Below are 54,040 nucleotides of genomic sequence, written 5' to 3'. Positions count from 1 at the left end.
CAATGAAGCATTGAGAGCGTGACCATTATTGTATCAGATAAAAAGCGGCAGACGCCAAGGTTTTGGGTATAATCAAACACTTTCCTGCACCATCACGAAACACACTTTATATTCAGGCAGGAGTAAATTAATGAAGAATGGGCGACTCATAGTATCTCGGTTCAAGTTTACATTGAAACGTTTTAGTTCTTTTAGTGTTTATTTATAATTAATTTTTCATGGTATCAATGTGTATAGCTAAGACATGCCTGAAAAGGAAAGCGTGGTCATTCGGGGTTCTTCGGCTAAAGACTTAGGGTGACAATGATGAAATGATTAATGTTGATGTTGTGTTATTGTAAGTTATTTCTTATATCGTATTATTTCATTTCTGTAAAGCGCATTGAGAGCCCTTGTAGGGGAGCGTTTCATGAAAGGACTTATCAGACGTTTAATCCGACAACCCACATTATACCCGACAGTTACCATAGTAACAGTACTTTTCAGTCAATCGAAATGAAGGAAAAATGTCAGATCTGACAACTTGTTGATCAAGAATATTGATGAAACGATCCCCAGGCCTGAAATGCGCTATAAAAGAACTTCATTATTATGTGTTTTTCACAATGACTGCATCTAAATTTTTCTACTTATTAAGTGGCGCACTGTACGTTGTACCATGAAAAAGCCACTAATCTTTACAGAGAGTCTTAAGGTGTTTAATGCACACGATGTATATTAAAACACTTGATGGTCTAGTTTTCTCACAACACCATGAACACCGATGCCGTCAATGACATCGTAGTATTTAACAGTTAAGGGTTTTATACTACACGCCGTTAGACATGCTAGACCAAAAAACAGGTATTCATGAAGACAATATCGTCTTGTCGGTGACAGAACGCCCTTAGCAAAACATGTTCAGGCACCGAATCGGTGCAGAAACGCCATAACGCAAAGTACTTACTGCTGAGGGCGTTCTGGGTTCTTCCGGTTACACTTCGTAATTCGGAAGGTTCGTAATTCTGAAACACGTAAATTGCCTATACCTCGATGTTCGTTAATCCGAAAACGTAAAAGGGTTCGTTAATCTGAACATTTGTGGCGTTATTCCGAAGGTTCGATAATCCGAAAACGAAATAAGGTTCGATGTTCCGAAGGCTCGTTAGTCCGAAAACGAAATAAGGTTCGTTGTTCCGAAGGTTTGTTAATCCGAAAACGAAATAAGTTTCGTTGTTCCGAAGGTTCGTTAGTCCGAAAACGAAATAAGGTTCGTTAATCATTACGTTTTCGGACTAACGAACCTTCGGAATTATGAACCTCATTTCGTTTTCAGATTAACGAACCTTCGGAATTACGAACCTCACTTTGTTTTCGGACTAACGAACCTTCGGAATTACGAACCTCATTTCGTTTTCGGACTTACGAGCCTTCAGAATTACGAACCTTCAGAATAACGAAGCTTCGGAATTACGAATGTATGCGGCGTCTTTGCACCGACACGACAAATTATGCACTTCGAAATCTAAGTAAGATATTAAGTTTGGGTGACAATATTCATTACTTAGAATTAGCCTAATCTTTATGATTGTTTTTAAGTTTCGAAATCATGCAATCATTATGAATCAATTTGGTGTACTTGATTATCAGATTGTATTTAGTTCTGTTTTGGTTTACATGGTAATGATATTTTATCCATCAACTGTGGCATTACGGCAAATTAGCATTCAATATTGTTCTGCATGTATGAAGATCACTTAAAAACAAGATAATCCATCTCATCTAAGTCAGAATAATGGTTAGATTATGAAGTTTATCTTTGTTACCAAATACCTTTATATCTAAATGGAAAAAAAATGTACTTGGTGAGCTTAATATCTGTAGATTGCCTCTCGCCCACACAGTTGTTTATGCAGGTTCTATGGCATTGTAATGGTATACAATACGGAAGGTCTATCAGCTCACGTCCTAGTCCAGATCATCCCTCCATTAGGTTCTCCTGCCTTTGTCATCAACACGTAACCTCTTCTCCAAATATATCCAAATTGCAGTCCTCACCCGCAGAGCACGGGCGATTCCTCTTTTCCTATTTGCGATGAAAGACACTGTGTATACACGAGGACAGATGATGATTTGAACTCGCCTTGGCGGTTTATTTACAGGACTCACTTATTCTGGTGTCCTAATCATTCGTGTTGCCTTTATAAGAGACCAATTCTTAATTGTCTTCTGGAAGACAAAAAAATAGAGAATATGTTACAGAATTTTTCTACATGAATTAGCCATCGCAATACAACTTTTGCATCCATAATCTTCCCTATTTTGATTAATTTGTACATGTTTGTTATTTGACGTGCAATGTATAAAAAAACAATACCACTTTTTGCTGGTGTAGGTAATGGTATTAATTTGATTTGATCGAAACCTGCATGTTAGATTTAAAAAAAAATGTTCACCTCCGAATTACAAGAATATTTTGTTCCCACTTTAATTCAAAACTTTTCTGTGGGCCACGATTACAATTACGTTGATCACGTTGACGTAGAAACTTTGTCAACTATCTCGCTGCATGTAGCAAGTTCGACGAATGAATGGCGTGAACGTACTATCCTTAAAAGGACCGAGTCCCAACAGATTATGGATATAGGTGTGTCCGTGATACTGACAATCAAGTTTGGGCCGGGCTGCTTGTCGAGCAGACGAACAGGAAACATTAGAAGATCCGATCAACATGGCGAACTTACTTTGGTGATGATCAAATAAAGAATAAGAGTCGAAGAGGCACAATTCCGATGATTAAGTGAACATCAACTAATTTTCATTTCCTATTTGAATAAGCACGATGGTGACGTGCTCTTTACAATTTGTGATACTAAAATCCACTACAACTCAGGTTACTACTTTTCGTTATAGCCATGGACAAACAATCGTATTGATGTAGAAATTTGGTCTTTTTCCGTTGTTTCGGAAGGTTTCTCGCTAAGTTTATACGGTATCTTTCTTGATCGATTGATGTAATAATTTTTACATTGATAAGAGCTCCGCTCAAAAGAATATGTGGGTGTTGGTCGTGGTATTAACAGTCAGCAAGGCAAAGTACCAGATATGAGAACCCACCAACATGGTTAGTTTCAGGGTAAAAAGTAAGAATAACTCTGATGAAGCCACATATCGAGTGGGAAGAAGTGTTGATGATTTATATTGAGTGTATAAAATCACCAGGAAAACAGTTCTTGGCTTGATACTTTTGTGCCAGACTTAATATAAAATGGAGTATAACTCCATCATTTGCCCTATTTATTTTGACATAGTCAGTAAAGAAAATTTGTGCCTATCCTCTTTAATATAATAGCGACTAGTCTTGTGTTTGTTGCGCTTATTCAATAGCTGAATCTAAAATGAGGTTGCAATATGCTTCTTCACAGCACACCATTCTTTATATTCGGGACATCTCTTTCATTGCATTATTCACATCATCGGGGGCGCTTCTCCAGGGCCAGAAATTGATGAGTTATGATAGCGGTATAACTGTCGTGATGGTAATGTATACAAAACAAACACTGATTGGAGAAAATGATAGGAATCACCCAAGGGTTTGCATACATTTCAATTTTACAGACCCATATAGTCAAAATAAAGTACGGGTTTCATGACATTGCCAATATTTTGTGACTGTAACAACCCCACCATCATAGAACGATGTTCGTGTTTTATGTAAGTGGACTAATTATTGAACTTCCTCAAAGGAACTCCCTTTAACCCGTTCGAGCATGGGATACAATAACATCCAGGGGCGTCGATGCATTTCTCAGATTGGGGGGCAAAATCATGTCAACGTTCAAAAGGCGCTCGATCATACAAAACACTCACACACACACAGAGGAATATATATATACATATACATACATATACATATATATATATATATATATATATATATATATATATATATATATATATATATATTGTGACGGAACCGCTGGGCGGCGGCGTGGGTTCGGTCCGCCGGCAGCTCGCTCTTGTCAGGATGCCTGCCGCCGGCGGGTGTGTCGCCACGTCGATTTCCAAACTCTTAGTCGTGGATCCGTTTGGCAGAGATATACTGCCGCAGTTGACACTTGCACACGCCTCGATCCTGTCAGTACCACCACCAGGCAACCTCCAGACGGCTACACTCTTTGTTGTCAGCTCCAACAGCTCACCCGACCATATGCATCTGATTCCTGTAGTTAAGCTCCTACGACCATATGCATCTGAATCCTATAATTAAGCTCTCTCGACCATAAGTATGGGTTTCTCTGTAGTTATACTCCTACGACCATACCCATGGACTCTGTTAATTTCATCCGTCGTCTGCTCACGACCAGCTACTACGTCTGTTCAGTACAGCAACCACGTCTGCTCCGTACTGCTAGAACGTCTGAATTTCCGTACTGCAACCACGTCTGTTCAGTACACGACCACGTCTGATACCGTACTGCAACAACGTCTGTTCAGCACTGCAACCACGTCTGTTCAGTACCACGACCACGTCTGAGTCCGTACTGCAACCACCGACATCTGTTCAGTACTGCAACCACGTCTGTTCAGTACCACGACCACGTCTGAGTCCGTACTGCAACCACTGACATCTGTTCAGTACTGCAACCAAGCACGTCTGATTCCGTACTGCAACCACGTCTGTTCAGTACCGCAACCTCGTCTGTTACCGTACTGCAACCAGGGACCTCTGTTCAGTACCGGAAACGACGTCTGGCTCTTCGACCATATGTATGGGTCCTTCTGCAGTCAGGCTCCCACGACCACACCCATTGGCTCTGCTCTACTTGTAGTTTTCCCCGTTGTCTGCTCCGGACCTCCGACCGTCTGCTTCCAGACCAGCAACCATCCGCTTCAGACCAACCCGTCTGCTCCGGACCACCAGCCGTCTGCTCCAGACTCCGAACCGTCCGCCTCCAGACCAACCAGACTACCAAAAGAGCAAGCCCTGGTATAGTCTCTTGCTGGCGTGCAAAAGACCCAACATACAAGGAAATCTAACCACAGTCGTCGCCTAGGGTTCTAGGTTTCCCCGTGGAAAGACATGCGAACGATCATATAAATCATTTCGATCGCATCCACCAACTTTCTTTATTGGATAGCGAATCCCAATCGATCTGCATACTTTACGTGCAATGCACCCCGTGGGCGCCGTATTTCAACAGATCATCGGCAAAGCCTCACGAGTACACCAACTTACTGTACTTATGCATTAATTATACAATATCTGTTATAGTTAACCTCTGTTACAATCTTAAAACAGCTATAACTTTGCTCTCCGAAACCGGATATGCATGAATGACATATCAAATTAAAGCATTCATTTAGATCAAGCTAGTGATAACCATAATAATCAGTTAAGCATCTCCAGGAAATTGTTATTCCACAAAAACGGTTCAAAACATGCATAATTTTCAATGTCTTTTCTACGTCATTATTACTGTAGAAACATGCATGTAATATCGCCAGCTACGACAAAATCATTATAAATCAACCAAAGATAATTTCCTAACACGAAATAAAACCCATTTCGTGACAATATATATATATATATATAAACAAAATATGCTGAAGATGAATGGTAATGCTTTCAAAGCCAATAAAGTTTTTATTTCCTCGAATTTTCGACGGACCTCCGTCTTCTTCAGGAGTATATACCAAAGAAGACGGTGGTCCGTCGAAAATTCGAGGAAATAAAAACTACATTGGCTTTGAAAGCATTACCATTTATCTTCAGCATATTTTGTTACTATTAGAGAAGCCAATACGTGAAACTTTAAGATATATATATATATGAGATACAGACACAAATCTCACCAACAAATTAATGCGAGTGCGAAGCGCGAGCTGAAATTTTTTACTATATACTGACCTTAAAACAGGAAAAGCATACCTGTTTGGGACTGTAGTAACTCATGAGGAGGATACATATCTCACTAAACAGATAATGCGAGTGCTGAGAGCAAGCTGAAATTTCTTTGTATTCTGACCTGAAAGCTTGATATTGTGAGTATTTTTTGTGGCAATGATTAAGATTGCTATCTAAAAGAATTTAACCTGCGAGCGCGAAGTGCGAGCTGAAAATTTTGATAGTTCGATCTGACAAAAAAGATAATTTAATGGACGTTTTCGATAAAAAAAAAACAAGATATATATCCAAAAAGGATTATTGTAATTCGAAGCAGGAGTACTTTTGAGGCATAGAACTGAAAACGGGACATTACATTCACCTATTTAATCATGAAAAGTATGGGGTTTTGCTACAGAAATGATGCGAGCGCGAAGCGCGAGCTGAAAATTGTTATATTCCAATCTGAAAAGCGGACATTTTGAGCATGATTTGAAATAAAGAACGATTTGTGTATCTCAATCTCGCTTGCTGAACATTACAATCTTATTTTATTTTTGCAAATCCGGAATTATTTGGGGGGGGGGCAAAACGATATGTTTGCCCCCCCCAAAAAAAATATTTTCATTGGTGGGCGATTGTCCCCCCCCCCCCCTGCCCCACAGGAGCGACGCCTCTGATAACATCAATTTTCTCTAGACCCAAGCCAGCCTGCACATTACAGTCTCGGTCCCCAAAGGGTTAAGATACACAATGTTCCCTTTCCACATCTGTTGTAGTGAACGTGACGAATGAGTTTTTAGGGGAAAAGTCAATTAATGGCATACTTGGCATGATCAGCCAGTGGATTTTAGAATAATTTCAACAACATCCGATCCTCCTTTCCTTTGTTTGCAATGTAACGCATTGTGGTTTAAGAATTTAGTATTCAATTTTATAGGGTAGATATGAACAAAGGTTCCAATGTCAACAAAATCAATGTTTTTTCTGAATTTTTCCATTTACATGTATACCGTGTGAGAAAAAAATGACACCTCACAAATCCCCAATTTAAGAAAGAAATGTGTTATAAATGATAATCGTTATATATGGCCGGAAAAGGTATCTTCCCCCAAATAATTTGATACCATGTTTATGTGGTGTGTCTTCATTACTTTGGCGCAAATCAAAATTTTTAGTATAGACCCGTGATTTTTTTTCTACAATGGTTTTCATGTAGCTGCCTTCCTTCGGCTGCTATTCTCTCAAGCATTTTGCTTATGATAGCTGGCCACTGCATTTTATTTTATATAATTATTATTACTTACATGTACATGTATATCTATGTAAATTATTCTATTATGTAATCGTCACAATTTGTAATTATTTCATTTATTTTTGTATTTCTTTATATTCATTATGATTACTGTCTTTGATATATTGAATTTTCAATAAATGCAGAAACACCTGCAAAAAAAAAAAAAAATTTTAGTCATCGCTGCAAAGAATACCTCCTGATCAAGTAAGCGTTAACACATACCACATGAATATAGTATTAAATTATTTGGCAGAACATACTATTTCTGGCCATATATAATGATTATGTGTACATGACAATTTTCTTCTTAAATTTGGGGACTTGTGAGGTGTCAATTTGTTTTTTTTTTACTTAAAAGTTGATCGTCCTTGAGGAACCTGACAATGCACTCGTTTCTCAAAAGGTCCTTCTCAAACTCGAAGTTTTGACGCGAACTGTCATCCATTAGCGGCTCGTCGACCACTTGTCGCAAGACAGTGATTTTTTCCTTACTTCTTTCTCTTCCTCTGGAAGGAGATAAGTCAATCCAACATCTTCTAAGAATGAATTTATTATAGATTTACAGAAGGTGATATTAAATTATATTACGCATCAAACATCGTGTGCGCTTTATTATAGGAATGACTTGTATATGTATAACGTGTTTAAGTCAGAGGTAAACCTTTGTGAACACCCCTCTATTTTCTTTTCCTGGTCCAGCTTTGTCTGAACCCATTCGCTTCTCTTTTCTTTCGAGATCCATCTCAGTTCAACTCCCATCATCTGTCAAGTTCGCTTGAAATGATCTTGATGTTATTCAATCCACCTCTCTTCTCAACAAGGTACATGAATTAACCATCTCAAAATACTTAACGCTGTCTTGCTTTTGAGTGCATTCTTACTTTATGAAAACATGACTCTTTCTTTGCTCTCTGCTCCCTTGGGAGATGAAAACAAAATGATGCCTTTTCTTGTGGGTCATGATGACAAACAAACATTGATTTTGTTATCCATCTAAGGTACTGATATGTGACCTGGGTCCCGTATCACAAGGCTTAGCAAATGATCGTAGAACATTTTACTACGATTGATTCCATTGACTATAACATGTACAATCAATCGTAAAAATCAAGCGTACGATTAATCGCTAACCTTTGTTACGGGAACCAGGGGGGTGTTTCACAAAGATTTAAGTATGACTTAGAGTCGTACTTAAATACCGAGTTGCGTACGGTATGAAAGGCTTGACCGCATTGGTCAGATCGTGTCGTGAGGACGCGTACTAATGCGTATCTATCAATAAGATCGCGCGTTGCATATCATGTACGCGTCGGCATTTAAGTGCGACTTAAGTCATGCTTAAATCTTTGTGAAACACCACCTGGACTTCATTACACAAAGAATAACATATTGATAGTGAATCAGTTTTTAACGATTGAATGCATTGGCATCAATAGATAATCAATCTTTAAAAAATGATCGTAAGATCAATCGCTATTAGTTTTGAGTTACGGGAAGAGTTAATCTACCTATGCAACTTCGTAGCGACGAAATAAGCATTATTTTTTATGGACGTATATAGTCTCTTATCACAAAATAATGAGGAAATGAGAAAGAATATTCATTTAGGTAACCTACTATATTCATCTACTTATTCATTCATTTTATTACTTTCTAAAACCTTTTTTTTATATTAATCATTAATTCATGATTTATCTCCAATAACCAAAATCTACCTATCCACCCACTTATCGATCTATATCTCATGTTGTATTCTTATCTCTATGTAAAGCCATATCATCACACTTAGATTTGCTTAGTGAGTATGGCGTGTTGTGTTTTAAAATTATATTTTGTAATTATGGTCCTGGCATTTATAATCATCGAAACATTACAGTATCGAAAATAATAATAATTGTACAAATTCATGAAGATACGTAATAAAAGGTACAGCAATGCTTGGAGCACCCTAATAGATGCAACTTTGCCCATTTAAGACCAAAATTCGTAAAAGTTGCCCACTCAATTCGTCCTCTCAGTTGGTATTTTATTGTCATATTTTTTAAAGCTGAAAACTCATTTGCTCCGGTAGGCAAATGGTTAATAAAACTAAAGTTCTGCTCCATTTTTTCTGAACCCAAGTACCCTACGAGCAGCCAAGTCATGCCCCTCCATAGCCTGTGGGCTGCGGTCAACCACCCCGGTCACTTGTCTCGAGTTTTTGGACGATGTTTTCATACGTGTCAGAAATACTTCTGAGGTACAATAAAATTAAAAATGCATAACCGCCCGGAGCCCGACGGATCAAGTTCAAATTATTCATACGCTATGAATGGGAGGTCTTCTCACCTAACATCAACGCCCTCGGTTGTGATGTTTGACAATACTTTTTATCAAGTCAGATCATAAGGCCATGAAATATAGGTGACACCAAAGCCTATAGTAAAAAAAAAATAATAATAATACGCATGAAAAAATTTCATAGGAAACACAGATCAGAGCAATACAATCCCAACACCAACACACTACAGTAAAATATTCCATTCGAGGGTTACTATCGCTGGTCAAAGAGAATACAATACATTGATAGGTTGTTTTGAATTGATAATGATTCCGTATAAAATTAGATGATATTCGTTAAATAGGTCGATTACACCGAGTCTGAGCTGACAATGTAATGAGTGGCTAATGTAACTTATATTCATGGGTGACTGTTCCCTCAAGATCTAAAAATAATTAGCTGTTAGATAGGGGAAGATGTGGATATGAACATCCCCCCACGCAGTAAAAAAATATACAACGCTGTTTACTATATGAACCTTACAGTAATTGTTTAAACAATTTAAACAACAAGTGTTTGAATCTTACGCAACAAACTTTAATTTTCAATATCTAATTTTCAATAAATTAAACATGATTGTTAAAACGGTGAAAGAAATACTGTAAGGTTTATAAAGTAAACAGCGTTGGATAAAATCTTAAACAGCGTTTTACTATGCATGCGCAAATGCTAGAGTAGCCCCTGTATGATTTTAAGTATGTTTCGGATATAGGTGCTGTCCTGATAAAGAGACAGATGAATAATGAATAATGAGCCGATCATCGATCGCAAACACATTAGCCCCTCCCCCCCCCCTTCCACATTGAAAAATCCTTGCTACGCCAGTAGATGGGTCCTTGGCATGAACCGGAGTTTCTTTTAAACTCCGGCGTAAAGTTGCGGTTTAAGTATGGATAACAATTTCAAATTTTATTTTGATTTCTATCAGCTCATTTGATACTCAAATCTTTAATTGCTGTCTGTAGATTCCAAAATCTCTCAATTATGCCATTTTAAGACTTTAATTTGGCAAACTAAAAGCACATAAAATGTACATAAAAGCGCAATCAATCTACACTAGTTTAGGCTATCTTCTGTGCAAAGTTTAATGAAAGAGACATAATTAAAGGGATGGTCCGGGCTGAAAGTGTGTATAGCTTGATAAATAGAGTAGAATTCACTGAGCAAAATGCAGAAAATTTCATCAAAATCGGATAACAAATAACAAAGTTATTGACTTTTAAAGTTCAGCAATATTTTGTGAAAACAGTCGTCATGAATATTCATTAGGTGGGCTGATGATGTCACATCTCCACTTGCTCCTTTGTATTTTATTATATGAAATTAGGTTTATTCAAAATTTTTCCTCCAAGAACTACAAAAATCAGATTGACAACTGATTTAGTGCATTAAATATTTATTGCTGCAACTAATTTCATTATAAGGGAAACATATTATTCACACAAGTATGAAATTATGAAAAATTATGATTTTATGTAATAACATAAAAAAACGGAAAGTGGAGATGTGACATCATCAGCCCACCTAATGAATATTCATGACGACTGTTTTCACGAAATGTTGCTAAACTTTAAGCCTCAATAACTTTATTATTTGTTATCCGATCTTGATGAAATTTCGTCATTTTGCTAAGTGAATTCTACTCTACATGTATGTATTAAGATATGAATATTTTCAGCCCGGACCATCCTTTAACTTTCAAACAGTGGGAAAGGTCTGAAGACAGAGGTAGGATGGGAGTGAGAGAGAGGGGCAAATATGAGTATCATCTATAAACAAAATAAAAAAAGGTCATTTTGTTAAACTTCAACTGTAAAATTAAAAAAACACGTGATTTCTATGCAGGTTAATCATTATTCCGATCAAGCCCAGTGCTTGTCGTCATACATGAAACCGCGTTCAAGCCACGCTTTAAGCATCACAATGATAGGGTCAAAATGTTGATTCACCATTCATCCTTTCCTGGGATGACAAAATTCACTTTGATTTATTACCTACTTCACATTTGGCGCAGTATACATGAGATTAACGAGTAGTGATAACGTCCCCCTTCCAGCCATCCATCAGTAGATCATGATGTGGATGTGGTCAGGGAAACGGGTGAGAGAGGTGGGAGAGGGGTAGGAAAACATTTTCTATCGATCTACTCCATAATATGATTGATCCATTACGGGTGTCCATTATTACCCACGATGATGTAAATACCGTATCTGGAAGGTTTATCTAGAGAAAAGGAAAAAATCAAATTCAACGTCTTTGTAGGAAAAATGACATTTAAAATGTGTAACTCATTTCTCGTATTTCGAATGATTTAATCACTTCCTATGACTATGCATCACCGAACATCACTTTCGAAATATCGGAAAAACCTTAACTGGAAAGTTTTATTTAGAAAAAAAGACCCACACATTTGATGCGTTTGTGAGAGAAATATAAATTTTCATTAATTTAATCGGATTTCTAGGAATATGCATCCCCGGACAACACCGCAGTTAGAATGCAGATCATGAAAAAAAAATCAGCTGATACCTACAACTGATTACTCATCTTTTCTTCCATTGTGACGTCAATGCATATAGTGAAAAATGTGGTCAGGGGCCCGTTGCAGAAAGAGTTGCAATCAAACGCATCTCTAAAAATCATGCGCAACTTCATTTTCAACCAATCAACAGCGCGCATTTTGGACTTACGATTGATTTTTTGACTAGCGTTTAAACGCAACTCTTTCTGCAACGGGCCCCTGATCATGATGCGACATAACTGTGAATGTCCTTAGCCCAGCGCACGATCTAAGGTAGATGTGAAAAGAGAAGAGATTGCGACGTACCACGTGATTATTGCTCTGATGATGATTTTTTGTTCATTCGATCGAATTTTTCATTATTTTCATAGTGATGCTATTGCTCTTTGGTATTCATTAATGAATGCAGTTTGAGTGTGCGTGTGTGGGGGGGGGGGGCTGGTGGCGGTGGGTGTGGTTGTTGCTGTTTTGTTGTTAATGGTGCTTTGAAAATCCCGTGTTCTGTTCATCAGGCGTCTATGAATTCAATGGAATGATGACAATATTTGATGATGATGATGATGATGATAGCGGTGACGATGATAATCATCATCACCTTTGTTCCAGAGTTTTCGCATTTACTACGGAGACTCTTAAAGGTATTGTTTAACTTTGTGAGCAGCCGATTTAAAAAATTCTCAAACCAAGATTAAACATGTGTCCAAGTGCATGTATTAGAAGTAGTAAACCCTGAAAACAACCATTATTGAGAATGAAAAGCTAAAACTACAAGGCAAACCCTGATTTTGTAAATAGGTGTCTTATAGACGCCTAAATAGTACACATAAGTGTATGGGATGAAATTAAGATGGTGTTTCCGGTCACTTTATATTTCAATTTTTGAAGCACTAAATAATTATTTTCGAACGCAATTTTTTTCTGGGTTCTATTTTTGTAACATATCACAGACACAGGTGACAAGTGTGACCTTCTAGCTCAGATTTTTTAAAAGTCAAACCAATGTTAACCAATCACTTTAAAACAACCAATTCCTTTTAAAAATGCAAGTCAAAGTCACAATGGACATCTGAGAGGCTTTTGTCAAAAGTTAGTGGACAAGGACAGGCAGCATCAGAATCACTTGACTCTGGACAACGACATACTTGAAAATGTTAGTCTGTTGCACTTTTTCGGATGATCTGCTGTCCCAGAACACCAACTTTCGACATAAGCCTCTCAGCTCTCCATTGTGATTTCAATTGTATTTTCAAAGAAATCGCAGCGTTGCAGATAATTTATCCGTAGTAAATGCGAAAACTCCCTAATATGATGATGATGATTATCACTATGACGATGATGATGATGATGATAATCGTCAATATTTTTATGATTTTAGTGGTTGCAGTAGAGGTGATCATGGCGATGACGATTTTCACATTTCGAAACAATAGTGGTCATAATCATGAAAAGAATTATTTTTTTCAAAGTCTATGTGTTGTCAAACTAAATCAAAAGGAATTCAATTAACATTTATTCTTGTGAAGCACATTTCTTTTTTTTCGGGCTCCCGTAATATTTTGGGAAGTCTTGAGCATTACCTTTTTTAAACAAAAACCTACTTCTGTTTCAACATGACCTTCTCTTTATTTAGCATATACACCTGTTCATCCTTGCCATTTGCTCCTACCCCGAAAGAAATTTAATTAATACATACAAATAAATATCAACTGTATACCTGGGAGAAAATAATCCTTCAATTTTTTTATTTTTACTTTCATTGTCCTTACTTGGTAGGAACAATTTCACCTGATATCATCATCTAAGGGCATGGTATCATTCATGTCCTCGTTTTTGACCAGGTAATCAATCAAAGGAATTGCCGTTGGTTAAGCTGTCAGAGAGCCACTTCAACATGGTCATCATGGTGTCTTTCTCTGCCCCGAGCCTCCGTGTTGTGTCAAAAAAGGTTTCTCCTTATCTCCTTGTTTCAGACACATGGTGGTTAAGTGGTAGATTGCATTAATTGTGAAAACAAGTATTCACTTGTGGTGAAATTATCCAATCTTTATCTTTTTATTGATAAGTGTTCACCAGGATATTCTGAGGATTTTTTAACCAACTTGATGATTCAATAGTTGATCCCATTCGATGGGCTACTGTCGTTTGTTGTTGAGTGTGGATGTTCCACCATTCTTGAGTCTTAATATTGTATATTGTATATATAATGTGAATCTGATTTGTTAAAAGTGATTCTATTGTCAACTCATCAATAATTTCGATTCCTGCCTCATTCAAACGATATACATATATAAACATAATTATTATACATGACATTGTAAGCCCATGCATTCGCCTATGGGAAAAAGTCTAGTCAATATTCGTCCATAACCATGTATTCATGTGAACCTTTAGAATCATAGTTATTATTTGACACTATTTTGATATAATCACTGGAAAATAAATTAAAAAAAAACATGTAAATTTCTTTTTTTTAATCCGGTCTGCAGCGCACAAGTACACGAGAAAACAAATCGGTCTATAAGATTTACCTGATCGTATCGGTTCATTTTAGGTACAATCTCAGTAAAAGTTATTTTCTTACTTTTCTTTCTTTTTTCGTTCCCACTTTCTCAGAAAATTAGTTTAAGTGCAATGTCAGTCGAGTTAATTTTAATTTTATTTCTTAATTGAACAACTATTACCATGACTACGAGCACTCGTCTTCAAATTAACACTTAGATAATAATTCAGAGGTTAGTTGTATCCAGACTACAGCGATTTGGGATGATGACGTTAAAAATCGATTCGAGACATAAGAAATAAAATACTGATACGAAATAACATACATTTTGATATCACTATCACAATAATGGAGAGAATTGCGTGCATGGCTTTATTTAAGTTACGTTAGGTGCACTTTAATTACACGTATTCTAAAACTACAACGCATTTCGTTTAAATTTTGTGAGAAAATATTTATCTGTTAGGTAAAGTAACGCGTTGGAATGTTGAGTGTTCAATTTCTTTTGTAGAGTGTGCTGAGTTATTTTGACATTCCGTTCGTATTCCTTTGTTTCAGATGAAAAAAATGAAGTAGACTCAATCAATCAATAGTATGGTTGTTGGAGCATTTAATCAATCACTTTGTTCATCCGGAAGGCAAACTGTTAGCCACTTTCATCAATATGATCCTCCCAGACTAACCAACCCTGAAGATATACAAGACGTGTCGTGAACCTTTCCCGAAGCATGAAACTTCAGTAATATATATAAAAAAAAAAAGATATATATATATATATATATATATATATATACATGACGACCTGAGCAACGCTATGAATCAAATTCATGATACGAATTTAAAGTCAGATGGTTTTTTAAATCAGCATCGGTATGCATGCAGAATTTTCCAGAGAAAGCTACCAATTTTATGGTCTGTCTATTCATTGCCTGCTAAAACGACAGGATTAAGAATAATGGATTGCATCTTGGATATGTCAAAGACAGAGGGAGAGAAAGAAGGAGAGTGGTAGGTAGATGGGGGAGAGAGGAAGTGAGAATGGGTGTGCGTGTGTGAACGAGTGTGGGTTAGGGCGTGAGTGGGCGTATGTGTTTGTGTGCGTGTGGGTGAATTTTGTTGTAATTATTTACATTGGCCCGTATTCTGAAGTCTGGGGTGGTATTCTGTAACTCTGTCATAACTTTTGTCATAAATTTTGTCATTTCTCTCCGAGATGTGACACCGCTATGATTGTCACAAATCGGTATTCTGAACATTGTCTTTTCCCTCTCATATCTCTCAAAGTTCCCACCCATCTTTTCGGAAGCAAACCAATAAAAATCATCGTTAGTTCCCAGTTGGAGCCCTTCCAGCCAATAGGAAAGCCCCGTGGCAAGTAGGGCGTATCCCCAAAACAGTTGCTGGCATCGCGCAACTACGCGTATATTGATGCGCTTAATTACAAAGAGAGACAGGGAGCTGTGAAGAATTTTAGAGAAGTATAAAAGTAAGGAAAACAGAGAAAAAAGGAGGAATAAATATGAAGGGCCTAACTTATTGTAGCATGAAAAAATAATTCTGAAAATTGTCATGGAAGATGAGTGAAACTAATTCCACAATCTAATCTAAATAATATAATTGTTTGCTTGACATTCAGTCGGCAGGGTATCGGGATATTTGGTACTAAAAGATATGACAAAATTTATGACTGCTACCCCCCTGTCATAACTTTTGTCTTGTATAAAAGGATTACGCGCATTTAAAGCCGCGTATTTTTGCTGCGCGCTAAAGAGAAGAGACAAAATTTATGACAATTTTTGTGACAAAAGTTATGACATCCACCAGAATACCGATTTTGTCATATCTCTGAGATAAGATAAAATATGGAGAAAAGACAATGTTCAGAATACCGCCCCAGGTTTAACTTAGACCATAGTCTAACTCTGTACTAAAATTATGGGAAGCCAAAAGTGTCAAAATTTTTATTAAGTTGTGTTTTTCTTATGTTCACCGTGCTCTTTCCTGATTCATCGATGGTGAAGACAATCATCTATTTATACTTCCTACACAATTATGAATAATTTTGAGAGTCAAATGAGCTGAAATATGATATTTCTATTGTTGGTGATTTATGTAACAATTGGCCATCCATACTTAAACCACAACTTTAAACCTGAGTTTAAGTTAAATCCGACTTCAGAATACGGGCCATTGAGTTTATGTAAATTTGAATATAAACCTTTAATGAAAAACGTGCTGGGGAAAAAAAGTGTGTGAGCACTACACACTAAGTAAAATGTAAAGGTACAGACCGGATGTCACACTGTGCGCACCTTTAAGGTAGAACTTTGTTTGTTTTGCTCCTCTCTGAAATATGTACCCCCACCAAAAATAACAAAAGATTGTTGGGACTTCCGGTTTGTTCACTTCAGATTTTTCTATGGATTTTTAGGTGTTCTTTACCTTGCTTGGGACTATGGAACTCACCTCATTGTAACTGCAGTCAAGACATCTTCCTGCTATGCGAGCCTGCAGAGGCGCGGTGGCGAGTGAAAGGTGCAACTAAGCTCAAATATTCGCTCTCGCTCTGCACCTCTTCCCGCAAAGTTGTACCTTTCTTGCACCCCTATTTCTTACTGTGTACGTGATAGAAAGAGGAAATACTAACAGATAGTGTTAGAGAGAGTGTATGGGGATAATAGAGAAAGGGGAGTCAGATAGAGAGGGGGCGTAGAGGAGAGGGATGGGGAAAAGGGGGTGGACAAAAAGACAGACAAAAATGAAAAAATAAACGTGTGAGATGGAGGAAGATGAAGAGAAGGAGGTACGGAAATTCTAAAAAAATAAAGATAAAATAGTGTCAAGAAAGGGGTTTCATCCATTTGTCATTATAGCCTTGACCAATGTTCCTCTTAAGCATCTCAAATGCAACGTTAATCTGACATATCAAGATTTAGATAACCTCTTTGCCACGTTACAGCACATTTTCCAGGGCACCAAGGACTTATAGCTAATCATCAAAGACCTTGTTTTTCAAAATTGAGACCTATAATTGTAAGTCTGCCTCTTTGCAAAGCGACAAAAGGCGACAAAAGGCAACTTTGTTAGAGCTGACTCTTTAATGGAACGGTAGGGATATCACGGACGGCATGCACAGGTGAATACGGACACGGTGTGACTATGAACTCGATCCTTCTGGAATAATAGGGAGTTTTTCGCGACCACTACCCATACTTTTTTGTAAAGTAGAGAATCCATTGTCAAAAAGCCCTTCATGACACAAAGAAGTCTTTTGAATCAAAACAACAGTGTCTTCCGTGAATCTAGACAAACGACGTGTTTGCAATTTTGTCAGCCCAGAATTTTACGACGATCAGCCGTCCCGGTTCACCAATTTTCGACAAAGCCCTCTCAGCTGTTCATTGTGATTTGACGGGCATTTTCAATAGATTTACTAGGTTGTAGAATCTGTCCCCGCTGCAATATCGAAAACTTGCTACTATCAGTCTTGTATGTCACCCTGGAGCCGAGAGAAACAATATGGACCAAGGCAAAGAGAATCAAAGTTCTACGCTAACCAGTATTTTTTAAAAACAGTATTATTCGGAGAGAGCAATTCATTTCAATATGACGACATATCTTTTACCCAAAGGTTCACCAATATATTTATTCTCCTTTTGATTTCAGATTCTACCAGCCGCTATCTTTGGTCACTTTAAAACTTTTGGAAACGGAATCTTTAGGGCAATTTCATAAAATGATCAACTTTTTTGTACGTCCAACCCCCATTTTCCTCAAGTTTTACTTCACTTCATAAACTAACCAAGTCATGGTTATTTGAGAGCATTACAGAGTGTCAAAAGAACAAGAAATCAGAGACAAAAAGTTTCATGAAGGTCCCATATATAGGGGGTCGGACGTACATATTTTATGGAATTGCCCTTTAAGGGTATGTTGTATGGCGCAGTCACACCAACGAAACCGATTCCAGACCGACCAATGGTGTTACATTACGTTCGATGGCAAACCAGGGCCCAGTCTTACAAAGAGTTACGATTGATCCGATCAATCGTAACTATGGAAAGCCAGCAACGTCAACATCTAAAATACATATTTGCTAAAAATATTTTCTAGAAATTTAATATATTCAAACATTCACTGTTTTCTTGACAATTCAGCATGCTTTTCGCTATTTTCAAAGGACATTGAGCAAATTTCCTAACGAAAAAAATATGACATTGATGGATTTCCATATACTTGAGATTGATTGGATCAATCGTAACTCTTTGTAAGACTGGGCCAGAAGTCAATTTGGAGTCGGTTACGTGCGTTCGACTGTAGCATTGGGAAGAGGTTTCATTCCATGCCGAACCTATATGAGATCGTATTTCGACACATCGCCAACTTTTGGTGACAGGTACAGCTAGCGGTGTCCCGCAGATGAAACTGTGCCCATCGACAGCTATGTCCAATTATTAGATCACTGTATATATAGGGGTAAGATATGCAAAACGCTTCATAAGAAAGGGAAAGTTTTGCAAAAGCCGGTATCTTGGTATTTCTCTTACTGTTGTTGTAAATATAGCTTTTATCAAAACATTCTATATAATGTAATTACCATTGCTTATCAATATCATTCCTTCTAATATGTTTATATTATTTATCATTACCATCACCATCATAATCATTTGGCTATGTATTATCTCATTACCAGAGATTACCTAATAATTCTTACTATTAAACTTACAATGAAAGTGAGCATTAGGCATACTTTGTCTTTATTTTTCTTGGTCCTGTACTTAAATCTTAGGCATGGAACCACTTTTTCATTAATGTTTGAATGTCACTTTGAGGAAGAAAGTGAATAGATACTTATAAACAACCATCACAGAATCATGCCATGCAGTCTTGAAATAAGGAATATTTCGCCTTGTCGCCATCAAGTTAAATAAGGTAGGACCGAATATCCGACGACAAATCGCCGCAAATCAGAGTTTACGTCGTTTGTTTCCCCATGCGCGCGATCAAATACGGTACGGCATGTTTGCCCTAATTCTTTCCTACCTCTTCTCTCTTTCCTTCCTTTCTTCCTTCCTTCTCCTCTCATTATTATTCCCTTGTAAACTCGAGCACTGTCGGGATATTATTCTTTAAGCTGAAAAGTCAGCTGAAGTTGAGGATGAGGGAGATGAGAGAGGTTCGACATTGCTTGCGGTGGTCCCCGAGGGACGAGATGAGTGACAAACCAAAGTCTCGACCCAGAATAATGGATAGTGGCCGTGTTGCACTCAGGGTGAGAATATTGTCTAGCATTGAGGTTCTTGAAGAATGATGATCCGAAAAGGTTGGTTAAACCTTTGAATACAATGCGTTATTTTGACGTGATAATGCGTTCAAAGATCACAGTCTAACTCTTAATTGCATCATTATTGCAACCAATTCTTGTAATCATGTACGTCTTCTTGATAGAATAAAAAATGGTCATTATGTCTGGAGCTATGAGCCCTCCAGAAATAATCCTCGTTTATACGTCAGGGAATTGAGTAGAATTCCCTTTGTTATTCACTGGGTAAATGTGTGTGCTTTCTATATGACAGGATATGGCTATTGATTTCCATAATTAAGATTTATTTGGATAATATTATACACATTTATATTCGCAAAGCTATATCCGTTTCTTCAAAAATGTTTACACATGCACCTGTACTCATACACGCCTTCTTGTTCGTTGAAAATTTACTCAAGATAATTGTGTGCGTTTTTGTATTTTTGGCAAAAATATTCAGTGGATCACAACACATGTAGAAATGTGAAAAAAAGAGATCATAACTCAAAATAAGACCAATCAATCTTGATGCCATGAATGCAATTAGGGATTAACGATCAGCATTTTAATGGGGAAAGAACCAGATTGATGTGCGCTTTGCGCTTCGATTAACTTTTGATACATATTGATTATTTTCTGTTAATAATAACAGTCATGAGACAGGAAAATAGATCATGTTTCAAGGTGATAGACTTTTACACTCTAATTTCCAAGGATTTAAAGGATTGGGGAGGAAGACATCGGTATATGCCTTCAGAAGATCAAAGAAGAGCCTATTTCCGACGGAGCGTCGTTCGTGATTTTCATCGTAACTGTAAGAAGCAACTGAAATACATACTGTATATCTGATTGGCTGAGGGCAGATTTGTCTGTGCAAATCACTGGAAGGATTTTTCGTGAAGCTCTCCCCAGCGAGGGGTTGATGTAGTCTACAAATGTAGACCCACATCTGAAGTGTGTGTATCACAGCTGATTCAGGGAGTCTGCATAGCAGACTAGGTCTACTATTGCTGCAGATCTGTAATGGCTCGCTTCGCTCCCTTTGAAGCAAAACCATCTCAGCGCGCTTCGCGCGCTGCGATCCTACCTCACGAGCTAGTCAGAGTATGCATATCAGACTAGGGTTGTTGAGAGACAAGGGGAAGATGAAAGATACAGGTCGAAGCACCGCAGCATTGATTTGCTGTACTTGATTGTCAATCCGTGCTGAAATAAGCGGATGAATCTAATTGGATAGGCAATCTCTTACGTCTAGTACCGAGACCCGAACCGAGACAGATTATGTATTGACTTCAAGAGAGCTTCCACCCTCCGGGAATGGTTGCCAGAGTACTGGAAAATGTAGGAGGGGGTGGGGGAGAATGTACACGATGAGAGTGACAGAAAGGTTGAACCAGAAGAAGACAGACAGATAACTACAGCAATGATATCGACAATTTCATAAAATTACAATCATTATTGTCACGCATGTTGACGCGATGATGCACAACGCACCAAAATACAGTATAAACGAAATAAATGGGCTTGATGAGGCGGGTTCTTCTTATACATGATTTCACATTTATTTCATGACTTTCAATATTTTAGTTATAAAATCATCTATTAAAACACCTCTTTGATATATTTCATAAAATTTTTAAACCACTTCGGAAAATTTGCAACAAACGGGGTATTGTACACTTAAAGTATGTAACACATAATGATTGCCGAATCACGTCTCTTAGCAAAGGGGGCTGTCAAGGCTCGGACATGAAGGCTCAGTGGTAGAGTTGACGCCCCGTCAACGGTGTGTCGTGGGGCCGAGTCATATGTTTTTATCTAATATTATTTATATGGTCATACCAAAGATTAAGAAAATCTGCTCTTCTGCCTTCTTGTCAGACACTCGACACATTAGAATGGAGAAGGCTAATAGTACCATGCCGGTATTCTGTTCTAGAGTACAATTTAATAAAAAGTGACTACACTCCCTAATGGAAACAACAGTGCCCCCCACAGTGTGTGTGTGCCACAGTGTGCTCACAGTGTGGAACACAAACATGAAATCCCCTTCACACTGTTAAATTTGAGCATTTCAACAGTGTGAATCACAAATTCAAATAGTCGACCATGTGAACACGCTGTGAACAGTCACACTGTCGAGGTGTCCACAGTGTGAAATATCTTCACACTTTTAAATTTGAGCATTTCAACAGTGTGAATCACATATTCAAATAGTCGACCATGTGAACACGCTGTGAACAGTCACACTGTCGAGGTGTCCACAGTGTGAAATATCTTCACACTGTTAAATTTGAGCATTTCAACAGTGTGAATCACATATTCAAATAGTCGACCATGTGAACACGCTGTGAACAGTCACACTGTCGAGGTGTCCACAGTGTGAAATATCTTCACACTGTCCACAGTGTGAAATATCTTCACACTGTTAAATTTGAGCATTTTAACAGTTTGAATAACATTTTCACACAGTGCATTATGTGACCACACTGTGTGGCACTGTGCACTTTCCGGAAGGGCTGGATAAATGAGAATCATACCAGGGGCCCATTTCATAAATGGTTATGAACTATGATAACTTTGCCTTTATGACAACTACCATGGTAACATAATATGACTTAATTAATGATATAAAAGAAAGGATTGAATGACAACGGCTTATTATATCACATATATCATATCACCTTTTCTGAATCTTTAGATTAATTTTAATGTTTCCGTCGATCAGAATTAGTGCCCCCTCTGGGTATTTTTGCTATTCTCTTAGGACATGTTCGAAGACTTTTCGTATTTACTCGATAATCGCATATCAGTAAACTATAAGATAGTATTCTGAAATATATGCCCCTTCCGATACTAGAGAAGATACACATAGACTTTAGAGCGCATCTTTCACATAAAATGTGATTTATTCCCTTTTATTTTATCTAACAATTAGTTCAATTAAAAAAATATCTTTATTAGATTTAACATAATTTAATACAAGGATAAAAGATGAGTCATCAACATCATGATATCAAACAAATATTTGTCATTTCATTATTCCACGAACCTATGTTTAAGATTCAACCCACTTGTAATTTGTCCACAGAGTGAAAATAAGCTCTCGGAAGAATGCATTACAATACATGAAAATACTAGCACTACGGCGCTGAAAAGGCTCTTTTAAGGTCTTTCAGGATCACAAAAACTTATTCTTCCAAGATCCAACCTAACTTTATCTTGTCCCCCCCCCCCCCTCCGTTCGCTGTCGCCAATTCAATTTGAATTTTATTAGCGAACGGGGCGGTGCGAAACTAATCTCTCAGATGAAATCTAATTTCCGTGACTTGTCAGGGAGAATGCATTGATTTCTGGTTCCTTCTTCCAAAACTCGGTCTTAACGGCCATGATTTTATGGCTCGTCATACTGCACGTCGATAGCCCATCAATTCAAGAGGGTTATAACCACCGAAATGATATCCATGGAAGCTTTAAATTAGTTTTTTTTTTCGTAAGGTTATAGAGGGGTGTATCAACATTAACAAACCATCTAATTACTTGGACAGAGAAGCGACTTATCATACGCTATATGTTGTCTACACATTCAAGCATAACTTAACCGTGTTAATAAAACCACCGACCGTTTCTTGTAAGCACTGGGACTTTAAATTAATCCTAGAATAATTGTTTGGTGATCGTATGAATCACTTTATACCCAGTAGAGCACGTATTACAATTCACTTGAAAATCAGTTTGATCCTAGGAGCGTGTTATCAAATACTTTTTCCCATTAATATTTGACACATGTCTTTATTCATTTACTTATTCATTCATGTATTTTTTAATTCATTTATTTACTTATCTATTCATTTATTTATTTATTGGTTTTGGGATAAGGTGTTTTGATCAGTTGTCTGTACCCTTGATATTATTTGTCGGAATTGGAGTATAAATGAATTTCATTGTTGAACGGAACACCTAATAAGAACCAAAAATCATTCTGATGACAATAACACCAAACTTTCGAACTGTCTATTTCACAATTATGTTCACGAGGAGGCAGCAGTATTTAAGACGATAAAACGATGAAAACAAGTCAATCTTATTTTTTTCATGTGACAAAATCGACCTCCAACACGTCATTAAAACAAAAGATAAGCGTGTACATCGGTTAGGTCATGCACTATAAAAAAAAGGATTGGTTACAAATTTACCCAACATTGGGTAGAAAGGAACAAGCATGTTTGTTGCGTATTTTTGGTATAATTTGGTATAATTTTACCCAGCGATCATACATGTTCCCATTTTACTAACATTGGGTAAAGTGTTTTTAGAGTGTGGAGGCAGGAAGAGACATTTATATCATAATAAATGAGAATGGATTAAGCTTTTACAGCTTTAAGTAATCATTCTTTATCATCGTGATGACGATATTTTTCTTAGGTTCATGAAAAGTTATGGCATAAGTAGGGTGATCATATACTTGGACAATTAAAGTATACGGGACGTATCAATAAATATTAAAAACAAAAAGGGAATCTCAAATTTCTTGATTGTTTTTGTGCAAATTATACAACAAATATACAACTTATGTATGGCTCAATAACAACATTATAGTTTCAATGACCAAGCTTCATTGAACACCATTACTGAAAAAAGTAGTGTAAAATAACAGGTCCACCGCACATTGAATAGGGAAATGGTATGTGCCTTTGGAGAAGGGGAAAATGCATACACTTTGGGTTTTTGAATTGCGAACTTATTTATCCAAATTGAAAATGTACACAGAAAAAAAACCCACTTGATGATAGAGCGACGATATAGAAACACCTTTGTATTCTTTTTAGGGTTGAGCGAATGTCCATTCTTCACGAGGGTAATTAAGAATTAGTTTGACTTTATAAACAATTTTAGTGCATGGCAAGTTTGCATACTAGTTCGTCACAACAATGAAACTTCTACGAGATAAACACGTTACCCCGTGCTTGCACCACAGTAATAGCAAATCAATCAATTTCAATTTTTCAATCAACTTTGACGTTTCAGATATCAGGGTCAACCAAGACGACTTCCAGGGAGTTTTATTTTCACCTTTCTATAGTACTGCCCTGTCCATTAGTTCTCGACTTTGGACTACCATTCTTATTCTTGTCGATTTTATGGAGACATATCGCAGATTTCCTGACAGAGTTCGGGGTCGGTGACGGTGTGGTTGTTGGCGGGGAGCTTCGAACCCCGTTCCTCACAGTCTGGTACCCACTAGCGAACCGCGAGACTTCATTGCCGTCGGGTCCAGCCGTCATACCAGCATAGTCGTCCACGGAATCGCAGTTCTGCACCTGGATGATGCCACAAAGTACAACCCTGAAGATAAGCTTATGGAACGTTCTCCTGAACTCGCGATTACTGAACGCATACAGGATTGGATTCATTGCAGAGTTCGCGTGTGATAAAATAATGGCGGGAAGAAGAACCGGGTACGGAACAGGGTGCCAAAGCAACGAAATGCAGTTGATTATGTGAAGCGGTAACCAGCTAATGGCGAAGAGTAAAATGACAATGGCTAGTAGTTTTGCCGCGTTGCCCTCTTTTACCGCGAGCCGCGATCGTCTTCGAGACATGTCATCTTGACTCCCAACTACTGTTCTTGATATTGCAGAGTACTGAATACGGACTACTTCGAAAATCTTCACATACACAAAAAGCATCATGACCAATGGCGGTAAAACAAAGCCAAAGAAATTGAAGTACACCATGTAGCGAAGATCTATGTGTTCCACAAAAATACAATAGCCATGCTCTGGTTCGCCCATGTTCCATCCAAACAGAGGTGTTAGTCCGATGATAAAGGCCAGGACCCACGTCGCGAGGAGGATCATGATAGCACACTTGGATGTTGCAACGCGTCTGTATTTGAATGGACGAGTCACAGCAAAGAACCGGTCCAGGGCTACTGCAAGAAGACCGAAGATGGAGCTCTGCGTAAGGGCCACGACGAACGAATTCGTGAACAAGCACGCGTAGAAGTTATTGTGCGGAAGCCCAGCGTTCGTCGCCAGCGCGAACGGTATGGCAAACATCCCGACCATCATATCGGCGATGGCAAGGGATACGATGTAGTAATTGGTAACGGATCGAAGTCGTTTGTTGTAGTATACGGCCCAGATGACGAGGAAGTTACCGAACGTCGCAGCGATGGCTATCGGAATCTCTGTCGCCATACCAGCGATGATGTACGGGGCCTCGGGCTTGTAGTCCGGTTCCGAGTCATTGCTGTACGATTCAGACATTGTACAAATCACATACACAGTTTTAATGCAAACTATGGAACATGTATAGTTATTCACCTATATCAACTGTACGTGAACAATAAACATCTAAAACCAACGCGAAAAACGCCTGGTCGTGAAGGCTGATATTGTCTGTTGGAAGTTGAGGTCTTCAAGGTACCGCGTCAACAGACGCCTAGATAAAAATCGATGTTTTCCGGTAATCGTCCGCGAGCACACTGCGCTAATGGAGATGATGACCTTACTTGAACTCACATACTGAAATGTATTATACAGGTGAGGAAACATAGCCTAAATCCATAATTCTGTCATGTATTCCACAATCCATAATGAACAAACATCCACCCTCCTCGTGTATAATGTGTGATCACAACATACGAAGTCCCTTAGCACATCGGTTACGCTTGCGAAGATATTCAGATTCTGTTGATGCTGTTTCAAATATAGGGGTGGAGATAAATGATGATTGTAAAGATCTGCTCTGGGCTCCAAACAACAAATTATCTAAAAACTACCAACGGATGGCCTCAATATGGGCCATGAACAATGGTCACACGTAGCGCTGAAGCACGTCCGATGATAATACACAACTATTGTCCAACTCCAATCATATCTATCATTGACCTGAAAAATAACTATGGTTTATTTTCCGCACAATAATTCAGAGGCATTTGTCCTCCGGTTTTGTGCTCATTGAATCGAATCTTTCAGAAGAATCAGATTAGGACGATTGTTATCTCCTCACTTCAGGCATTGATAATGGGACGATCGATTGGAATATCCAAAAACTTGTTTATGATTTCCATGTAAACAGATAAACATCCGAGATGACGTGATAATATTCCACTCGTTGACGGGATCGGACCTGATGAATGTAGGCCTATACTCCTTGGATCTCCAGAAATGTTCATCGAGTTTGCCCTTCTGATCCTTCGTGTGTCAGATCAGAATGTTGAACAGTTAGCGGTTGAACTCTCACCTCACTACCTGGAATAAAAGTGAAACAAAAACAAAATCAAACATCAGAATCAAATTACTGTGTAAACACAACACAGCAGGTTTTAGCAAAAGCAACGCCCATACGCTTCACAGCGCCTTTCCCCCAGAATCTCCTTGAAATAATTTATAGAAAAGGCTTTCGCACCAGGACGCAGAATTAACGCTTTACAAGAAAGATACAAAATGTATTTCAAAATGCAGTTCATGACAAAGAGACACCTGCAAGTCTTTGTCAAATATTGGTAAATCAAAATAGCAGTTTCATCATAGACCCTGGACAAACGACACATTTGCAATTTTTTATTGTCAGCTCTGAAACTTAGGACGAAATTGCTGTTCCGGTTCACCAATTTTCGACTAAGCCCTCCCAGCTTTTCATTGTCATTTTTAAGGGTATTTTCGATTTTGAAGGTGGTCTGCGTCGCGATGCGAAAAATTCCTAATAAGAAGTGAGAAGACGCGGAGAATGAGAGTTTGGTGAGGTATACAAAGAATTCATGTCAGTCAGAGTTATCCAAAGGTTTGACCTTGATGAACATTTACAGCTTCCTTCTTGATCTTTAATTCACTCTCTCAAAGTGTTAGTAAGTAACACCCCCCCCCCCACCACCACCACCACCTCAACCACCACATGCCCCCGTTCCTGAATACTCATGTTAGACATAAGATTTGTTTTTTTATTACTTCTCTAATTTTTTTATTTACCCCCCCCCCCCTCTCTCTCTCTCTCTCTCTTTCTATCTCTTGCTCTTGCATATCTCTCCCCTTCCCACTCTTTCCCCGCGTACACTGTTCAAACTATCGTTGGACAGATTTTAATTAAACGAATATTTAATTTACACCATTGTGTGAGGTAGTGAATTACAACTCCAGGGCGTAAGACATTTCACACTGTAAAAACGTAAATGTGAGCATGAGCAATTACGCACATCAATTCTTATTTAGAATCCAATGGTATTAAGTCATTATTTGTAACAAAAATTTTAGGGGTTTTTGTTCGTAACAATTAGTTAAATACGAATTTCTACCCCAAGCCGACAGGCCAAAAGAATATTTTTCTATTCCTTTAAATCCACTTCTTCCCCCTTGAACATTTTGAATGTGTATTGATCCTTTTCTTTTACCAAGAGAAGTATGCAATTTAATATTTTCCACAAATAATCATACTGGTTGCAGGGGGGGTGATAACAAACGAAACATGCCTCCCCCCTCTCTTTTAAATAGACCAAAAGACCGTGCGTTTCATTAATACACTTAAAGCTAAAATAATTCACAAGAAATGTCACAGTGACGATATGTCATTATAAATAAGTGCGATGATTTAGCGTTAAGACTGAAATTGATGTTTCATTGCAACTCTCATGCGTTGTGCATTTTTGACTACAAATAATTCATTATACATTTTATCATAGAATGATGACATCGTGATGTTGCAAATTCGGGGATGCAGTGCGACTCCGTACCCTTTTAAATGTCGCCATCGAGTTAATTAGGACAGTGACGCTGGAAGGGGCGCAAAGCGTCCGGACTTGGCACCGAATTTCATTGTTTTGTTTCCCTAAACTATTTCATGATGGTAATAAATGCATTTAATCGTAGACATAAGGGGTCCGATGATATCGATGTGTTGACGCAATTTAGGTTAATTTATGAAGAAAACCCAGCTAGAATCTCCAATATTGGACTAGAAAGGGTACATGTTTTAATACTGTGCTTAATTTACTGATCCATTGAATACAACAACTACAGTGAAGACTGAGAATGGTAAAAAAAAATCGAACGGAAGCTGAATCATACATACAAACATAACAAACCTGGTAAAGGATCAAAATAAGTCTTATACAAATTAAATTAAATAATCATAATTTTCAAATGTCCTTTTAACACGAAGAAATTTAATGCCCATTAGACTGAATGCTTTTGATGTCGGGTCAACACGGAATAGGAAAATATATAAAGAACGATGGAATACGAATATTATTTATAGAAGTAGCATGTTGCATATAAAAAAACAGTTTTAAGGGCTAGTTAGTACAGTATTAGATAACACTAGTGCTATACTGTTATATTTCTTTGGTTTCATCGTCAAGCATGCAAATCATTAACTATTCAATCGCGTATCCAACAAGACGGCCTTGGTAAGTCGATTCAAGTTAAAGAATTCATAGAGTACAAACATGTATTTAAGAAATGTAGAAATTGAGTGAGAAACAAGCAAAGTAATTGATCACCTCCCCCCCCCCCTCCACCAAAAATATAAAAATAATAATTTCAATAGAAATAACAACAAGAATAATGATAATGATAATAAATAAATAAATTAATTAATTAATCAATTAATATACAAATAAGTAATTAGATAATAAAAATGAAATAACTCTGAATAAATGAACAAATTAGACCATAAACAAATAATTATAACAATAATAATAAAAAATTATCGAAAATATTGAAATGAAAATAAAAATCAAATGAGATGACATTAAGGCTCAAAATGTATGCAAGGATGAGAATGATTTTTCTTTTTGTCAGCAACTTGAATTAAACTTAAGGCAACATGATTTTTATTCCACACACCGTCTACCTCTCTGCGTCAGATATAGCCATTAATTATAGCAATCCCGTATTTTGTTTAATTAATTAAGTCTTTTGTATGGAAAAAGTTGTTTCTACATTATATTATTTCTTTAAATCTATATGGAGAGGGCTCATTTCCATTCTTCATTTCTCATCTCTTAACGCATCGTTTGTATAACAATCACGACACAGCTAGATCCATTCCCGATCCACTCAAAGGGGCTGGAATAATTCCCATGCATTAAGAGACTCGTTTGCGATGGTAATTATTGTAATAAATAAGCCAGCGAACCCCCTAAAACCCGTCGCTTGTACTGTAATTGTTTTTTATCGTGGTAAGTTTATTTTGCTTCCACGCTTGTGGGTAATGGTCCACATACTTACAGGCCAATTGTATATGGTACGAATTAACCTGACTCTGAGTTATGAAGCCGGTCAATTTCTAGTAATTACAGAAGGGCCATTTTATGACGCAGTGAATGTCTGTCGTGTTGGCCTATGTACAATGTAATGAACCGAGACCCATATTTTCTTCTAAAATGAACCTAACGTCATGAAATATAAATCCATTCATATATTACATGAAATATGTACAATATAAATATAACGTTGATTTGCTTTGGCATATATATATATATATATGAAAATATATCTGAAAATATCTCAAGAATGAGTAAATAATGAGCGAGCAAACAAGAAAACTGACATAAAAAAAGTAAAATATGTTTATCAAATATTTAATATCTAAAAAAATGGGCCAGACTTGTAAGGATATTTTTTGAAATTCTTATTATTATTCAAACGATGATATGGGTGGGTCTTCTTGCGTGAATGTATGTGGAGGATCCAGAATTGAAATTTTTTTATTTTTTTTTTTGGCTCTACAGTATTTCGAATGATGTGAACATAAAATCTATATAGTTTGTTAGTCCATTGAATTTTTGCCATTGCTTGTTAAAATAATTTATCATGCGAGTGTTTGATGCCCTTTTTATCGTTTAAATATGTGTGGGGGTTGAAAGGAATCCCCTCACCATAATATTAACAAATGGCAGGGAATGAAAACATGACAATTAATGGATTACACTGTGATATTCAACGCAAAACATTCTGAATGTTATCCGTCAACTGTGAGTCCTCAAACGACCATCATGCAGTTTCCCTGGAGAGTTTTAATATTACAAACTGACATAAAACTAATCAATTCAAAATAACTGCTCAAGGATCATAAACCGACAAGGAAGAGACGATGAAGAAAAAAAAAGGCGAGCAAGAAAGGACTTCTAGAAATTACTTCTTGACACGACGCCCTCATGCTATCTCCAGCCTCAGGTACACAGCTGGATAAATTTGATATCGATCGCTACACGATAGCGACATTGTCATTATTCTTCTATTTGCGTAAGAAATCTAATTACGGTGACAGTCAAATCGCTCACGCCTCAGAGCTAACTAGTGGGAGAATGACCTCCTCATAAAAATCGATTTCCAAAGTGAGGAATGGGTGGATGAGTTTTTCTTTACTTTTTAAACAATGACTTACAGGTGCAAATACACGCATGGGAAATGTTTTTGATAATGGTATATTGTACGACTAAATTACACATGCAACTTCAATATTGATTCGTCCTCATGGACTAAGTTTTTTAAAAATAAAATAAAAAACAAAAAACAAGAAAACTATGTTCATCTAAGAGGAAATTATTACTAGAGTGGCAGCCTTGGGTTATGTTTGGAAAAGCTAGATATTACAATTATTAAATCATTCGACAGATTTGCTCACCGAACTGCCAGTTAACTCGCGGAGTTACTAATAGCAAGTTACCCAAACTGCCCCTTAAAAAACATTCGATAGTTAATATAATTATGGAAAGACAATGAATATTTGAATGTTATTAGCAAATAGTATTGCCACATTGTTTAGTAAAAATTCCTTACTTCACATTTAAGACAATTAATCAAATGGCTTTCTATTGATTTTAGAGGACTTAAAAAAACCCTGTTGACAAGGAAAAAAGTGTAAAGGTATAACGTTGTCTGAATTTGCAATGTCAATATCTGATCTCCTCCACAAACCTGTTACTCGGGCAAATCATGTGATAAACTCAGAACTAATCACTCTTTTCATAATCCGCTCCAATGAGATTGAATTGAAATCACACGCGGAAACGAGCCAGGTTCGCCCGCTCTTTTCCAAGGAGTGCAATGAACTTTAGAATGGATGTATTCGACCATCGATCATTCTCCTTTCCCCCATGCGCGCGCGCACACACACGCCTCCCCCTCAGGATCCAACAGATAATTAAGTTTATTCAAAAATTGTTGACAATCATCCCTTTTCCCCCCAAAGTGGGAATGAAATCACGATATGATGAGATTAGTGGGTTAACCAACAGGAGAATGGCTCTTCTCAAGGGAGCTGAAAAAGTCCATCGCTCGTCCTCTTTCCCTTTTTATTAAATTTGAGGAAGTTTTCGAGTATGTGACAATGCACGTCGGTGCTTTGCCGGCGATAATGTTACAATTCTAAACTTCTGATAATGTTCATGCTGCGCGTGGATCGGAAAGATAACACTCTAAATGGATTTAAAGTTGGGACGCGAAAGGTAAACGGAGTATCATTAATCCACGCATGTTCTGCAAACAGAACATTTTAAAATCACGTCATAAAGTAGCCTTAATGGAAGCAAGCTCTAGGTATCTCTTGATAATACTTATTTCATCCTCTCCTTTTCTCTTCTTTAATTTTCATTTATCATTTGTTTCATTACTGAAAATATTATAGGAAATAACACCCCTGCCTCGTTAAGTGCTGCGCATGATGTGAAACAAATACTTTGAAAAACCTTGCATAGAAAATATGACGAATTTATTGTCCTCGCAGATTTGAAAACAAAAAACTGAATCGAACATAGGTAGAAATTCCTGTCCTCGGAAAAAAACAAGAAAAGGCTTGCAAAGGAAAAGGGGGACGTGAGGGGGTCGGACATGAAAATACGAAGGAATTCTTATCTACGAAAGATATGAACATGTTACGTTTTGGCTAAAGAGAGAGGGAAAAAAGAGGGAAAATACTTCACTCTAATGAAAGGCGGGAAAGAGAGAGAAGAAAATAAAAGAAATAGAGGGAGGATTAGTCGATAGATTGTTTGGCACCGGAAAAATCAAGGTCAGTTTAAGATTAGTATTTCGTTTTATTAAATATTTCACGGACCCCTTTTCGCTCAACCTCTTATATCACAAATAAATCATACTTTGCAAACAAATTAATAATATCCTTATGTCTGTCTAATCCATTTGCCAATGTATTTCTTGGAAATAAAGACAAAATAAAGACAAAATCACAGTGCCCTAAGGAAAATTCATAGGTAAATGTTTGTCCAAATATTTTAAAGTGGAAGCGAAATTGAGATGTTTTCATAACGAAGGAGACTACATAGCCTGAGCAGTTTTGGGTCACTTGTAAGAATGCATTATTCAGTCGATGGGGGAAGTCAGCAACTTGTGATGCGTTGACTCAACTAATGGTCACTAGGATGGGCGAGTTTGATTAATAGAAGCGTTGGCGCTTTGATTGACCGCTTGACCGTTACACCTGACAGCGATTCACAGGTTATGACTACTAGGTAGATGCAGTATAGAGAGAAGGGGAAAGGAAAGAAATACATATACAGAGATAGGGGAAGGAAAAGATTAAAAAAAAAAAAATGCATGGAATGAATGAATCAATCAATCAATCTATCAATCAACCAATCAATAAATCAACCAATCAAATCAATCAATCATTGCGAGGAAAGAAGGTAAGAGTTTTTAGGAGAAATGTAAATATATGTAGACAGGGGAGTTCGGGCGAGATAATATCAACATTATATATTTTTTTTCAATGAGGAGGGTTCGGGAATTCATCATATTCATGGGGTTTTATCAAGCAATCGTTTATTGATGAGGTCAAGAAATGCAGAAAGAAGATCAGTCTAACTTATGGTATTTATGATTATTGAAGGACAATATTGATAGTGCACATAATGAATTTGGTATCTGAAGTCTCGTTCTGTTGATTAAAATTTCATTCATCAATCAAACACGATCACCTTCAAACTATCAAGGCAGTTTGATCCATGGTGATATTGATATACCCAGGGATATTATCGCTTGCTAATGCAGTTCTTGGAAAACACCTACTTGATATGTATTTCTGCAATAAAAAAAAAATCATTCAATCACTGATAAGGGGATTTAAGGATAGACATGACATTTGGTGGAAAGAGTAAATAAATCTCAACGAATATTACCGGAACTATCCAAACTACAATAACGAGATTAATCTGAAAATTTAATGAATACGCTAGTGACATTTCAAAGCCTGTTGTCATAGTCATTTCAAGGTCATTTATAAAATCAATTAATTATGACAATTATAACAATATCATTTGAACATCTGACCTTTAAAAAAAAACATGTTTGCAAATAGTGCCAGACTTTCAGTTTCCAGAATTGATATTGCAATTCAATCCTCTTTACAATAGTAATAGTCTATGTTTAAATCCGATAATCAAGGATTCATTAATGTAATGTAAAACATTTACGACCCTTTGTTATTGTGTGATAGATTGCTAATCATTAATGACATATTTTATTTACGACATTTGTTATCAAAGAATGAATAATATGACCTTTAAAATTACTGAACAATAGCATTGATTTTGAAGTTTATATGTCTGTATACGGGGGCGGACGAGTTATAACAATGAATTTTAGAATACATGCTTTTCAAAACTGTACATGTATTAATCAACAAATGTATAATTCTTCAAATGTTGATTTTCAGCTATGAATAAGGTCTATATTTCATTAGTGCATTATAACATTTCCAAAGAATTTTGACATTATTACATGTACTGTTGATTAACATGCCATGCATGTTCTTGTAGGCAAAAATATGAATAATTTTCCATCCAAAGATGTTACCTGTAAATAACAGATTTTTTACTCGCAAAAATAATAATTCTCCAGCAAATTATTTGAGAGGCAAGATATCAAATATCACCAAAAACACACAAAAAAAATATAATTTACCTATTCCTCATATTCAACTTCCCAGAGGGTGGCATCCAAACTACCCATTTGTACACTGTAAAAACTGTGGTGTTAAAACTGACACCAACTGTTGTTAATAGAGGACCACACCCTGAGGTGTTAAAATTACACCCTAAAGATTGAACATAAACCAAAGAGTGTAAATGTAACAACCAAAGGTGTTGTAATAACACCTATAGGTGTAAAACTAACACCGCCAATTCAACACCGGTGTAAAAAAACTGATGTGGTCCTATATGTACACCGGTTAACACCACAGTTTTTGCTGTGTATGAACATTATTGAAATATTCTAATATTGATGATTCTCTTTCAAACGATATGTGTTCTGCTTTTTTTTCCTTTTTATTATTTTTGCCCATCTTCTTAACAGGAATATGCTAAAATATAAAGGCCATATACCAACTGCAAAAACAAACTGCCAAAACCAACCGGATATTTGCCCTTCCATGTGCAGTCAGTTAAGAGTCGGTTCGACATTGGTCCTAATTGTCTAACCGAAGTGAATAAGGCGACTTGACAATTCGCTTTGACTTTCACGTCACGCACATTATAAGCACGATAGTAGTGTGTAGAGTAATTAACATGATGGGATACCCTCTGGGCCTCAATCCTAAAATATATTGTATGATTCACGATTAATTTGGATATCACGAAAAAAACGGTTTGTTGATGAAGTCATCCATACTTAACCATGTTAACGGATGTGGTTCATTGCATCGCGTACACACGTTATTACACATTGGTTAAAGGTCAAGACCATCCCAGAAAATGTTGATTTGAATAGATAAAGACAAATCAAACTAGCATAAGGCTGAAAATTTCATCAAAATCGGATGTAAAATTAAAAAAAAAAGTTATGACATTTTAAAGTATTGCTCGATTTTCACAAAACACTGATATGCACAATGAGTGGCATGCAAATGAGACAGTCGATGGTGTCCCTACCTCACTATTTCTTTTGTTTTTTATTGTTTGAATTATACAATATTTCATTTTTTACAGCTTTGACAATAAGGACCAACTTAACTGAACCATATATTATAAAACAATGTTACTTCCACATGTTCAGGGAGGACTTAATTTGCTTTTTCTCACTTGACAATGAAGCGAAAATTAGAATATTTCATATAATAAACTACAAAATAAATAGTGAGTGAATGACGTCATCAGTTTTCTCATTTGCATACCGACTAGGGTGTGCATTTTACTGTCTTGTGAAATTAAGCAAAACTTTAAAATGTCATAACTTTCTTATTTTGCATCCGATTTTGATGAAATTTTGAATGTTATGCTTGTTGGAAATTTTTCTCTTTTTATTCAAATAAACTTTTTGTTTGGGTGGACTTGTCCTTTAAACATTGGTTAAAAAGGGTAGGCATGGTAGAGGAAATCAGGAAAAAAATCATGTTAATAAGATTTTCGATCCCGAATCAGTTGGCATTGACTCATAGATGCGATGCCCCCTTTTCATTACGAATATGGGGAAAGATCGACATTGCCTTTTTGCAGAACTAATGAATTGCTGGTGACACGTCATTTGCTGCTGCGACAATTGCTCCGGGGTTAATTTCGTCAAAGATTCAGGGTTAGGGTTGGGGTCGCAATAAGGTTTTATGTTAGTATAGGTTTTGGGTAGGGTATAGTGTTATACCCGGGGTCGAAGTTGGTCATTCGTTTAGCGTGTGGAATTGTCGCCGGAGCAAATATCATGGTTCCGAATTGTCGTCGTGGAATATAAACAATGTTCTAAAGAGTTTTTTTAGATGAACCGTGTTGCTGGTTTAGGTCCTTGTCTATAAGGGCATTCGATGTTTGATTCTCTGATATTATAGACAGGTGCATATCAATTACCAGGCATCATCATACAAAATGATTGAGACTTATTGGTGTCATGATAGTTATAGGTTTCGAGCAGTGTGTAAATGATTAATTAAGTAATTGTGTGATCATTCAAAACTAAAACTGCTGCTGTTTGATGCATTGTGAAAACACAAGAAATATCACGAGTAGCATCAATATATTTTTATGACCGAAGTATTTGTACATAAGAGTCATGATTGTGAAACTCTAATTTCCCACATTTTTTATGTTCATATAGTTTTGTTTTTGTCAAAGGCCAATAACTGTGATGATAATCTGAGGTAAAAGGTCGAAAATTTGAAAGTCACAATCACGATCACTCTCATCGGAGTTTTATTCATGGGCCCAGCCACACTCATCTGACCCAACTCCGAACCAACCAAGGATGTGTCATTGAAAATAACGTAATGATGTTGATCGGTCTGGATTAGAGTTCCGTATTGTGATTGCCGCATTGCATATGAGGTAATAAAAGCACATAGATAAACCATGGAATTAAAAAAGATGGAGTGACAACGAAATGCAAATTAATTAATGTAGCCAAACTTATAAGAATTTCAACAGAATAACACAGGTGCACGGTGCATGGCCTTTTGTGGCGACCAGTGATGCGGCCACTTTCATGGGAAAACTGAAAAGTGATTTGTGTTGAAAATTGATAATTTGGAATATCTCTAATTTTATTTGACAACAAAATACGGATATATAGGACAAAATATATCTCAAAGCTTCATTATGTCCTGAAATTGGTTAACAGTTTCAAAATATGATAAACCCTCATAATTTGACATTTTGTTTAAATCAGTATTTTAAAAATTTCCACACGCTTCCACATTATATAGTATAAGATTAGTTTAAGGAATGCGTCTACTTATGATGTTTTGCAAATGTGATGTGTCACAGTTGCGCACACATGCGGCCATTTGAGTAATTTTAAATCATATTTCAATGAATATTTCAACATTTATTTTCGCCTTCCCTTGTAAAACTTGCGATGTGTCTGCTCATGATATCCAACCAGAGGCAGCGAAATAAAATTATCATTACAAAAGCATATTTCTTCTTTTATCTGGCCAGTAAGTCTGTAGTCAGGTAAGAATTTTTTTTGCCCACATTTTGTCGGTCGTATCATTTTCAATCTACCACATTCTATTTATAGCACTGATATCTCAGTTGGGATGTTAACAAACACAAATTCACAAGTAATATTTCCTTCCTTGTTTTTTTAGCACTACAGATAATTATACATGGTTGTGATTTGACGAGGCTGTATTCAAGGGGTTTCTAGTTGAATATATTGTTTCTGATTCTACATGCACAGAATGATAAATCAAGATCATAATAATTGTGCCAAAAGAAACATAACTGTTATACAGGCAAGACCATTGAATTACTCTCGATTGCCTCAATTACCTTTTATATTAATTGTTGTTGCTAATGACATGCAATTAAAAAAATTATTTACATGTGTAGCTCTGCCAAAATCGAGAACTATATAGTCACGCGATAAGAGTTGTTTTTCCTCATCGTTAATTGCCTCCCTATTCTGATTTGTATACGTGTAATTAATAACAAGGATTATGAACAAAAAGCCTATATATTCATTATTATTATTGCATTCTTACAATAGTTCGGCAAAAATGCCCCACTTTTAGCAAACCCTGGGCAACAAACTTTCCACACAACTAATGGTTAAAATCTGCCCAAATTGGGCAATAAAAAAAAACAATGATTGGGTAATAAGTTTGCTCATTTGGATAATAATTGCACAGAATATATTTTGTATTTACCAACATACATTACCCAACACAGTGGACGATATGTTGCACAAAGTTTTAAGTGTGTGGGCCTAATATTGTACACTATCAATTGAAGAAGAAAAGAAAATCCTATACCCAAACACGAAATTAATCCAATAGTACATGTAGTTACTAAATTCAATCTCTATTCGACACCCGTCCGCACATCCTATGTCGGACCTCCTTATTCTAGGCGCGGATCCAAAGTTGACTTTCACGGGGTGCTACAGGATCCAGGATTTTTAGGGTGGCAAATTTTATTTTACCCGAAATTGGAAACTGGAGATTTGACAAGCAAGAAAAAAAGTTGTCATCTAAATTTAAAGTCAATCATTCGTCCGTCAACAAATTAGCAAGCAAAAAAAAGGAGGGGGATACCTATATTAAAGGTCAATTCGTCTCTCTTTTTTTAATCCTAAGGGGGGCTAGCGCACCTTCAGCCCCTTCCTTGGATCCGCGCCTGATTATAATACAGTTATGTTTGTTTGTTTGTTTGTTCGTTTTTTTCTGTTTTTCTGAGTCAATCGTAACCATTTATCCTCGTCAAAACGTCACAACCAATTTAATGGACATGTTATAGTTCTATCAACTGCGTGTGAAGATGAAATCTCTCCGAATAAATCTGTTTTTGTATAATATAAAACCAGGAGTCCATGATTCAACCAAGCAAAACACAGGGTATTTTCCTTAGAGGCGTGGAGGTTTTGGTCACTGATACTCAAACGATTCGCACTTTCGAATGCACTTTTTTCTGACTGAAGGTATCTGTTTGAAACTGGGGTATCTACCCCTTGTGAAATTCGAACAATATATGAAGATGTGAGTATGTAAATACGAAGACGATAAGCGAGGTTGTATACCAGCATGAAAAGGGGTCGATAAAGCTTGTAGACATAATAATATGAAAGACCTAATCATACGCCACAGTGAATTATTGCGATCGTAGAGTAACTGAAATAATAATCGTCATGATTCTCACGGAGTGACGGTCATGTTCGTGAAGATCTTTAAAGGACAAGTCAACCCAACAAAAAAATGATTTGAATAAAAGAGGAAAATACAATAAACATAACACTGAAAATTTCATCAAAATCGGAAGTAAACTAAGAAAGTTATGACATTTTAAAGTTTCGCTTAATTTCACAAAACAGTTATATGCACATCCTGGTCGGTATGCAAATGAGGAAACTAATGGCATCATCCACTCACTATTTCTTTTGTATTTTATTACATGAAATATACTAAGTTTCTCCTCATTGTCAAGTGAAACATCAATAAGGGTTAGGGAATTAGCAGTGTTTAATACTATATGGTTCGGTCAAGTTGGTCCTTATTGTCAAATCGGTAAAAAAAATACAAATTGTATGATTCAAACAATAAAAAAAAGTGAGTGAGGGACATCATCGACTGTCTCACTTACGTGTCACTGAGTTGTGCAGATCACTGTTTTGTGAAAAATAAGCAAAACTTTAGAATGTCATAACTTTTACATCCGATTTTGATGAAATTTTTAGCGTTACGCTAGTTTGACTTTTCTCTATTTATTCAGATCAACATTTTTATTGGGTGTGCTTGACCTTTAAATAAAACTCATCAACAATTCCACAAAATATCATTCATTTGCATATTGCATGCAACAAAGCAATCGAGTCTCACAATTTTAAGAACGTCACTGAGAAAAAGGAGATAAAGTAAGGTGATGAAAAATAGTAAAGGCTAAAATATGACAACTTTTCTGGGCATCATGTTGAAACCTCTCACTGAATAAAATTTTCATTAAGAAAATATCGCTCGTGATTATTTTGGTTTTCTGGATGGAAAAGTACTGCCACCAAATATTTTTACGCGTATACGCTATATTTATTAATGTATATATACACATATATATATATATATATATAAATGCAGCACAATATTATGAAAGATTTAAAAGTGAAAGGTTTACAAAATAGATGGTTAAGAAGTATATAATTATCCTAATGACTATGAGAGGATTATGCAGAGGAATATAAACGAAACACGATCCATTTTTAGGCCTATATGAATGTGATTGTTGTATTTTTTCTTAAATCAAACCATATGATGCCATGAAAATTGATGCATTTCAAACCAATCATAATTCTTATCTCTTAATTCCTGTAATAGTGACAATGGACGAAGGAAAAACCTGTTCATGACAAGGATGAGCCGGAAGGCACCGAATAAATAATTCATAGGCTTTAAGAATGTGCATCAATAAGTTATGACAATCAACGACCTGACTGATGCAGAAATTATGACACCAAGAGAATTACACACCGCATCCATGAAAAATAAATCAGGGATAAAGCTTCGCCTCCGAGGGGGTAGTTATTGGAAGTAATCTTTTGAGCGAGAAAGCAACCGACCATCTCCTATGTCGCTAATGACACCAAGTAATCGGGTAAAAATATGGAATTGCACTTCCACGAGCGTCGTGTTCCGATAAGAGGCTTTTGCATTTGAAGCATTACGAAGGGTAATTCAGGCTTCGACAAGGTTTAATACATCGTTTAGGGGGAAAGGGTGAAACCGAAAAAGAAATTTGCGGCAAATGTGGTCAGTCAAATGGAATGATTAAGTCGGAGAGGCAAATCCTGAGCTCTTAACTGTATTTCTAATGTTCGAAACTTGTCGGGGAACGCTAATGACACCTCAGAAAAAAATATTAATTGGTAGTTTTGAGTTTGAATTTATTGGCCATCTTCGTAATGTAACCACATTTATTCAGAGGGTGGTTTGGCATGCAACAGCCCATCAGGAGGCCTTTACCTTTATAATTCATACTCTCCTCATCAGCATATCACTCATACTTGAACATATTCCTGGGTTACGTTATGAAATTAGGCAATGGAACAAGTCAGCTAATTACATAAGATGTAGGCCTATGTGAAGACAGTGCCTTAAAAACCGGAACATGCTCAAAGCAACTCAAAATATGCAATAATCATGCGTATACAACACAACATTTGAAATATCTTATTTAAAGTCCGGCTAAAGTTTTGGTAAAGAGTCAGTAATGTAAATTATAATCGAGTATCATACAGCAAACCGGTCTAACAGAAACGTAGTAGTCGTGGGATCTTTTTCGAACCACCGACTCACTGTGAATATCCAAATATTCAATTCCTAAGTATCTAGTACCCCGATGTTTTATTTTTTTAAGTGACCTTTGGGCAGTTATCTTATATTGACTGAATAGGAGATTACAGACACATTTTACATCCTGAAATTTTCAGCCCATTCCAAGCTTGGAATATGATTTATGTCTTATAAAAAATATATCACGCAGATATCTTATGTTGGTCGGGCACCCGATGAGAATAATTCGTTATGTAGAATTGCAAAAGTTTTCTTCTTTCATTTCATATTTTCCTCATCATAACTAGGGCATATATTGATTTATATAATAATTATAATGTGATATAATGTAATATAATATGATGCATACACTCTAGTAATATGCATTGGAAAAGTGATAGACGCTAAAGAAGGGGAAGCCCCGGATCCCGTTTCATAAACACTTTTATCATAAAAAATAATAATAATGATAATGAAATATTCTGTTCTTTTATAGCGCATAACACATACCTACGCATGTCCCAATGTGCACTTGGATGAAATTAAGGAAATAAATTAGAAAGTAAGTAAAGAGTGTTGGGCACTGAATTCATTACAAGTTAAACAGATACTTTTTAGGGAAGTCTTAAACTTATCTAAATCATGTATATTTCTCATATAATTAGGAAGTGCATTCCATAAGACGGAAGATGAATGTTTTGGTAACAATGGGAGGAATAGCAAACAGCCGCTTCGTGCTTGATCTCGAGTAGTCTGATCTAAAGTTAAAGGTAAATGCCAGTTGTGGTAACGATATCAAAATGAGTTCGTACAGAATCCAATGAAATGACCACCAAAGTGTCTGTTTGTATAAATAAAACATATGTACCAAAGGATTCAGGAAGAAATTGTGTAATTGCTGAGAAATCAGCAAATAAGTACAGGATTCGGGTCAAGCGTCGGGCCGACATGCAAAGCAATAATAATACACTATCCCACGTGCGCTTATCTGTGTTGGTGATCTTCAGTGTGAACATTTTTCAGCTTAGATTAAAGTTTTCAAAAAGTTTATCAGTTTATGTAACTGTACCAGATCTATAGATTGTCGATGATATACTGACAATTAAGCCTGGTTTACAGACTTTCTCATGAAATCAGTGTTTACTGCAACTGGCATTTCTCTTCAATAGTTCGGTTAGATTATGATGGAGCTATCTCATGGAAGCATTCATAAGCAAAAACTAATAATTTTGAAAGAGAATGAACAGGAAGCCAATGTAAGTTTCGTAGTTCAGTGGTGATTGATTGATATTTTCGAGTTTGAGTAACTAATCTTGCAGCAGAGTTTTGATAGTCTGTAGTTTTTGTCGCTGTGGTAAACCGAAAATTAGGCTTTTACAGAAATCAATATGACAGAGAGCAAATGCATGGGATAGCTTTCAGTTGTAGATTTATCCAAATAATTTCGATTTTTTTTTCCTATTCGACAAAGAGCGTATGATGCAGTGCGACATTCATGTGATGATATAAAGTTCTCAAATATCATCCTTGAGTCAAAGATTGCCCCTAGGTTTCTACATGATTTGCTACAAGGAATAGATGTTTCATCAAGATCTAAACTCTGTATTGTGGTTGTATCTCGAAAACGTGATATAATATTAAGGAATTCTGTTTTACTACGGTTCAGTTTAAGACTTCTTATTAGACCATCGTTTGATTGCGTGTGCAAAATTTCAGTGGTAGGATCAGAATTGCTCGATCTCGTGAAATGCCTATTTCACATTTTAGATTTGATACCAACCAATCACATTGAATGATTTCAGTAGCTTTAAACTGTAATTTCTAATTATACCAAGTTTTGTGAAACGGGCCCCTGATGCGAGAATAGAGTTACAGGCATATAAATCTTGAGTCAAGAGAAAGAGGAGCAGGCATGATCATGAATCATAAACACACCGAATAAAATCACCAACTTCACCTGACCTTGGAGTATAATTCACAATATGAGGTTTATCAACAGCTAAAGGAAGCATTTGATTTACAAAACGCTACGAGCAGCGTGTAGGATGGAAAGGTCGAAAGAAGTTCAAAGTTACAGAACGCTGAACAGTCAAATTTAGGACGGTAAAAAAAAAGTCATTATAAAAATCTCACATTACACGTTCAAACACATAGACGAAGTAATGTCATGTAATTTTCTGAAAATTACAAATGATAATTAATACTATGAATTTATTATCAATCCTGATTACACAATGGGAAAATACAGAGGTGAATGTGTTAATGTGGTATGCAGTGGCGTACATAGGATTTTCCACAGGGGGAGGGGGCAAATTCGTCCGCCCAATTATGTTTTTTTTTCTTAAACAAGTGCATACCTAAATATAGCATTTCCATTTATTTGAAAGCAGGATAAAAGAGCATTGTAGATTAAATGCCTTGCTCACGGGAATAGGTGCCGCGGCCGGGGATCGAACCCCGGACTTTCCATGTATAGCCAGGCGCCTTAGACCACTCGGCCACGGCACCTCCATGCACATAAGAAGAAGCTCAATATCGATTGCCAAATTATTCCAAAAGTTTGGTGTTTTGAATGCATTTTTTATTGAAATAAGTTTGATTATAATGAAAAAGACCATACTTTTAAATCAAGAAACATTGTCTGCAACTTTAGGATAAAAATGTAGCATGATTAAGTCAAGCATTCAGGAACAGGTTGAGTATTTCAAAAATATAAAACCGTGAAAACGCTTGATTAGTTTGTATGAGGAATATACATCAAACAGAGAGGCAGTGTGCGTGCCACGTTCATAAGCCAAGAGCGTGCCCCCGTTTTGGGGGCTCCGACTCAAATCTGGTCGATCTAAAACAAATTTACTTCCGAAGTATGTGCGTGCCACTGACAACATTAGCAGTTGCATCCTTGAGTTTACCGTTCATTAATGCTGCTCAAACAAAATGTCAGCCTTCGTTGCGTCTGAACAGCATGAGCCTCTTTTTGAAGGTGATGGGACATGATTTTACTCACCAGTTCTCCTAATGAATACCACGCGACTCTGGCACAGAATTAAATCCAAAGCAAGCATCGATTAGGCGTGTTCGTTCTCAATCATTCCCAATGAACTTTCCCTCTTCACAACGAAAGGAAGTAATGATCGCCCGCAATAAACAACACGAATTTAAGAGAGGCATCCTAACCGATATTTATTTCCGCGGCTATCCGGCATGACGAGGGTGAAATTTGGCGGTTTAAATCCTTGGACTCTTGTAAATCTCATTTAAGAACCAATCGGCACACCGAGTAGGAAGTTGTGGAAAAGTAACACTGCAGACGTATATAAAAATGATTTTTGATTCAGCGTTTAGAGTTGTCGAGAGCTCCTATAGAGGGCGTCCTTGGCCTTCACCAGAGTATTATACCCAGACATAGTTTGACAAAATGTGAAGGGGAAGGCTGTCTGGTGACAACTAAGCGTTTACGGTGTCAGCTTGCCAAGATTGGCTATACTTTCTAACTCAGTGGCCCCAGTCCTGAGGCAGACCACTCGTCCATTATACATTTTACATTAGCATGATTGCAGACACATGCACACGTAAGGAATCTCGATATTAAAGTTTGTCTTATGGAACAATACGATACGATTCAAAATTTATGTCATAACGGTAAATAAGGATAATCATGATAATGGTGAAATGGCTGAAGGTATATCATGCCCACTCTCACACGTTAAAAACAATGAAATTATGTTTCATCAGATTTTTGTTATTTTCTGATTGAGAATCGTGCTCCTAGAGATGATACATTACTTAAAGCTCCATATAACTAAGACTTTAGCAAGACAGTTGCTTAATAGGACAATGGTATCACAGGCGGTATATTGCCAATTCGTCCACTGCTAACTTGTCTACTCACCACATTGTCTACCCAGCATTACCCTCATTTAGTCTAATGCCATTCCGTCCATCAACATTTCGTCTAACAACCATTTGGTCCAATAACCATTTGGTCCAATCATCACTTCGTCTAATCACTAGTCGGTCTTTTCGTCTCGTAACCAGTTGGTTTAATACCAATTTTTTCTTTTCATTAATTTTGCATAATAAACACTTTACTTTAATCAGACCAAATGTTATATGGACTAAAAGGCTATTGGACCAGCTGGTTATGAGACGGAATGGCATTAGACTGAATGAAATTAGATCTTGTGGTGCGTAGATGAACTGGTAATAAACCAAAAGGTAGTAGACGAGGTGGCGATTGGTCAAATTGGCATTAGACGAATTGGAAATAAACCTCACAGGACACCTGAACTAGGGCATAGAGTACATCCTATATATTCTGAATTTCACTGAATGTTTTTCCTGATTTTTCAAGGTCATTTTCAGCACTTCTCTGCACGAATAAAAGGACATTGCAATATTACAATTTCAATAAAGCTTTTCTTTTAAACCATTACGAGGAGAATGAAATCATTAAACATTCGAGGATCGTATAAGTGATCAACCCGATTAGTTATCATGTCAATCACTCGCGGTGTGACAGAATAATAGAGACATCAATATCTGAAAATGTCGATAAATCAATGAAAGAAATCCGCTTCGAAGAACTTGACTTCTCTTGACCAAATATTCATCCCGGATTCTCGCACTGACCTCGGCCGTAATCTATATTCTTGATTGATGTTGACTCTGACCAACAGTCAAGAATTTGGTCCATAATTCATATCTATGTACACCACAACGAAAAGAAAAACAGATTACTTTCTTGACACTTTCTATCTTTAGTAATCTAAATGCAAATGTGGATAATGACTCGTGACTATTTTGTTGCTCAAAATGAGAAAATAGAAAAGGGATGACAAGTCATGGTTTGTTGGAAGACCATATTATCATGAATATGCATAATACGTTCGTCACTGCGACATGGGCGGCGCCACAGGGGGTATGACCACCCCCCCCCCCCCACCTATGATTTTTATAGTGGCGAAAAAAGCGTGAGAAATAAAGTGGGAATTTGAATACAAAAAAAGAAGAAAAGTATGATAAAGGATTACGGGTCGCGTAACTCAATAATACCCCCTTTAATTCAACTGAGAAAAACCATGACGTCATCCTTATTTCGCCTTGCCCCCCCCCCCATCAAAATATCATATCTTTGTTCCTGCAAACCGACTCAAGACCCACCTTATGTTATGTCATTGAATATTTCGACAATTCTGATCGGTCTAGAGTTAAATTCGCCGGTGTGACCATGGCATATTTGATTCGATCGAGCGTCGTGATCAGGAATGAAATCATGGGAACAAATAGTCACGAGACTATCTGTGTTTGTAGACACGGGATGCTTCAGTGATCTTGACATTAATGTTCTTTGGCGAAGCTATATACCCTGACTTGATAGGGCAGATGTCAAACGCCCCTCCCCTTGTGATTTGATTAAGTAATGAAAGGAGAAAGATGGAAAATGGAGGGGGTAGAAAGAAGAATTAAAGAGTATGGAAAATAAATCATTAAGATCGTCTAATACAATGGCTCAATACGGCTCAATTTAGGCCAAGCTCAAAGTTAGCGTTATAGCTTATTGTAGTAGACCAAAATAACCTTGTTGCATTGTACTACTGCACAATTTTCTTACGTTTACTGTGTTCTTATACCCCCATTTTGTGATGATGGGGAAAATGTTTCAAAACTGGTAAAGTTAAAATGCCTTAAGTTGAATTCTACGCATTTTTAAAGAGAAAAATTACTAAAGAAACATGCTTTTGAAAAATGGCAAAATAAAGAGAATCATCAGCAGAGAAATAAATGGGGGGGGGGTAGAGAGGGGATAAAAGGGTGTATATAACAAAACAGTTCATACACAATCATTTCATAACGTCAGATCAAATCAATTCAAAGCTGAACTAAGGAAATGCATTTCAGTCGTTTTCTATATTTTTTTTTCCTTTTAGGCGCGGAGGAATGACCGGAGAACACTTATTTCAATAGTCCAGGAAAGTATTCATTTCCCTCCGAAATTTGTAGCACACGTGTGTCTCTGAATACTAAGTATGATAATCATCGACCTGAATAACAAGTTTCATCTATCCGATACTAAACGCAACTCTCCCAAGTTGCAATTTATTTATGTGTGCCTTGGTTCAGGAAACTTATTTACATCAGTTCACATCGGATTTCAGCCGTTTATTGCAGGGATTCCACTATCCATATCTTACGGCTTGAATTATATGCGGGGACACCCTCATGCATTCATTTTTGGATTTATGAGCTGCAGCCTTGAATACAAGTCATACGGGTGATCAAGTTTGGTGTCATCGAAATGAATAGAACTCTGATAATCAAGGTCATAGATCAGGAACATGTTGTCCCAGTACCGTATCGGGTACACATTCATGAAAAATAAGTGTTGTATCGGGGGTTTAAGTGTGTACGTGCCCCCGAACGTCACTTTTAACGGGACACATAAAGAATAATGAGTGATATAAAAGAAGAAAAATGGGAAGGAAATCTCATTCAGTGTTTATATCAAGAGTAACAAAATAGGCATCCACCGTCGAAAGTTGAACTATTACTGGCCAGATACGCGTTGTCCATTTTAGGGGCACTTTTGGACTAGGATTTCACGAGTCTTGTCTGCACCCTGAATACAACACTGGTAGCACAATTTTGGATGCAAAATACGACCCTTGTGAATCGTTGTGTTCCTGTTTGCTGCCATAAATGCCCGTTTGGGCCCTTATAGGTGTTAGTTTGCGCCTTTTAAAGTGTATAACTTTGGGGGGTGCGACTCTGTATTCTAATAAAGTGTACAATGTAACCCGACTACTAGTACATCCTTACGCTACGCCACTGTAATCCAGTATGCATGATATGCCGGTAAATGTCTAAGTTTTTTTTTTAGAGCAACAAACATCAATCATTACCCGATAGATACATGCACCAGTAAATATGAATCATATTTTTTTCTGGAAATGTATAGGACGACCTCTTTTATCGTGGAATTGAAATTTCAGCTTCTCTTGAAATCATTCAAAATGCCTGTCATCTATATTTCTTTAACTTTTTTGACTGATTTATGAGTGCCTGATTAGATATCCAATAGGTCAAGCGAAATTGGATCAAGGTGAGATATCACCACAGCCTTTTGGGAAAGTGACAGTGGTGTCAAAATATGATTGATTTCATTTTTGTTTCGGACTTCATGGACACCACCAATTGAAAAAAAAGTCTCATCAGATAGTCTATTTTCTCTTCTTTTTTTTATGTATTAACCTGTGTTTTTTGTAAATCATATGAAACTGATGCAGTTTCACAATTAAAAAAAAAGTCTCATCAGATAGTCTATTTTCTCTTCTTTTTTTTTTAAAGTGAAACTGCAGCAGTTTCATATGATTTACAAAAAAGACAGGTTAATTGGAATCTTCTGTATTCGAAATGTGCCCGGCCTTTTGAAGGGACAAACTACATTGCATTTTTCAGTAAACAAAATTATAAAAAAATGAAACTGTGGAGTGTTCAAATCTGGATAATTACACTCATGCATTTTTTCATGTTCAACAGTTTCTTCGTTTAAATGCAAACTCAAAAAGATCATTATTAGTACCTATTCCTTATTTGAATTCAAAATCACTTCATTTATACATGTATTATTTTATGTTCCGGGTGTGCTTTTGTGTGTTATAATGACGATGTTCCTCGTTGGGTTTGTGTGTCTGCCTGTGAATGAGCATATTTCGCCCCCCCCCTTCATCTGATGTGTACATATATTGATTATTGTATTCTTTGGAGGCTTCTTATTTTCAAGTGTAAACTTTTTGTTGTCCTCCTTTTCTTGTAATGATAGTTCTTTATACGAACGTACAATTTGATGATGTTTTTTATTATTATAAAGAATAAATTGAATTTGAATTGAATTGCATTGCATATTGAGGGATGTATTTTGCGTATATTCCTTCCTAAAATGTAGTCCAAACTTTTGTAGACTAGTTTTTTCTCACTTAGTTGCAATAATTGACTTGATTTGGTTACAAATAACAATCCATCTCATATGAAGACATTGCTGTACACGAAGGAGACCTGGTGAAGAAAATCGATTGGAGAAAACAAAGGCAAAATATGAAATTCTAGCAGCATGTGTTACGAAATAGGTATTGGACTGAGGAAACTCCGGGGTTACCAAACTCTTGTCGCTATATATAAACATGGTAAAATCATGGACCTAGAGTAGTAGGTCTATGTATAATATCAATTTTGTATAATATCAAGTCCTAAGCTATTTAAACCATGATATTGTTGCAAATTTCTTCGTCAAGCATAAAACTGTTTTAATTAACTGGAGTGTGTTCCCAAACAATCGATTTGAATTCAAGATAAAAAAAAATTTGAATCTAAATCCTTTGAGATTTGTACATACTACCAAGTAGGCTTCAACTTGCATCCAGCTATGGACTGGCCACTCTTTATAGCTGTTCTGGATTAATTTTAAATTCTTGAAATTTAATCCACTTGAAGTGTCATAGTCTTACCGTTCAGACTCGCTTCTTATACCAGAGGTGGGTGTTTACATGTACTTGATGACAACAGGGACCTAGGAATGACACACACAAAAATGAGAAGCCAAAAAAAGAGGGTTTTCTCTCCAAAATGAAGGTGATTTTGGTCAAATTTCTACATTTTAACGTGCATTTACGTGGCAGATTTCCAGCGAATGCTGTTTATAGTGTATAACATACGCAACACCCCCAGATAAATATTCGGGGGTTCTTCTTCCCAGCGCCATGGTTGACTACGGTGTGCGAATGGGAAAGGGGGAGGGTAATTATTGTATGCGTATGTCTTCATTAATAAGGCCGCAATCCCGTACGGGTCGACTGCTGACGTCATGGCTCATCTTCCGCGCTTCTCCCGCCCTTTATTTGCGCCTCATTTTCGGTTGTAATGGGCATTGCATCATGGGAATTAATTGAGACCAGCCATTATCTCAGTGCGCATCGAGCATCAATATTCATTAAGATAAACCCATCTCCCTCGTCTAACAGAGGTAAAAAAAAAGAGGAGAAGAAAGGTAGAAAAGGGATGATTTCTAGAGCCATTTTTTTTTCGACACAGCTATACCGTGACGTTGACGGTCGGATTTCACGTGGGGTATTCAAGGGTAATACTCAATCGCAAAAACGGGGGGCCTGGCAGCCTATTTGAAATTAAGGCATTTTCAAGGGTGAGGCAGTATCGATTTCAGTCAGAATTTGTAGGACACATGATATTTATCCAAACACATAATGTACAGATGAAGGTGTTTGATACCATACTCGGAGTTATATGTAAGCATGGTGTATGAAGTACATGAACACCTAAATGTATAAGTCATGGTTGCATTCCATGAATTATGAGCAACTAAAATGACGCAAAAATCGTTAAAGAAGTGGTTGTGAGGGCTCCACGTCATTTGCTCCTGCGACATTTGCTCCGATGGAAAATGTGCACGTTAAGCCAAACATAAAACCCAACCTCTAAAACAGAATAAAGCCTGATCCTTATCTATACATTATTCTGAACCAAAAACTCTATTAAAATCCTAACTCTAACCCTCTGAGATATTAAGACCAGAGAAAATGTCGCAGGAGCAAACGTCGTGTCACCGGTCAGGAGAGGTACTGTTTGCTCTTCAACTTATTACTTGTGGTAAGATATTAAGATATTAATTAAGATATTGTAGTAAGATATTAAGATATTAACTCTAAAAAGTATTTTGCAAAGGTGTATCCAATATTGGGTGGAAATAGAACATGCATGTTCATGATGTAAAATATAGAGTTAAAGGTATTGTTTAACTTTGTGATCAGCGGATTTAAAATTTTTCAAACCAAGACGAAACATGTGTACAAGTGCATGTATTATAACTAATAAACCCTGAAAACAACCATTATTGAGAATGAAAAGCTAAAACTATAAGGCAAACCCCGATTTTGTAAATAGGCGTTTTTTAGACACCTAAATAGTGCACATAACAGTATGAGATGAAATTAAGATGGTGTTTCCGGTCACTTTATATTTCAATTTTTGAAGCACTAAATAATTATTTTCGAACGCAGTTTTTTCTGGGCTTCATTTTTATAACACATCACAGACACATGCAGGTGACAAGAGTGACCTTCTAGCTCAGATTTTTTAAAAGTCAAACCAATGTTAACCAATCACTTTAAAAGACATGTTTATTCAATACAGCGCGTCCCAAAAAAAATGTCCCTCTGATATGCGGCTTAATAATTTCCAAAAATTAAAATTATTCTCAATGAAATGTATGGATATAGGAAGCCCACCTCATGTTCTAACTTCTATAAAAATTTCATTGGTCTCGCTTCAGTGGTTTTGAATACACAGCCTATTATGCAACAGTGGTGCTTTTCAGCCCATTCCAAGTTTGTAAGCATGCAACACTGCTTTGTGTTCTGCACTTTCTTGCATATCAACCCCATTTGACCATTCTGACCAAGGAGATATCACCTCTATCTCCTCGTTCTGACCAGGGAAATCTCCATGATCTAACCAGGCTCATCAAATCACAACCTTGAGCATGTTCAGAAGGGAAAAACAGTATTTGACAGTTCATATCATGTTTGATGAACGGGAGATGCACAATGATTGAGACAACGGGTCATGTCTGTTTCATGCATAATTCCAACAATACTGCATTTTTGTTTTCATTACTTTTTTTAGTTAATTAGCTACTGAGGTCAAGTTCAATAATTCATTGTAACTTTTTAAAAGAAAAAAGTCAAAATTTTCTTTGGTATAGTTTCTTTTCGCAAAGGGTGATTAACTTGTGGATTCCCCCTTTTTCAGCTTATTTTACTCATCCATCATTCACATTTTCTTTCAAGTTGGTGCACTGATTCCCCTTATCAATCATCAAACAAACTTAATTTTTTTTATGTTTCTTGTCCTTCTGAACATGCTCAGGTTTATGATTTGATGAGCCTAGATATGATTAGGAAATTATCCCTGCTCAGATCCTGGATGTAAGAATCGGGGTTAACATGCCATAGACAATGAAGAAATGCATCAGTGCTGCAAACTTGGAATGAGCTAAAATGCACCACTGTTACATAACAGAGTGTGTATTCAAAACCGCTGAAGTGCGACCAATTAAATTTTCATAGAAGTTAGAACATGAAATGAGCTTTCTACTCATGAACATTTATTTGAGAATCCTACCACATTTTAGAATTAATTCAGTCCAATGTCAGAGGGACATTTTTTTTGGGACGCGCTGTATATTGTCTCGAAAAGGTTCCACATTATACGTAGCGAACCTCCATGTTCCCTTTCAACCCAATATTGGCATATCTGTAGAAGAGCGTTTCAACAAAATGTGTCGACTGATGGGTATTCAGATCTGATAGCTAGCCTTGATTTGTACTGGCTAAGAAACATAGGTGTCTGTAGGTGTATGACTGCAACGGTGGAAACTGTCGGAGGAAAGTATACTTTGCCCGATAAAAGATCCAAAAGTCTTTTAATGAAAGGCTTCCATACAGTGGCGAAATAGTATTTCGATGAGGGGCAAGACGACCTCATAGTGAGTCACTTTTCCCCATTTGATTTAATAAAGAGACTATCATCCATTGAGTAACTCAACCAATACTCTCTATTAAATGTTTTTCTTGCTCATTTTTAAAATCTCATATATACATATATATATATATATATATATATATATCCCTTTCTTACTACTTCTAAAAGTAATAGGACCCCTATCCTACCGTAAGGAGTCCCTTCTGTGCATGTCTGGGATCCACCGCACTTCCACCCCCCGTCCAATCCGATCCACTCCTGGTCGCAGATTAAGTCGCATAAAAGTTGGAAAGAAAGAATAATAGAGCGCAATAAAACAATAAGTATACAATTTGGAGTCAAATGATTAAGCCACAGGGTATTGAAATAACAGTTTAGATCGAGGATATTGCTGCATCTTATGACATCGGAGCAACATTTCGATGTGAAAATTTGAAAATTGGTAGGGAAAAAGAATTTCCAGGAATAATGAAACGGGAACCTATAACGCATTCTTTTGTAGGACGTATTAACTCCTGGTGAAAATAATATCTCCCATAAACGTGATTGATCAACAGAAAAAGAATCTTGATGGTAGATAATAAAAACATGTCTGCAATGGACCCAACATACGGTAGAGATTATAAGCTTATTTGTGATAACGGATGCGAAACAACGTGTGCTCCAAACTGCCCAAGGAATAATTCAGCACACCTAAAAAAAGGATTCCATATCTGTTACCATGATGAAATTCCTACCATGGTGAATTCCTGATGCACAATTTCTGATTTGGAAGATTTCGGCGGTTGCGTCGAGATATTCAACTTAAGAAAATCCTATAAAAAAGCATGAATAAAATATTTAAGAATATATAGGAAAATATACTTCATTCAAGAAACTTTTATTCTACTTTTCTCTTCTCAAGTATATGGTGATGGACTTTTGAAAATTTGGTTTGATGTTGGTTTGGCTTTGGTTGTTCTTGAACCTTAGA

At 36.8% G+C, this 54,040-nt stretch overlaps 1 protein-coding gene across 2 annotated transcripts; it reads right to left on the bottom strand.

The window, feature by feature from the left end:
• Positions 1-24,331: 24,331 nt before the first annotated feature.
• LOC121408351 (adenosine receptor A2b-like) lies at positions 24,332-44,814 on the bottom strand. 2 transcript variants are annotated; one of them, XM_041599792.1, is made up of 2 exons: positions 44,522-44,814; positions 24,332-27,068 (listed from the first exon to the last, which is right to left on the bottom strand). In XM_041599792.1, exon 2 carries the CDS (start codon positions 26,079-26,081, stop codon positions 24,879-24,881), a length of 1,203 nt encoding a protein of 400 aa, XP_041455726.1. In that variant the 5' UTR covers positions 26,082-27,068; positions 44,522-44,814; the 3' UTR covers positions 24,332-24,878. The 2 variants fall into 2 exon arrangements, with proteins under 2 accessions (XP_041455726.1, XP_041455727.1); XM_041599793.1 differs by having other exon boundaries at positions 24,332-27,064.
• Positions 44,815-54,040: the final 9,226 nt, after the last annotated feature.

Source organism: Lytechinus variegatus, chromosome 2, assembly GCF_018143015.1.
Source record: "Lytechinus variegatus isolate NC3 chromosome 2, Lvar_3.0, whole genome shotgun sequence".
Lineage (NCBI taxonomy): Eukaryota > Metazoa > Echinodermata > Echinoidea > Temnopleuroida > Toxopneustidae > Lytechinus > Lytechinus variegatus.
This window is presented reverse-complemented; position numbering and strand designations above follow the sequence as displayed.

Excerpts from the sequence above, each read along its gene's own strand:
- LOC121408351 (XM_041599792.1), bottom strand. The coding sequence starts at position 26,081 with ATGTCTGAATCGTACAGCAATGACTCGGAACCGGACTACAAGCCCGAG.